The 72,089-nt window shown below is 27.6% G+C and overlaps 1 protein-coding gene and 1 long non-coding RNA gene across 2 annotated transcripts; one reads left to right on the top strand and one right to left on the bottom strand.

The window, feature by feature from the left end:
* Positions 1-20,915: 20,915 nt before the first annotated feature.
* LOC135928101 (uncharacterized) lies at positions 20,916-28,739 on the top strand. The gene is made up of 3 exons (XR_010572241.1): positions 20,916-21,008; positions 24,453-24,554; positions 28,459-28,739. It is a non-coding gene; the product is annotated as an uncharacterized LOC135928101 (long non-coding RNA).
* On the bottom strand, positions 28,336-70,232 carry LOC135927910 (collagen alpha chain-like). Its single transcript, XM_065464211.1, has 13 exons — positions 70,123-70,232; positions 68,732-68,779; positions 63,418-63,532; positions 57,299-57,432; positions 55,590-55,734; positions 54,455-54,642; positions 53,723-53,966; positions 52,947-52,994; positions 41,494-41,673; positions 38,974-39,120; positions 38,571-38,633; positions 37,887-38,079; positions 28,336-28,743 (listed from the first exon to the last, which is right to left on the bottom strand). Exons 1-13 carry the CDS (start codon positions 70,132-70,134, stop codon positions 28,449-28,451), a joined length of 1,812 nt encoding a protein of 603 aa, XP_065320283.1. The 5' UTR covers positions 70,135-70,232; the 3' UTR covers positions 28,336-28,448.
* Between the last annotated feature and the right edge of the window lie 1,857 nt (positions 70,233-72,089).

Raw genomic sequence — 72,089 nt, 5'->3', positions numbered from 1 at the left:
GTGGTCAGGTGTAAAAGTATATATTTGTTGGAAAGAAGACAGTATCAATGTGGTGAATGATTTTTTTTATCATGGTGCTTCATAAAATCTATAAAAAGGATAATATTTTTTGATCCAGATAATATATGAAAAAAGAGGGGAGTTACTAGTCGATAACATTTGGTAAAAAAAAATTTTTCCTTAAGTATTTTTTTTCGCCAGCCCTTCTATTGTTTTGTTTTTCTCCTACTTATGTTCATATATATGAATGTGATTTGTGCGCCAGAAGAAAAAGAAAAAATAGAAGTTGCCTTTCATTTGTAATTAATTTTATGGAAAGAATAATAATGTAGCCTGGTGATTCGCATGATTGGGGTAGTTATTTTTATGGATATTTTTTTCCTTTAATTGGCATATAATTTGTTTATTATATCTTTTTTTAATTCCCCAAAATTGTAATTTAAGAATTTGTTTATAAAAAAAGAAAACATAAAATAAATTTTATTTTCTTTTTGCACCAAATTTACCATTTCTTCTTAATAACATGTTATCAATTATAATTCCAAAAATTTCAACATGTTATTTTCTTTTTGTACCAAATTTACCATTTCTTCATAATCACATGTGATCAATTATAATTCCAAAATTTCAACATGATATTGCGATAAAGAAAAAGATTACTTGATGTTGGTAAGTTTTCTTCGTATTTTTGGAAGTAAGTTTGTACGATTATATTTTTGAAAGTATTTTTTTTTTTGAAAATAAGTTTATACATATTTTTGTTAGTATTATCTGTGGATGTCAAAATAATTGTAATAAAATGTTTTAAGGAATTTAGTTCATCAATTAAAAGAGTTAATTGATTAAAAGAATTGGTCTTGGTGAAGTGGTCTGACTTGGAATGACGTGAGTTGTTGCGACATGCCCCTATCAGGTGGTTATATCATTAATACTTGCCATCGATAAAATTTTAAAATTTTACGAACCTTCAAAAAATATTTTCTTAAATAAAAATTATAAAAGCTGTCCTAATATTTTGAAAAATCTTTTCGAGAATGAAATGGCAGAGGCATATTTAGGGATGATCGCATGTAGGAAATCTACTACATGTTGTTAATATGCAGTTGCAATAAGAAGAATTTAATAAAAATTCACAAAATTATGCTGCAGCTGTGTTCATCTTTACACTTAATAATTAATTGACAATAATTGGGGCTATTGCTGAAAATATCATATTAAAATGTCAAATATTAATCTAATTAATGTATTTTTAAAGGAAGCAAATATTTTTATTAAGACAATTTTAGAAAATTTGCAATCAAAATTTGATTTCAATAACTCGATTTACAATTGTATAGATATTATTACCTTGGAACAGAAACCATCAATTGATGTTTTTTGTAATAATATATATATATATTAAATATACCGATAGACATTGATGTCTTGTTTGATGAGATTCAAATGATTTTCTTTGTATATAATACAAATAAAGTAACTCCACTACAAAGAATTTAATTTGAAAAATATTACCTATTCTGAAATTATAAAACGTTACCGACTTTGTTAATATTTATATAAAGAAATTATAAGAAATAATAGGGGGTTAACTAAACTAATTCACAATCCAGGCTGAAAGCCAGCACTATTAGCCATTTTTATATTTCTACCGCAATTTTCATATTTATCCAGGAAAATACCAAATTTCTCCCGCAATTTGAAAAGACCTGGCAAGTGGCAACCCTCGTGAATACTCAAAATGATATATTCAATTTTGCTTGTTATCTTAGGCTAAATAATTAGTGTTGTTAAATGACTCTAATTTAGCCTATTTAAATTAACATTTTAGCCAAAATTATCTTATTCCGCATTTTATTTTATCAAATAAATTCTTATTTACATTTTTTGATTGAATACTGTATTCAAATAATAAAATATTTAGCAGGCAACTGAATAATTTGAAATTATATCTTAACCATTATTTCAATTTTATATAGGGAAGACAGGCGTGTGATACTATGAGAGGGCGAGTGATTTCCTTTAGCACTCCTTTTCATCTGCATTTAATATATATTTAGTATTTTTATAGTCCCTTTTTTAGTCATTCTTTTAGATAATTATATATTAAATTATTTTTTTTATTCATTAATTAAAGTCTTTCGCGGCAAAAAATTTATTTTGTGAACCGGAAATCAAAAAAATACATCTAGCGGTTTTGCATAGAGAATTAAATTCTGAGTTCAATGATGTAAATATATTCAAAATACGTTTAAGATGTTAGCCTTTCCCCCATAAAAGTCTTTCGCGACAAAAAATTTAATTTGTGAACCGGAAACGTAAATAAACACATCTAAACGGTTTTGGATAGAGAATTAAATTAATGATATAATTATATTCAAAATTACGTTTAAGATGTTAGGCTTTCCCCTATAAAAGTCTTTCGCGACAAAATATTTATTTTGTGAACCGGAAACGTAAAAAAATATATCAAAGCGGTTTTGGATAGAGAATTAAATTCTGAGTTCAATGATATAAATAATTTCAAAATTACGTTTAAGATGTTAGCCTTTCCCCTATAAAATTCTTTCGCGACGAAAAATATATTTTGTGAACCGAAAACGTAAAAAAATACATCTAAGCGGTTTTTGATAGAGAATTAAATTATGAGTTCAATGATATAATTATATTATAAATTACGTTATAGATGTTAGCCTTTTCCCTATATAAGTCTTTCGCCCCAAAAAATTTATTTTGTGAACCGGAAATTAAAAAAATACATCTAAGCGGTTTTGGATAGAGTATTAAATTCTGAGTTCAATGATGTAAATATATTCAAAATTACGTTTAAGATGTTAGCCTTTCCCCTATAAAAGTCTTTCGCGACAAAAAATTTATTTTGTGAACCAGAAATTAAAAAAATATATCTAAGCGGTTTTGGATAGAGTATTAAATTCTGAGTTCAATGATATAAATATATTCAAAATTACGTTTAAGATGTTAGCCTTTCCCCTATAAAAGTCTTTCGCGACAAATTATTTATTCTGTGAACCTGAAATAAAAATACATCTAAGCGGTTTTGGATAGAGAATTAAATTCTGAGTTCAATGATGTAAATACATTCAAAATTACGTTTAGGATGTTAGCCTTTCCCCTATAAAAGTCTTTCGCGACAAAAAATTTAATTTGTGAACCGGATACGTAAAAAAATATATCTTAAGGGTTTTGGATAGAGAATTAAATTAATGATATATTTATATTCAAAATTACGTTTAAGATGTTAGCCTTTCCCCTATAAATGTCTTTCGCGCCAAAAAATTTATTTTGTGAACCGGATAAAAAAAATACATCTAAGCGGTTTTGGATAGAGAATTAAATTAATGATAAAATTATATTCAAAATTACGTTTAAGATGTTAGCTTTTCCCCTATAAATGTCTTTCGCGACAAAAAATTTATTTTATGAACCGGAAACGTAACGTAAAAAATACTTCTAAGCAGTTTTGGATAGAGAATTAAATTCTGAGTTCAATGATATAATTATATTCAATATTGCGTTTAAGATGTTAGCCTTTCCCCTATAAAAGTCTTTCGCGACAAAAAAATTTTGTGAACCGGATAAAAAAAATACAACTAAGCGGTTTTGGATCGAGAATTACATTCTGAGTTCAATGATATAATTATATTCAAAATTACGTTTAAGATGTTAGCCTTTCCCCTCTTAAATACTTTCTCAAATTAAAAATACCTTAAAAAATTTATGTTTCTCATTTACTTCTTTATCAAGTAATTACAATATATTTATACTTACTTAATATATAAAATCATAACCAAATATTAATTTAATTAAAATAATTAATATAAAATTAATATAATAAAATTAATTTTTAAAAGCCGCAAATTATTTCAAAGATTTAATAAAAAAATTGAAAAGATCTTAAAATTTCCATATTTTTAATATATTATAATGTAATGATATTATAATATTTTTTCTCTAAAAAAAGCAATAAATCAATCAAATATCTCATTAATCATTTTCTTTGTTATTTTTATTTTCAATATTATTTTTTAGCCTTTCGTATTACCAAGCCTTTCGACTTTTAGACCTTGCGCACATTTGCAATTTATACAAAAATAATAAATAATCTTCCGTTTATTTATAAAATTAATTTTTATCTTTTTGAATGAGTTAGAAAATACACAATTTCTTTTTGGGTAAAACTTAAGTTCAAATTATGATATTTTATAACTAATTTTTTCTTTGTTTATTATATTTTCTATTAAATTTACCTTTCTTATATTATAGTTTCGAAAATGACTTGTGAAATCTTTATTTTATGTATATTTATTTTATAAATGATCTAAATATACATTTATTCTTCTATTTGTATTGCACATAATATAAAATATATATCCCTTTTTTTTCGTTTTAAAATAAAATAATTTTCGGTATTAAAAAAAAGAAACAACAGACCGATCAACGGGCCATGAAAACTTTCTTAAAATGTGTTTCAGTATGCCCATGTTTAGGAAATTAGTGTCGCTATGCTGCATCCTAGTTCAGAATTAGGTACGAGATTTCTGGCATTTCATCTCTATTTTTTAAGCACATATTTTTTAATTTTAGAAATGAATCCTGGACTAATACATTTGATAACATTAGTTCCTAAATTCGGCAAGATTGAGCTTAAATAAGATATTACTTGGATAATTGTTTGAGGGTGGTTATACACAAGCGTCTATTTGTCCTGCCTATTCTGAAGTCAAAATATATAAAATCTTCAATTTACACTTTATATAGTTAGTGTCTCGGCTCAATCTTCAGGCGCTTGCCGAAGTAAATCCATTAACACTAAGGTCTTTTAATTTATATTAATTCATTATCTATATAATCGCTTTAACCCTCATTATTTGGATTGAAGAGGGGCATATGACTATAAAAAAAATATATTTAATTAATTATATCTAATTTGAAATATTCATCCTCTAGCGACTCAAATTCATTGAACTATCGTCCTCTAGTCGATTCAAGTATATAATTCATATTCACGACTCAAGTTGGAAGTCTAAAGTAAAAAAAACTAATTTGAAATATTCGTCCTCTAACGACTCAAATTCGTAGAACTATTCGTCCTCTAGTCGACTCAGGTATATAATTCGTATTCACGACTCAAGCTGGAAGTCTAAAATGAAAAAATGTAAAACACAGAATAAATATGTTAATTAATGATAACTAATCTGAAATATTCATACTCTAGTCGACTCAAATTCATAGAACTATTCCTCCTCTAGTCGATTCAAGTATATAATTCGTATTCATGACTCAAGTTGGAAGTAAAGTAAAAAATTATAAAAAAACAAAACTAATATCTTAATTAATAATAAGAAATATTCGTCCTCTAGTCGACTCAAGTGTATAGACATGAGTTCATAACTCTAGTCGACTTGAGTGTGCGATCAAAGTTCACAACTTGAGTTAGTTGACTAATTCTACAACTCGACTTTTTAACAATACCACACTTTATTTTACTAAATTAAAATTTTATTCATTAATAGTCATATTTAAAGAAAACTAAGCTACCGAATTGGATGATTATGACATAATAAACAGAGTAACATTAAATGTTAGGTAAACTGATACTTCGGGTCTTAAACCTGCGTTATATAGAGTATAAACAACAATTTATTGTGAATTTCATTTACAAATTTTTAAAACACGATTTTCAACCCCACCCACTCAGATTATCGGCTGAGATATAAGCCTCTAAATGTCGAAAAATGGGGCATTTTGGCAAAATTCATTCCGTATAATTTTTATATATAGTAGACCTTTAAAGTTATATCATGTTAAATATTGTTTAAAAAATTTAAATGTCAAAAATTGGAAATCATCATAAATCAAATTAGCATTTATTTTTCCTCTTAATATTTTTTAATAGCTATACAGTATAGGTATAGGATTAGTTAATAAATTTGCAAAATTTCAAGTTGGACCAAGCACATTTAGTATTGTATTTTAATCATTAGTTGATTGTAAATTATTTAAATCATTAATTTTATCAAAAGCTATCAAGTATTTTATTTTTAATATTTAAAAGAAGTTATCTTAGATCCGGAAAAGTATTGGGGGGGGGGAAGAGGGGTTTTGGTTAATTTACATGATGAATTTCTCTCCACATAAAAATAATTAAAATATAAATCAATTTTTTATTATAATAAAATTTAATTTTTATATAATGTAAATTGAATAATTTTATCATATGAATATAATTTAACTTCAAATTAATTTTTCCTAAGAGGCATAAAAGCTTAAAACTTTTGTATTCCAGGAATGGGTCTGGTCCTTTGAATAAGAATTTTTTTGATATTTATCACCTTTTATATATGTGCAATTAATTCCAGTGAAAATTTGCTTTATAAAAATTTAATAAATTAAGGTCTTTTATGATCCTCATATGGATGTGCGGAAGGTAGCTGTGCCTGCTAGACTTTTGGTAATGTACAAAGAAATGTCATTTCGCTTTGATTTCAAAATATGGCTTAGCTTATGAACATTATTCTTATATTTAGTTACTGCACCATCAGGAAAAAAAACATTTTATTAAAAAATTGAATAACTGCAAATTTACTAAGCTCTTTAAATAAATATGAGTATCTTTAAAATTTGAATATAATTTTTTTGCATAAAATAAGTTTTTTCTTCAATTGGTTCTCTCCTTTATCTATATTGATAACTATTTTTACAAGGCATACAACTGTTTCAATCGGAATTATGAAATTTTCCAATTATATTTATTATATTCTCGAAAAACTCCCAGTCTTTGTAATATTTGGATTGATTAAACACCCTTTTCCTTTACCAAGCTATCCTTGCCATGAATTCAGTGGTAAAAAATTCTTCATGCTTTTAGGGTCCCAGAATTTAGTAAAACCATCTATTTCTGAATTTTTTTCTTTCTGAGAATGTATTGTTTCAATTTATTTTTCGATTGCTCATTAATAATTTAACATTCATCGTTATCAAATTCTTGATAATTTTTTTGATCTTAAATATTTTTAAAAAGAATATCTTCACTTCTTAATTATGTCTCACCCATTAATGGTAAAAATTAATGGCCAAGGCAACATTAATAAATTCCTTGTGAAATATAGATGTTGAAGGTGATTTTAATTGTTTATGATTTATTTTGATATATCATCCAAGGAATTACATTTCTTAGGCCTTCATAATCATAACCTGTATGTTTATCAAAATTAAATAGATTGTAATAAACTATTTAAAAAAAGAATAAATATAAATTTTAGGAATGAAGTAAATATATTACACAAATTAACAGTGCCCCCCCCCCTTACATCTTTTTCAAACTTTTATTTATATACATAAAATTATGGATGCGAACCCGGCAAATATTTTGTCCGGGTTCGTTTTGGGTTCGGTTTAAGGTTAAAAAATAGGTGGGTTCGGTTCGGGTTGGGTTCGGTTTAAGGTTAAAAAATAGGTGGGCTCGGTTCAGGTTCGGTTCAGGTTCGGTTCAGGGAACATTTTTGAACCCGGGTTTGTTTCCGGGTTTAGCTCGAGTTTAAAAATTTTTGAATTGGTAAAAAAAATATTCTATATTTAAATCATAATTAAAAAACTTGACATAAATTTGGAATAAAAAATAAATTTTTTATTTTATTTACAGGCAAAATATAGTTAAAAATACATAGCATAGTCATGTATAGATTTAAAAAATTTTATATGTATTTCTTTAAATTAACAATATGCAATAAAATAATTTTTACTTTGACTTGTTCACTTTCATTTTCCTCTAATTAATAATCTATGAGAATAAGTTAAAAATTAAAAATAAATGGCATGGCTTAAATGAATTTAATTAGTTAAAATTTATTAACAATCCAATCAATAGGAATATTTGAGAATAAATTTTAAAAAAATTTAAAAATGGAGTAAATGAATTAAGTTGTTTAAAATTTATTAACACTTCACTTAAATGGAAATTTGAAAATATTATAAAATGTCAAGTAAATTATTAATATTTAACAATATACAATAATTTTATATTAATTTAAACAATATACTGAACCCGGGTTCAAATAAAATTCCCGGGTTCGAGGGTTTTGAAAATTTTATACACGGGGTTCAGGTTCGGTTCGGTTCGGTTCAAATTTTTTCCCCAAAAACTAGGGTTTCCTCTTCCGGGTTCGGATTAGGTTCGAACTCCTGCATAAAATATTTAAAAGCTTGGCAATTAATAATATATCAAATATTTATAAATAATTTTTACACAAATGATCAAAATACCATATCACCTAAATCTGTGCTCTGTCCAACTTGAAATTTTGTATTATTAACTAATACAGTAAAAATATTTTTGGAAAAAAAGGAGCTCTCGATTTTAGATTACGAAAGTAGATTGTAGAAATAGTTTACCGGATTAAATAGCGGCGATAATTTTCGTTAATAATTTTTCTCAAAGAAAATTTGAGAGAAAATAAAAATGCCGATTTAATTTTATAATCATTTATTGATATTTTATATTACTTTAAAAACCAACAATTAAGCTATGTGAAGCAATTTAAATGAAGCTTTTAGTTAAATTGTATCTAAAGATACCTAAAATTAAAGGGCATACCTTTTGCCAAAAATGGCTCTTTTTTCGATATTTAAAGGGCTTATCTCAGCCGTTTGAAGTTGGAAGCTAAAATTTTATTTTTTTCTTAGACTATATGCAAACACTAGAAAAAAAAATAGAAAAATCTGAGGGGCTCAGGTTGAAACTCATGTTGAATAGGTATAATTAGATGTCGGCCTGGCCCGAAGTGTGGAAATTCTTTATCAGGATTTTCGGCCTGGTACGAAATTATTTTGAATAAATTGTCCGACCCGCGTAAATTTTATTTTCCCGGCCCGAGAGCTGGGCTTCTGGCTTCACCGTCCTCTATATTTAATATTATCAAAATAGTTTTTTTTACCCAACATCCAATAGGTGACTAAAGAGACTATAAAAACTAAAATAACTTTCATAATTAACAAATCTCCTAAAACTTTGGAGAGGAAATTCATGGAGACCATGTAAATGCCATTACTAACTTCGTAATTAATTAATTAATTTTTAAATCATATTTATAATGTAATAAAGGACTTACAAGAATGTAGATCTTTCCAAAATAGATATGTCTATAACTGAGAAAGATATGAAGACTTCATCATCAATATAAAATACAAGGCAACAATCCTGCAAAAGTTTTTTAAAATCAATTTGTAAATAAATGATATCCTTAAATTTAATTTTAGAACGAAAAGAATAATATTGTAAGATGAGTCTAAACCTGCCTGAGATAAAGATTTTCCGTGGGGTTGGTGATGTCAATGGTAAAATAATTATGATGGATTAAATAATGGGGCTCGATCTAGAGAGCGGACTTTAGACCCCAATTTCAGAAAATATCTAAATAATAGTAACAGAAATAATTAGGGATGTTTCGTAGGTAATCATAGCATTTAGTATCCAAAAAACAGTATTTCTAAATAACTAAAGATTAAAGGCGATAAAATTTAAACAGAATTTTATTGCTGTAACGTGTTTTATATTACCAAACACGTCTAAGCACATAAAATATATCTAAGAAAATTAAATATTGGTTGTTGAATTCCAAATTTGACAGATTTATCCATTCGAAAATATATCCATCCTAAAATTAATGAATATAGAAGCATAGTTATTGCCTAATAAACTTTAGTTTTAAAAACATTTAAATAACATGCCACATTATGATTTGATGGTTTCTAGCGTAATTGATTATTGTCCTCTTCATCAATACTTTAAACTAAATCGGTTTTGTTTAGAATATCAATTAGAAGATAAAATTTAATTTAAATATAAAAAAAAATTTGTACAGAATATTTAAATTTTGGAAACCGTGTAGTAGAATCGTATCATTAAAAAGTGTGCGAAAAAAACTCAATGTCTTTTATCGAACCTGCACGTTCTTTAAATTTTTTGTGGATCTCACTCGGATCTTATTTTAAATCTAACTACTATCAAGGCTGTCCTATTTGGTCACTTTCGAGAAAGATCAGATAGGCCTGATATCATTTAAAAACTGATTCGATCTTTTAAAATAATTGTGTAATAAATCAAATTTTATCACTGACATACCAATTTTTATAACAAAATGTTTGTTTAATTTTTATTATATTTTATAAAAAAATGAGATTAAAATAAAGATATTTTGAATTTAATTTTATATGATTTATATAAAATTTTCATAAATCATACAAAGTTTGCCGTTGTTTTCGAACTGAATCAAATAAGTAAACAATATTTTTATATTTTTTGTCCAATTTAAGTCGAACATCATACATCTGGTATTCTTATTTCTTCATATGCCTATTTTGATCATTATGTGAATCCTAACCATCCATGGTCAGATATGATAATGGTGGTCATTTTTTTACGTCATAGAAAAAACCGTGAATCTTAGGGAGGATCTTCTACCACTAAGGCTAAAATTATTATAAAGAATATTGAGAACGGATAGATGTAACGAAATTGATATGAGAACGATTAGGTTTCACGAAGCATACAAGAAATAAAAAATGTTTTTTAAGCCTGTTACAATTGCACCATACGATATTTCGAAGAACAAATGAAACTATGGTTGGATTATTACATGACAATTTTTGATTCAAAATCTCAGTTACCTATTTTGGCCAGTGAACAAACCTTAACTTGGACTTTACCATGTTTATGATCATGAGAACGATAGTCAAACTTAGGTACAATAAAGCGGCGGGCCTGGACAAAATTGAAGTAAAAGACTTACAAACTTCTCCCGATTACATCTCCGTGTTCTTACTAACCATATTAAACAAAATTTGGATATCGGGTCTTACTACGAAGAATAGAATCTCTCATTCATTTGTAACTTTCCCGAGATCTCCAATGCCTCTTCTTCAAACGATTATAGAGTTATCGCACTCACGTCCATAGCTTCGAAAGTGTTTATGGTCATAATAAGAAATCGCATATTAGACTCAACAAAGCACTTACTTTCAAATAAATGGCATTGTAAATTACCAAAAAATGCTTCAGATACCTTTATTTCACGTTTGTCGATTTAAAACATTGCATCAAACATGATATCTTATGGAAAATCTTAGCAGACAGTGGTGTAGTTAAAAACAGCAATTTTAAGTAACCATTATGGTAATTTACCATCCAAAGGCGGGTTCATTCATTCTCCTTTTTTTTATATATATACAATGGGATGGAACAGAATAGCTTTCTATCACCTATTTTATTCAATATTGTCACCAACAAAATCATTTCCAATACCAGCGCCTTCACGTTACCTATACTCCTACGATAAACTAAACCTGACACACCGTATAATTTCTTATGGAGATGATATAGTCATGATTACACAATAAGTAGAGGAAACGTCTAACATACTAGCTATACTAAAATAGTATAGCGGCGAGATCGGACTAACCATTATCTTTAATAAAACAGTTATTATGCCAGTTCCATGGGCTGAGTAGATTCAAACCAATCCCATATCTATGTCGGGAATTAAATCAGTAGAGGAATTTAGATATATTGGTGTCACTATAAACAATAAAGGCCAAATAATAAAAGTGAATTAAGACTGAAACATGCTAAATCTGCTCAAATATTTTAAATTTTGGGCGCACGAAGAAAATTTCTATAAAAACCACAAATTTTCCTTTCAACGATTATCCCAATTTTTCTATATGAAAGTGATATGTGGGATATAAACAAATGTCGGATAATCTTCATGGATAGCTGCATATGATAGATAAGTGGCTAGATATATCCTAAAATAATATCAAATATAAGGTTAGGGAAAATATGAAAACACACTGTAGATATCTCTCTTAAGAAAAGAAGAATTAACTCTTTGGCCATATTATGAGGCATTTTAAAGGTAATTTGGCGTAGCTCTAATTTCCTTCTAATATAAAAGATACAAAACATACTGGTTACATAAAAATATAAAGAAATTCTGAGTTTAAATATAAGGATAGCTCAATTCACCTGCCTGAAAAAAATAAAAATTCAATAAATAAACTGTTTAAAATAAAAAAATTATATAATAAATCATGAATTCCCATTTCCTGAATTCCAAATTTTACAATACATTTATTTTCTAATTGAATTACCAAAGTGCATTCATCATCCACTCCCTTATAAATTTCATATCCACTCGATCTTCCTATATTACTCTGGATTAGTAATTACCACCATTATTGCTTATATTATAATTTAACAAATTTATGGTTAGGCTGCGTCCAAAATCATAAAAATATAAATAAATAAAAAAATGAATTCTGAAAAAAAAATTAACATAAGCTATTTTTAATCTAAAAATAAAATGGTGTCCATTTTCATTTTTCGAGGTCCGTGAAGTTGGCCGAACAATTGGAAGCACTAACGATGAATTATATATCATTTTTTAGTGCTTCGTTAGTGCTTGTTAGTGCTTCAATCCGTTTAGTAGCCGAATTTAAGGAAAAAAATTTATAAGCAAAAATAAAAATTTGTGCCAACTTCACGCTTAAAAGTCGATTGGAAGCACTGACGATGAAATATATATCATTCTTTAGTGCTTCGTAAGTAGAGGTTAGTGCTTCAATCCGGATAGTAGCCGAATTTAAGGGAAAAAAGTTATTCGCGAAAAAAATAAAAATATACAAATATTGGCGACTTGCCAAAACAAAAACTATAATAGTACAAAACATCCGGTTTTCGCCATTATTTAGTGCTTAATTAGTAAATTTTAATTCCGTAATTTTTATGGTTAACCGCCTTATAAAAAAAAAGATATTAGGTATATAAAAATTATGACGTCACGATTTAAGCGTGAAGTTGGCCGAACTTTTGGAAGCACTAACGATGAAATGTATATCATTCTTTAGAGCTTCGTTTGTAGAGGTTAGTGCTTTAATCCGGATAGTAGCCGAATTTAAGGAAAAAAAGTTATTCGCGAAAAAAACAAAAATAAACAAATATTGGCGAATTGCCAAAACAAAAACTATAATAGTACAAAACATCCGGTTTTCGCCATTATTTAGTGCTTAATTAGTGTATTTAAATTCCGTAATTTATTTTTTTAACCGTCATATGAAAAAATTGTAACACACTAAAGAAATTTTTAGAGGTCAAATTTCGGCTGGAAAATTATGAAAGCACTAACGATGAAACTTATATCATTCTTTAGTGCTTCGTTAGTAGAGGTTAGTGCTTCAATCAGTTTTGTAGCCGAATTTAAGAATAAAAAGTTATTTGCGAAAAAAAGAAATAATGGCGACGTGCCAAGACAAAAACTATAATAGTACTAAGCATCCGGTTTTCGCCATTATTTAGTGCTTAATTAGTATTTTTAAATTCTGTAATTTATTTTGTTAACCGTCATATGAAAATATTGTAACACGCAAAAGAAATTTTTAGAGGTCAAATTTCGGCTAGAAAATTATGAAAGCACTAACGATGAAACATATGTCATTTTTTAGTGCTTCGTTAGTGCTTGTTAGTGCTTCAATCCGTATAGTAGCCGAATTTAAGGAAAAAAAGTTATAGGCAAAAATAAAAATTTGTGCTAACTTTACGCTTAAAAGTCGATTGGAAGCACTAAAGATGAAACTTATATCATTCTTTAGTGCTTCGTTAGTAGAGGTTAGTGCTTCAATCCATTTTGTAGCCGAATTTATGAATAAAAAGTTATTCACGAAAAAAATAAAAATAAACAAATATTGGCGACGTGCCAAAACAAAAACTAGAGTAGTACTTAACATCCGGTTTTCGCCATTATTTAGTGCTTAATTAATGTATTTAAATTCCATTATTAATTTACTTAACCGCCTTATAAAAAAAAGTTATAAGGTAAATAAAAATTATGACGTCACGATTTAAGCGTGAAGTTGGCCGAACTTTTGGAAGCACTAACGATGAAACTTATATCATTCTTTAGTGCTTCGTTAGTAGAGGTTAGTGCTTTAATCAGTTCCGTAGCCGAATTTAAGAATAAAAAGTTATTCACGAAAAAAACAAAAATAAACAAATAATGGCGACCTGCCAAAACAAAAACTATAGGAGTACTAAACATCCTGTTTTCGCCATTATTTAGTGCTTAATTAGTGTATTTAAATTCCGTAATTTATTTTGTTAACCATCATATGAAAAAATTGTAACACGCTAAAGAAATTTTTAGAGGTCAAATTTCGGCTGGAAAATTATGAAAGCACTAACGATGAAACCTATATCATTCTTTAGTGCTTCGTTAGTAGAGGTTAGTGCTTCAATCAGTTCCGTAGCCGAATTTAAGAATAAAAAGTTATTAGCAAAATAAAAACTATGACGTCACGATTTAGGCGTGAAGTTGGCCGAACTTTTGGAAGCACTAACGATGAAACTTATATCATTCTTTAGTGCTTCGTTAGTAGAGGTTAGTGCTTCTATCAGTTCCGTAGCCGAATTTAAGAATAAAAAGTTATTCACGAAAAAAACAATAATAAACAAATAATGGCGACGTGCCAAAACAAAAACTATAGGAGTACTAAACATCCGGTTTTCGCCATTATTTAGTGCTTAATTAGTATATTTAAATTCCGTAATTTATTTTGTTAACCGTCATATGAAAAAATTGTAACACGCTAAACAAATTTTTAGAGGTCAAATTTCGGCTGGAAAATTATTAAAGCACTAACGATGAAACTTATATCATTCTTTAGTGCTTCGTTAGTAGAGGTTAGTGCTTCAATCAGTTTTGTAGCCGAATTTAAAAATCAAAAGTTATTTGCGAAAAAAAGAAATAATGGCGACGTGCCAAAACAAAAACTATAGGAGTACTAAACATCCGGTTTACGCCATTATTTAGTGCTTAATTAGTTTATTTAAATTCCGCAATTTATTTTGTTAACCGTCATATGAAAAAATTGTAACACGCTAAACAAATTTTTAGAGGTCAAATTTCGGTTGGAAAATTATGAAAGCACTAACGATGAAACTTATACATTTAGATCTCATTATTATCAATATAATTATGCAGAAATTCTGATAGTTACCCTGATTCATTATAGCATATCAATAATTCAAATTTTCTGACCTTTAGAATCTTAAGAAATCAAATTGATTATGTTTCTATAGATAGATATGAATAATTGTATTCAAACTCTTCTCTATAAATTATCAAAACAACTAAAGAAGTTATTAATAAAAATGCAAGTCCAACTCCACTTAGTGGTCGAAAATATAATCCTCAAGCGTTATATCTTTTTATTGGAAAACTGTTACTCGATAATATAAATAGATTGTAGGATAAGAGAGTTTTATTTTTATTCGAATATTATAACTAAAATATTGATGGAAGAATAAAGAAGGAAAAAATTATAAAAAATGTATGATATAATTTTCAACGAATAAAGCAGCAATTAGCGAAAATAAGCTTATAATCAATAAAACATTCTATATAACAAATATAAACAAATACGAATATAATAGGAATATAGTTTAAAAAATCTTTATGGCATAGCTATAAATAATATTTAATTTTTTAATACATATAATGCAATATAATTTTATTTGAATTGTATAGGATAATTTTCAATTCACAATTTCTGTTGTCACAAATGCCATAATTTATTTAGGGGTCGTGTAAAATCGTTTGATATGATAAGCTCCTCCCAAGATAAAAACATTCTTCAATCCTAAAAACATATATATTATTTATTTGATATTTTAAGTGAATTGAAAATTATCATATACAATTCAAATAAAATTATATTGCATTATATGTATTAAAAAATTAAATATTATTTATAACTATGCCATAAAGGTTTTTTCTTTAGTGTTTTACAATTTTTTCATATAACGGTTAACAAAATAAATTACAGAATTTAAAAATACTAATTAAGCACTAAATAATGGCGAAAACCGGATGTTTAGTACTATTATAGTTTTTGTTTTGGCACGTCGCCATTATTTCTTTTTTTCGCAAATAACTTTTGATTTTTAAATTCGGCTACAAAACTGATTAAAGCACTAACCTCTACTAACTAAGCACTAAAGAATGATATAAGTTTTATCGTTAGTGCTTTCATAATTTTCCAGCTGAAATTTGACCTCTAAAAATTTCTTTAGCATTTTACAATTTTTCCATATGACAGTTAAGTAAATTAATAACGGAATTTAAATACACTAATTAAGCACTAAATAATGGCGAAAACCGGATGTTTAGTACTCCTATAGTTTTTGTTTTGGCACGTCGCCATATTTTTGTTTTTTCATGAATAACTTTTTATTCTTAAATTCGGCTACAAAACTGATTAAAGCACTAACCTCTACTAACGAAGCACTAAAGAATGATATAAGTTTCATCGTTAGTGCTTTCATAATTTTCCAGCCGAAATTTGACCTCTAAAAATTTCTTTAGTGTGTTACAATTTTTTCATATGACGGTTAAAAAAATAAATTACGGAATTTAAATACACTAATTAAGCACTAAATAATGGCGAAAACCGGATGTTTTGTACTATTATAGTTTTTGTTTTGGCAATTCGCCAATATTTGTTTATTTTTGTTTTTTTCGCGCATAACTTTTTTTCCTTAAATTCGGCTACTATCCGGATTAAAGCACTAACCTCTACAAACGAAGCACTAAAGAATGATATACATTTCATCGTTAGTGCTTCCAAAAGTTCGGCCAACTTCACGCTTAAATCGTGACGTCATAATTTTTATATACCTAATATCTTTTTTTTTATAAGGCGGTTAACCATAAAAATTACGGAATTAAAATTTACTAATTAAGCACTAAATAATGGCGAAAACCGGATGTTTTGTACTATTATAGTTTTTGTTTTGGCAAGTCGCCAATATTTGTTTATTTTTATTTTTTTCGCGAATAACTTTTTTCCCTTATATTCGGCTACTATCCAGATTGAAGCACTAACCTCTACTTACGAAGCACTAAAGAATGATATATATTTCATCGTTAGTGCTTCCAATCGACTTTTAAGCTTGAAGTTGGCACAAATTTTTATTTTTGCTTATAACTTTTTTTCCTTAAATTAGGCTATTAAACGGATTGAAGCACTAACAAGCACTAACGAAGCACTAAAAAATGATATATAATTCATCGTTAGTGCTTCCAATTGTTCGGCCAACTTCACGGACCTCATTTTTCGGTATTTATAAAAATTTATTTTTTTAAAATAATAAAAAAAATTTTTTTAATGTTGTTAATTTTTATAAATTTACTAACCCAAACGATTATAGCCTTTTATATTAATATATTTTTTAGTGTCAGAATATAATTTTATGGAAAGCATAAGAGTGCACAGGAACCTCTGGTGCAAAAATGACTTAAAATTCAGAGATTCTGTAGAAAATAAGAAAATTTGTGAGGAAACTGGAAAAACATATAATCTGAATTATGATCAAGTGGAGAATAAATTTTTAGCTGTAAAGGCTAAATTTAATAAATTATATTCTCTCACCCAACAAAAATCTGGTAAAAATTTTTTATATTATATTATAATTAAATGGTGCATGGGCAAACAACTAATATTCTGAGTCAAGTTTTAAATTGACACAAACAAATGTAAAATAATAACAAATATATAAAAAAGTTTTTTATTTATAAAATTATATAAGCCTACACAATACCTTAATGAAATTGAAAACCCACTTGCTGATCAAAATATTGAAATTGCTTCATTTGAGGATACTATAATTTTTGTATTTTATATTCTATTATTTGATAATTATTATTGAATAATAGCTAGATCAAGATATTGCTGAAGAAAATGAAAACCCAATAAATATTAATAAAAATATTCCTATTCCATCTATTAAAAGAAAAAAATTAAAAATTATTGAATCTGAAAGAACAGAAATATTAAAAGGTAAAACAATTTATATATTTTAAATTCGAACAAACTGGAGAAGATCTGTTAAATAATAGTGATTATACCTTTCGGTCAAAATTTTATATTAATATATTTTTATATATCGTTTTAATATGACATTTTTTTTATTCACTTTGTATTTAAATTTAATCGGTGAAAATTTTATATTAACATTTTTTTATATATCATTTTAACGTTACATTTTTTTAAATATCAATTTGAATTTGACACAATTAGTTATTTTTTTTATTGTTGAAAAAAAGATATATAAAGAAAAATTGTTTTAAGATCTATTCAACCCCATAATGGGCGGTCTGGAGGCATAGGGGGGGGGGGGGGGGGGGGGGGTGTAAAAAATAATTTTTTTGATATGGGTATCAATCGATAGCTAATCAAAAGATCTATTCAACTGGAGGTGAATCTCTGCCCCATAATGGGCGGTCTAGAAGGGTAGGGGTGGGGGGGGGTGTAAAAAATAATTATTTTTGATATGGGTATCAATCGATAGCTAATCAAAAGATCTATTCAACTGAAGGTCAATTTCTACCCCATAATAGGTGGTCTGGGGGGGGGGTGTAAAAAATAATTTTTTTTGATATGGGTATCAATCGATAGCCAATATAAAGATCTATTCAACTAGAGGTCAATCTCTGCCCCATAATGGGTTGTCTGGGGGGGGGGGGGGGGTGTAAAATTTTTTTTTTGATATGGTTATCAATCGATAGCTAATCAAAAGATCTAATCAACTGGAAGTCAATCTCTGCCCCATAATAAGCGGTCTAGAAGGGTAGGGGTGGGGGGGGGGGGTAGGGGGGTGTAAATAATAATTTTTTTGATATAGGTATCAATCGATAGTTAATCAAAAGATTTATTCAACTGGAGGTCAATCTCTGCCCCATAATGGGCGGTCTGGAAAAGGGTGGGAGTGGGAGGGGGGGGGGGTAAAAAATATTTTTTTTTGATATGGGTATCAATCGATAGCTAATCAAAAGATCTACAACTGGAGGTGAATCTCTGCCCCATAATGGGCGGTCTAGAAGGGTAGGGGGGGGGTGTAAAAAATAATTATTTTGATATGGGTATCAATCGATAGCTAATCAAAAGATCTATTCAACTGGAGGTCAATTTCTGTTCCATAATGGGCGATCTAGGGGTGTGGGAGTGGGGGGAGGGTGTAAAAAATAAATTTTTTGATATGGGTATCAATCGATAGCTAATCAAAAAATCTATTCAACTGGAGGTCAATGTTTGCCCCATAATAGGCGGTCTAGGAAGTGGGGGTGGGGGGGGTGTAAAATTTTTTTTTTGATATGGGTATCAAATAAAAGCTAATTTATTATGGTTTGACTGAAAGTCTTCATTCTTGGTCTTGATAGGTATGACTTGTTGTGGGGTGTTGGGGTAAGGGTGGGGTGTGCGGGTAGGAGTGGGGTGTAAAAAAAATATTTTTTTGATATGGGTATTAAATAAAAGCTAATTTTAATATGGTTTGACTGAAATTCTTTATTCTTGGTCTTGATGGGTATGACTTGGTCTGGAGTGTAGTGGGGGAGGGGTGTAAAAAATAATTTTTTTGATATGGGTATTAAATAAAAGGTAACTTAAATGTTTTTTTTATTGTAATAATAATATTCACTATAAAGGGCGGGTCTAGGTCTTGGAGGGTGACGAATATTTTTATCAACATAAAATATAGATGTGGGTATCAAATAAAAGCTCATTTAAATATCTTTAGATAGAAATATTTATTTTTTGTACTGATGGGTATGACTGCCAGCTCTCAACATATTAACAAAATGTCTAGTTGGATAGAATTTACAGAAATAAATGAGAATGAAGATAAAACAATTTTTAAAATCTCTTTTCGGTTCCAATCCTGAACTTGAAATATATAATTTGCAGTGTTATATTCACGATATTCCATAGCTATTTATTTAGTATCGATATTAGTATGCAACATTTTTTTTTAAAAGAGAGATTACTGTAGCTCGTTACTAAATAAATAGCAAAAATTATTATAATTTTTTAATTAATTCTAAAATCATTATCTTTTAATTTAATTTTATTTTAAAATTTACATTTATAAATATGCATTGTAAATATATTTTTCAAAAAAATAAAATTTTTTAAATGTCGACAGTATAGAATGATAATGAAAATAATTTTGGTACAGATCATATCTACAAAGGAATATCCCTTGAAAATGATGATGATATAAGATTTCCTTTTCCTTAATTCACAAATTATTTTAATCTCGATAAAAAAAATTAACACAGGATAAATTTTGCTGTAATATGTGGCCGAGGTTTTATCATCAAAAGTTGTTTCAACTTGAGAAAACATTTAAAGGTAATATATCAAACAAAAATATATCTTTAATGTTTTTGAGTTAGATGAGTTTATGTGATTTTATGGCCTAGTCTAAACAAGCTATATTTCAACTGGTCATAAGATAGTGCGCTACATTTATGAAAATATAGCGATAACGCGCCTTTTTATTTTTATAAAATAGCGGTAAAGCACGTTATTTTTAAAAGTAGCTTTTAACAACATTATAAAATGCTTCCTTTCTTCTTAATCTCCCTCTTTCTCCTTCTCAATTTTAAAATATTTAATTTTCAATAATGTTAATGTCATAATTTATTTCCATTTTATTTCATTTAATATAATGTTCATTATATAGTAAGATTTATTTTTTAGGAAATGATTAATGATAAAAATACTACAAACAAAAATTTCTTTCAATTTAAAAAAATTTTTATAAAAGGAAATAAAAAAGTTAAGATTTAGAATTTTTTTTCTAGTTAATACTTAATTTCAAATTTCTTTTTTATATATTTATAATTCAAAATATTAATATTTTTAATAATGCCCCAATTAGTTACCTAAAAATCTTACTGAATATAATATTTTTAAACAAATTCTCATGACGAAAAATTATACAAATATTGATGGAATAGATGCCAAACTAAAATCTAAAATTAAAGAACTTTTAAAAAATAATACTATAATGTGTTCGAAGAAAAACAAGCCAATTATTATATTGTCCGAATTGGGTGAAATATTTAAGACACATCACAATGATAAGAATCATACAGGTAAATGTTTATTGAATTACTTTTTATTTGTATTCGAATAATTTGATTGATTAAATAAATATTCACTAGTATATTATTAGCATAGTTGAAAAATATTAGAATATTATTTTATTTTCATATTGTAGTTTATTTGATGTTAGTTAAACCCGACCCAACCCATCAAATTGTGATTATTTTATTTCGGTTTGTCTGAAATTTATTTTTCCATATGGGTTTTTCATCGAATTTAAATTTAATAAATGATATCAATTAGTGATCTGCTTCGGGATTAATATTTTAAGCATGATTCACTTTTTTTAAAATTTGTTAGGCTCTGCCCTATCCCCAATTTTTTCATATATTTGTCTAGAAACGCAACCCCATATAAAAATTATTAGCCCGCCCGGCTTGGTCCGAATTTATTTAAATATAGAAAAAATTAATAATTTTTTAATTGTAAAAAATAAATTTACAAATATAAATATTACGTCCTATTTCTTGCAAGTTTTAAAATATATTAATTTATTTAATAAAATTGAATAATAATAGCCCGACCCAGGCAGAATTATTTTTAAAAATATTAGGCCCTACCCAGCCAGAAAGTGCAAGAGGACCATAAATCATGGATATTATTTTAATGTTAGATAATTTTGCAATTTTCATTTTTGATTATTTTACAATATTTTTTTTAAGATTATTATAAAATAATTTATCATTTTCTAATAATATACAAAAAAATAAATAAATTTTAAGTAAATCTATTTTATATTTCTAATTTGATTTGGATTTTGTCAATTATGTTGTGGTTAGGAATTTAAGGGAAAAAATTGGTTGCGTCGTATTGGACACCTAAAGTGTATCCTGGTTCGATTTATTGGTAAACAGCAGGCTTTTTGGACTGCTATAATAGCTTCGTTTAAACAGTTTAGTAAGATTTATACAAAAAAACTAAAGAAACAAATCGAAAAACACAAGAAAAATAAGAAAAATTACAATGCCATCAAACACTATGTGTTCTTATTGGCATGTAAAATATAAAATATTAGTTTATGCTTTAATATAAAAAAAATATTTATATTATGTGTTCGGTCCGAACGGGCTTCAGGCCGGGCCTATTATTTTTTAAGAAAAACTAGTAATCTTTTTTCCTAAATATTTAGGAGTGAACACAACTATCAAATCGATTGAAACAATATATGCAACTGTCCCAGTGAATAAGCTCAAAGATTATATAAAAAATTGCTAGGTATTTGGAAATATAATATTATGGAAAGATAATTATACTATAAACTCGATTGGCAACAGCATCGAAAATATTTTAACCAGACTACCTTCGTTCATTTCATATTTAATAGATAAGAAGAAGCAAGAGAATGCTTATAAGAATATAATTAAAAAGATAAAATTTTGCATTGGGGATCACGTACTGATCCCAATAAATAAAAATGATAGATCTAATCTATGCCCCAAAAATATTGAGACCGAAATTATACAAATGGAGGGCGAGAAATTATGGGTTGGAACTAATTTGGGAAAAATTGATTCCCCATTTTTAAAAACGAACATTCATAAATCAATAAAATTTACCAATTTTACCATTCCTAATAGAAGATCTCCATAATAACAGCATCAAGAATAACATCTTCTTATGGTAGTTTAAATCAATTTGCAATTGCCAAAAAAGTTGCAACAATAAGGTCAATGTTTTAAAAATGACATTAATTGTTCCACAAAATGTCACTTAAATATTATTTGTGTAAATAATAAATAATTTCATATATTTTAAATTAATTATCGAAATCAATAAAATATGTTGTTGATTATATGGCTTGAAAAAAAATATTATAATATAGATGATTTGCTTATAAAGAAGTGCAATAATTTATAACTGCAATAAGAAAAATTTATAATGTCATTTTAAAATTTGTGAATCGATGGTCTCAAATATAGCCGTTGAGATTTAAAAATATTACAAATTAGTAAGTTGCTAGCCAATAATTTTATCACTAGGCTACAATGCGTTTATAAATAGCAGTGACTATATTTAAACCTCTGCTTATAATTGTATTTAATAATGAAGTCTACCCATAAAAATTCACTATCTTATGGCCGGTTGAAATATAGTATGTTTAGACTAAGCCAGAAAATCAACTTTCACTTAAACTCATCTAACTCAAAAACTATTATAGATGCTCTAATTTTTTTTAAAGATTAAGAATTGAGCTATACATTGATATTAATTTTTGGTTGATATATTACCATGTTTTCTCAAGTTGAAGCAACTAGTTTAGTTTGATGATAAAACCATGGCCACATCTTACAGCAAAATTTATATAATGTGTTAATTTTTTTTATCGAGATTAAAATAATTTGTGAATTAAGGAAAAGGAAATTTAATATCATCATCATTTTCAAGGGATATTCCTTTGTCGATATGATCTGTACCAAAATTATTTTCATTATCATTCTATACTGTAGACATTTAAAAAATTTAATTTATTGAAAAATATATTTTGCATATTTTTAAATGTAAATTTAAATTTTAAAATAAAATAAAATTAAAAGATTATGATTTTAGAATTAATTAAAAAATTATTATAATAATTTTTGCTATTTATTTAGTAACGATCTACCGTTATCTCTCTTTTTAAAAAAATGTTGCACGCTAAAGATATCGATACTAAAAAAATAGCTATGGAATATCGTGCTAATATAGAACACTGCATATTATATATTTCAAGTCCGGGATTGGAACTGAAAAAAGATTTAAAAAATTGTTTTATCTTCATTCACTTTTATTTCTATAAATTCTATCCAACTAGACATTTTGTTAATATGTTGACCCCCCCCAGACCAAGTCATACCCATCAAGACCAAGAATGAAGACTTTCAGTCAAACCATATTAAAATTACCTTTTATTTGATACCCATATCCAAAAAATTATTTTTACACCCCCCCCCCCCTACCCTTACCCCCTAGACCACCTATCATGGGGCAGACATTGACTTACAGTAAATCTTTTGATTAGCTATCGATTGATATTTATATCAAAAAAAATTATTTTTTACACCCCCCCCCCCCCCAATAATAATAATAATATTTTAATATAATTAAAGATAAAATTAGATATAGGCATGGAATTTGATGAGAAAGTTATGCCAAGTCTGATCTTGGTAGCAAGATCCATATATAAAGGTATATTGGATAAAGAAAGAGTTGTAGTTCAACAAAATTTATTTAATGAAATACATGTTTAAACTAATTTTATTTATTTTTGGATGATGAAGAAGGAAGATTAATTATGAATGCAAGAGATATAAATAATGTAGACAAAAAAAGGAAATAGAGAAATTAATTTATATACAAGATATTTTATTTAAAAAAAATAGAATCTATAGTAGAATTGATTCTGGAGATAAGATAGTAATAATTAATTTTTTCAATATAATTAAAAATAAAATTAGATATAGGCATAGATTTGATGAGGATGCTATGGCAATTCTGAATGTTGGTGGCAACAATCTATATAAATGTATATTGGATAATGAAAGAGTTGGTTCAACAAAGTACATTTAATAAAATACACTTTTAAACTAATCTTATTTATACTTTTGAATAGAAGAATGTAAATTTTGAATGTTAGAGATATAAAAAATGGTTACAGAGAGTTATAGTTGCTTGATCTTTTGTCAATTTGATTTTGCTAAAATTTATATTGCCTTGTGTGATTTTTTAGTCATTTTTAATTGAGTCAATATAGGAATAAATAAACATATTTTATTTTTGTAATTCTTTAGTTGTAAAATTTTTTTACATCCGCAAATCCCAAATATTTAATACTGTAGTAAGGAATTGTATGAAAAAAATGGATATTTTTTTAACCTTTGCAATTATTTACATGCAAAATTTTTTCATATGCGAAATCACAAATATTTAATGCTCTTTGATATTATAAATTATTATTATATATCTATTCTGAAATCGTGAATATTTATTACTATAAATAGATTATTATTTTGTATTAAAAAGATTATCCTTATCTTACCAAATGTCCTGTGTTTTACTTTAAATATTTATGTGGTAGCATTAGTATGTAGCATAATAAATAACAAAATACGAAATTTTGAATACTAGTTCTTATAAATTTTATCTAAAAAGCAAAATATATTAAAAGAAAACCCGAGCGAAGCCCGGGAAAAATAGGGAGTATGGGGGGGGGGGGGGTGAAGCTCTGTAAATTAGTTGAGCCCCCTGGGATTGTAAAGGCTAGTGACGCCCCTAAATAGGTCCTAAAAACTGCTTCAGCTCCAATTAATTATTCAACATATTCGTATTTATACAACTTTAAAAAATCTTCTTCCATTATTAGTAACACACTTTTTTAAGTAATGTTGGCCTATTTAGTAATAGCTGATTTAGATCAGTTGGTTCTAAAAATTTGAAATAAGAATAACTAAAAGATCTAACCTATTCTTTTTGTTTTGGAAGCTCAGGCTCTTATCCTTATTTTGGATTTTGGCCCCTGATATCATTTTCATCTTCATCCACCAATTAACTACATTTATTCCCCATTACAATATGGGGTACGGTTGGCGCCATTAGGTATTTCAGCTAGTGTTGTTAAAAAGCTCGATTCGGGTCGATTTATAAAAATGGTCCGATTAAAATTTTAGCCAAAATAATATTAAGGAAGTTTAGAGATTTTGCTAATAGGTGGCAGCATGGTTTGGACCTCTATTTGCAAAATCTCGAGGCTTACATATAATTATTTTGGCTAAAATCTTATTCGACTCTTTTAAAAAATCGACTAGCAGACATAAATGAATAATATTTTTTAAATTGATAATGATTTGAACAGTTATTTCTCTCCTATTACATTCCTATTTTTAACGATAAATTAAAATTTCCTTATCTCTGTGAATACTTGTTCCTGCAGTACTGTCTAGTGTGAAAGGGGCTTTAATGTATGATTTTGATCATGGTAGATAATTGAGCGAGTTTAAAGAGTAAATAATTTGTCAAATATAGTGTCATAAATATTAATGCGAATAAAAAAGTTCAGCTAGCATCAAATCATTTTCTAGGATTAAATCATATTTTAAAGATTTTGCATGAAATTAAAAATATTAAATCCTTTTTATTTCATGCCTACCCAGAATATATTCAATTACGATTATAATTTAGGATTTCAACCTAAAAATATCTTCAAAGGAACAGCGGAATATCGATTGAATGAATAGACAAATATATCGCTATAATATGTTTCGACCTGATGTTTTGGCGTTCCCAAATTTAAATATCTCATCTCTTTTATGAACGAAAATTAAATTTTTATCATCTAACCGCTCACGCTCACTATAATATAGCAAGAGGTTTGTGCGTATAGTCTGAAGAGATATCAGGATGAAGCGGATACGATATCACTTTTACTTTAAAGATTTTAAATTCAATTTTTAAGATTTTCCTTATATTTAAGGAATATTTTGTGGTTATATTTCTGCGTTCCACAAAATTAACTCTATAACGTCCTTTGCTTTTTTTATAAATTATACTTTAATTAGAAGTATTAAGCAAATATTTACTGAAAACTGGACATTTTATGAGAAATCAATAACATATATAATTAGATCCAAAACATTATTTTTTAAGGTATCAATAAATTATTTATTTATTATACAGATCCATTCTAAAAAAAATTTACCCATCCTTATAGGCTTATCGTGCGATCATTATCAATAGTTTACTCTACAGATCTAATCTCTTTAGGGTTGATCATCTAAAAATGATGAAAATTTCCCATTTATTTAACTTAAAGAGCCGACTTGTATTAATCAAACAGATATGATATAAACAATAAAATTCAAAGACTATTTCATAAACTGATCATCAAGATTAGATGATCTTAAACTGCTCTATAAATAAGTCCAAGGCTCTAGAAAGAAAAAGGGTAAAATAACGATGTACCCGATTTTATTTTTTTTATAAAATAATTTCAAAAACATAATTTTTAAAAGAGGAGATTCTGTGGTAGATTTTTGGGATTTGGAAATACTAATAATATGTTAGCTTACTTGAATGCGATAGGAGAAACCCTGTTCATACATTATTTCTTATATTAGATAGTGTTATTTTAAATGTATTTTTATACATACTTATATATTTTTAATATTGATGTAAATTGATTGGGGGAAGGATCATTTTGCTTCAAATTTCTTGAAGGGGAATCTAAGGGGGGTAGGTCAGGGGGTAGGCCATGCTCTTGGGGTGTTAATTATATTCTAGATGAATTAGGGCAAAATAGATGCAATAAAAATTTATTTAATTTTTATTATAATCTTATAATATACACATATCACTAAACATCGAGGAAATCTATATATTCCATATAATCATAGCATTATTTTCTATAAAAATTATTTCTAATTTTCTGCCATATTTATAAATATCATTTAGAAAGGTTCCAAATTTCTATCAGTAAACTCATTTTATTCCAAACCATGTACTATAATAGGATTCATCATAAATGAGGAGAATGTTTTTATTTTAATTCAATTAAAAAATAACTGTAGTAGAGTATATTGATAATTTAAGTTATTCTTTTTAAAATATATGAAGGGATTGCCATAATAATTAAAAACTTGTAAATAATAACGTTGGAGTATCAGGACCGAATGCAGCGCTAATTTTATTTTGGGGAGAGAGGGGGTATAGGATTTTGAGCAGAGTTTGCCTTCAGTAAATAATCTGTCATCTAAACGCTGGTAAAAAATTATAAAATAATAAAATTCTTAAAAAGAAAAGAAATTTTTTCTAAATTTACATCCAATCCCATTTGATTTAAGTTAAATTTATTAAACGTTGTCGTCTGGTACTCTTTATCCACTTATTAATTTTAATATTAAAATCATGTTGACTTTATTTAAATGTAACATAATATATATTATAACAATGCTATGAATAAATGTTTAAAACAAAGAGGGCATTATCTAAAATGAGCGAATAATAATTTACACTATAAAGGAATGTGCTTATCATTTTTGCAATCACAATTAAATATAGATATAAAAGGCAGTGCTAAAATATGAGGTTGACCTAAACGCCATTTTTCTAACATAATTATTATTTTTTTTATAAGATAATAAACTAACAATATCATTTCTAATTAGAGCATAGATGGAATTTTGAAAATCTGCGCTAAAATTAGACATAAAAATGAATTAAGGCTAGATCAACCAATAATAAAAAAAGACAACGACGTTATTATAAGTTTAATATTGGCATAATATGTTTAAAAAAATAAAATGCTTGACCAAAAATTTGATTAACTATAATATCGTTATAAAAAAAAGTTTTAAAATGGCTTGGAAAGATATCGATATTTATCATTTAGGATTTTCTAATTCTTTTGGTATTTTTTTTTCAATTTTCATGTTCCTTTTGGACCTAATTTCTTCTTATTTTTATCTCAAGCACACCACGCAAGGAATCTCTCTTCCGGTAGGATACTTCTGGCAATTAAGGTTTCCGCAATGCGCCTCGGTAAGCTCTAATATGGCACCTTGAGCTAAAATATTTCCGCCATTAGGATAGATATCGAGACCTTGGTCAACGCAAACGTACTCATTTCGGGAATATTTTTCGTCTGCCGCCATTAGGAAACCTTTATAAGCAATTTGAAAGTCAGATGGGCACGCAATCATTCCCGGAAACATCATATTGATGGAAAAATTTTCCGCCAAGCATACGCTGCAAGCTCTAATGTAAATTATATATATAAAAAAATTCGAAATGCCCAAATTTAATAAGTTCAAAGAAAATGATTGCAAAGATAATATGCTTAAATACGAATAGCTTATAATAGTTGGAAAATTTATTTGGTCATTTCGTAGCCAAAATTTTAAGTGTAATATCTAGGGAGATAAAAAAAAATAATTGTTTCTTCTAAATAAATTACACAAAAAAAGAAAATAATGAAGAAATTCGAATACTTTAAATCCTCAGTTAGTAATGCTCATCTATCAGGAAAAATTTTCACATTCGTCGAAAATTAGTCTAAATACATATAATTAGTGTTGCTAAACGGCTATTTTTGAGAAGATTTTTAAAAACGGCTAACTCAATGCTTCATCCAGAAAAATATTATGCAAGCCTGAAAATTTTTTTCATAAAAGGAACAAAGATCTATACATATATTGTCGAAATCTCGAGGCTTAGGCAATATTTTTCTGTCCAAAATATTGAGTTATCCGTTTTTAAAAATCGGCTCAAAACGAGCCGTTTATACATATAATTAATGAAAGAAAAGAATATTCAAAAAGATAGTTGATTTTCTTTTATTAAATTTTTAATTTATTGTATGTTTCAAAATTTTATGATTGTAAAAAATGAAAATTTTGTAATAAATTGGAATTGTATTTTATATATTTAGCGTAAATGTGTTTTTCCGACAATGTGGTATTTTTCAACTTTAAATAATTTTTTGAGCGCGTTTTTAAATTTAAAAATCTGATTTTACCTGAAATGTATTCCATCATATTTGGAATGTCTACCCTATGAATTTCAGACAATTTTGAATGAACTTTTCAACTTAATATAATTTATAATATTTACTCTATATATAAATTATAAATGACTCAAAGGCTAACGACAAAATTGTCTACAATTCATAAGATAAGTATTCTAAACATGTTGGAATACATCTCCTGTAAAATTAGATTTTTTAATTTAAAAAAAAACATGCAAAAAATTATTTAAAATTGAAAAAATACCACATTGCCGCGAACATCATGTAGATAATGTTGTTAAAGTAACTAGTTACAAGTAAATTTTTGCTAAAAAATAACTGTAACTAGTTATATTTTAAAAATTGTAACTAGTAAATGTAACTAGTTATATTTTTGAAATGTAACTGCCAAAAGTAACTAGTTACTTTAAAAAATATATTTGTATAAATTTACATAATATATTTCAGTAATTAATTTATTTTTAATATGTTTTTTTTTAAATAATAACTATTTATTAAAAATACAATATCTATATTCTATGTAAAAATATATAATTAAAAGAAGAGAAATAAAATAAAATAATGTATTTAGGTTTGGTCGGAAGGGCTTAATGACCCATGTACAGATATATATTTGGATCGACAAATTTTGACTGTATTCTTTGTCGTAGATAGAAGCCTTTTTTGGATCACCTGTGATTAAACGTAACCTTTGCCCTTTGTTTTGAATAATTTCAGGGCTTGGGTTCCAAATGATACACAGGTGTCTGAGATTACCGGAACAAACAAAAGATTATTAAGGTGGCTATATTTATTTGTTTTTGTATTTTCAGCTTTCGTGATAGAGTTGAAATAAAAAGATCTAGCAAAACGATCTACACATGTATAATTTCAAGCGAGGGGTATACCTTGGTTCCAAGGGACTAGTGTCATTCTATCTGTGCTGAAGCCAGTTCCAGTGTAGAAGGAATATTTGCGGATTTCAAGATTCTATTGATGATCGAATTGATGGCATAGTGCCTGGATAATTTGCCTTTTGAAAAACGACAGTATGGAGGGGGTGGGGTGTCTAAGTCTATCGATATGAGTTTCACAAGGGACACATAATGTCAGCGCAAAACGAAGACCTATAGCTATTCTAAGTTCTTCGTTGGTTAATAAACAAGCCCTAAATTAGAACTAGGTATAGTTTCTAACCCTTCGTAGCCAAGGTGACATATGACTGAGGCTGGAATTATTTGATCCAGCAAAAGAGTCGTATGTTGTCATTCTGTATATTCGGGATTGGCCTTAAGGTGAGAAAGAGCATGGAGATTTTTTTTGAACAGCTTTGAAGTTAAGTATTCAACTCAATGCTGTACCAAAAGTAAATTCCAGATTCCAGGCTCTTTGTCTTAAATTTGAATATGAGCGGTTTGAAGAATCTTTGCTCCAGTGGTTTAATGCTGCCATATTATGTGGATTCGCTCCTATCCAAGTATCCAAGTCTGTATGGAAATTTAGCAACTGAGGATAAAAAGGCTGAAATGCTTAAGGATTTGGGGGAATGGATACCTATAAGACCTGGTGGAAAGGCAGCTTGTATACTGAAGAGTAAAGAGAATTTAATATCTAAAATAGATTCGAGAGTATTTTTATTAAGAACCTCAAGGTCTAATAATATTTCAAGGGACATGAAATTTGTAATGGATAAAAAATATTTATATAAATAAAAAGCCTGAGCAGGTAAATGTTTTAAAATATTTTTCATTCTATTGAATTTGACAAGAAATTCATCTCTGAAATGAAATATAGCACTTTCATCTCCAATGAGTGAACCTAGGTGGATAAAGCTAGTTTTGTTCACTACAATAAAAATAAATTTAAAATTTTGTTTAAATGTCTGATTGTGTTCATAAAGGATATGCAACAATAATATAATTTCCCGTCAAAATAGATTTTCTTTTCTTAAATTTTTACATTGCTGGGTTTCATAATTTTGTAACCAAATTCAATTAATACACCTATTTTTTAATATTATATTTCTTTACCTATTTATTTGGCACAATATATTCCATATTTTTATGGAACTTCATATAAATGTCTTTTTTAAAAATTTAACTAAATTAAATCATAAAACTTAGTATAAGGAAAGACAAAGACTTAGATTATTTTAGAATTAAATAATTTTTGAATAAACTACTAAATTAGTAATCATTACTTATAAATAAGAAAATTTTTTAGGCCCGCCCCGGATTTTTAAAAAATATATTATATTTATTTTGAATTTTATAGCTAATAATGGCGATTTCAAATATTTGGTTTTAAAATATACGACCTGGCCCGGATATTTTTTTTTAAAAAAATTTCTGTCCCTGCCTGAGTACATTAAAAAAAAATTAAAATACGTCCCAATCTATGTACCCGGGCCGGGCTTAGGGCCGGGCCTGCATATTATATAATATAATATAATATATGATGTGTATTGGACATTTTTTGGTAAAGATTATATTCTTCTTCTCCGTTTTATGGCTATTTCCAGGTTTACCCGTGTAGGCCAGTTTCCCTCTGATTTTTCTTTTCCATTTTTGACGGTCCTGAGCATCAATATTTGTAAGATTCATGCTTCTCATATGCGCCGCTATCACATTTGTCCACGTCATCTTGGGTCTTCCTCTAGGTCTTGATCCTCCTACTTCCATCAAGGTGCATCTCTTTACCCAGTCATCTTTTGTCATACGTTCCACATGCCCAAACCATCTTAGTCTAATACATCGCATTAACTCTAATCATTTCTATACCTAATCTTTCTCGCAATTCCTTGCTAGTTTTTCTCTCTCTCAGAGATACCCCACACATCCATCTAATCATCGTCATCTCTGTTCTTTCTAATTTGGCTTCGTGAGTCGCTTTAATTGCCCATATTTCGCCATAAACTAAACAACTCCTCACACAGCTAACGTAAACTTTCCCCTTTAACTTCAGAGAGACTTTTTTATTTGTAAAAATAGACGACATTTCTCTGAACTTCTTCCAAGCTTGTCTGACCCTTGCAACAACGGCAGAATCCACACAACCATCTGCGTTTAGCATATCACCCAAATAACAAAACTTATCCACTTTTTCTAGGGTTAACCTATTATCAATATCCAGATCACCTTCTACGTTATCATTATTATGTATCCCTTTCATGCATGTTCTACACTACAAATAAAGGTCATTCTTGCTAACATCAAACTTCCTTTTTTCCCGCTACATCTATTATATACCCATTTCTGGCATCTGGTGCATTGGATTGAATTTCTAGAAACTCCTTTCCCACATACACCACAAGGCCACTTGCCGGATTCCTCCATCTTTATATATTCCCCACCAATTATCTCCTTTGTCTTTGATGCATTCATTTTCAGGCCTTTTGTTTCCATAGTCATCTTCCATTTATTAATTTTATCCTTCAATGCCTCCTCACTGTTTGCCATTAATACAAGGTCATCTGCATATAATAGCTCCCAGGGAAGTCCTTCACGCATTTCTCTAGCCACCACATCCATTACTAAGATAAATAATCGGCTCAGCACGGATCCTTGATGAAGTCCTATCTTCACCTCAAAGCTTTCACTATCACCATTATCCATCGGTCCTGCTGTTTGTACTCCCACATACATTGCCATCAGTCCCATAACCAACCATTCTTCCACAATAGATTTTCTCAAGGCCCATCTAGTAACCTCGCGGCACCATGTAAAATGCCTTCTCCAAATCAACAAACGCATAATACAGTTTCTTTTCCTTCGGAAGTTACTTTTCCTGTATTTGTCTCACCACAAAAATATCTGTCGTGCTTTTTCCCGATGTAAAACCAAACTGCATTTTATCAATTTTAGTTTGTTCCCGTATCCGCTTCACTAACACCCTCTCAAATACCTTCTTTGCATTTCCCAAGAGTTTAATAGCTCTGTAAAACCCGCAATCTAAAGGATCACCTTTCCCCTTGTATATTGGGATAATTAAACTTCTGCTAGTCCTTGAGAATAGCTTCTTCTGCGACAATTTGATTGGCTAAATTCATTAACCATTCAATCCCCAAGTCATCAAAACCTTTAAACATCTCTGATACCACCCTTGTTAAACCCGATGCCTTCTCCTTTTTCATCTTTTTCACTGCTCTCCTTATTTCGTCTTTGCCAAATTTACACTCTGGATCTTCAACCTTTGCACAACTAACATTATTATCCCATTCATTTTCTTCGTTTAAAAATCATTCCATGTAGATCTTCCAAGTATTCCTAATACCACTACTATCAATCACCATTTTCCTTACATATTTTTCAAATATTTAACACCTACCATATTCTGCCTCTTTTTTGCCAACTGCTTTGCCATTCTAACCCCATTTCTCATTCTTTCAGAGCATTTCATTTCTTTAGCAAACTCCTGCCTTTTTTCTTCTAGCGCCTTTGCTATTAATTTCTTAGCATTTCTTTTCGCCATCTTGTAGATATCGTTATCACTATTTTCTTTACTATTATACCATTCTTTGAAGCACCTCCGTTTCTTATCCACAGCTTTTTCTACCTCCGAGTTCTCCCACCAACTCTCCTTATGTTTAGGCGGCCCTTTTGTCCATCTGCAAACCTCCTCAGTTGTCATTACCGAAGCTTTCTTCATGGCTTCCCACTTGTCATTTACCCCAGATATTTGTGCCACCTCGGCCTCCCTTATTGCCAATGTCATATTGAATTGACGTCTAGCACTCTCCTCCTTCAATTTCCAAACCTTCAGCCTTGGCACAAACTTTCTTTTAGATTTCACATTTTTTACTATACATCTATCACATCTCCTTAAAACAAATAATCCACTGCACTTTTGGTACTACCCGACTTATAAGTCACCAGCTTCTCTGATTCTTTCTTAAACATTGTATTACAGACAATCATATCCATAGCATCACTAAAATCTAAAATTCTCTCCCCTTCCAGATTTCTCATGCCGTAACGGAACCCTCCAAGTACTCATTCATAACCCTCACTACTCGCTCCAACATGTCCATTAAGATCACCATCTAGGATAATCCCCTCTTTGCCTGTCTCGATGTCACCCCCAATAGACTGTCCCAAAATATATTTTCTCTTCTTCACTTCTTCCAACCTGAGGAACATATGCCGAGATAATATTATATAGCTTTCTACCAAAAATCATCTTGATAACCATTATCTGGTTATCTAGCCTTCTCATTTCGACTACTTTGTCTACCAATTACTCCGCAATTAATACCCCAACTACCATCATTACTTCCTTGCCAAAAGAATTTATACTTTTCACTAGTTTTGCCAATTATTCTTGTGCCATTTTCTTCCATCTGGTCTCCTGTATGCAGCACATATCTATATGCCTTCATGCAATACATCGACTTCTCCCGCTCTTTCCGTCATACTCCCAACATTCCTTGTCGCGACCCTTACTCGATCCCCGTAAACTGGTTATATTTTTTATCTGTTTGGCAGGTGTATCAAAATATTGAAATAAAAAGTTTTGAAGAATAAATTATATTTTCATCTGCAGCAATAGTTAGTAAAGACACACAAGAAAGGAACTTTTGCATGCTGAGAAATTGTATTAAATCAAATATCGATTTAAATAATATCGATTACGTTCAACATTCACCAAAATTGTCGATATTTCTGTAATCTCGATTTTTATTATGCCATATTGTATTTAAATGACTTATAAGGGTTATATCTTTTAACAGATATACCATATTTTTCTAGGAATTTTGTTGTTTTTTCATTTAAATTTATGGTGAATGAATTTTTTTTTAAAGATTTGGGGGGTCAGAAATATTTTTGGAAGTCAAAAAAATTTAGAGGGGTCTAAATCTTCCCCCCCTTTGGTCATGGCTTTGGCTCTTTTAAAAGGATTTAAGCCAAAAATTTCATATAGATTTTTAATAATGAAAGCATAAGCCCCTGTATATTTGATATAGTATTAACTAATACTATTTTTGCTATAATTTTTTTTTGATATAGTATTAACTAATACTATTTTTGCTATAATTTTTTTTATTAAATTAAAAAACAAGAGGATGATAATTTCTATTTTCCACGAAAACTAGAGCTGTCCGATATATAGGAAGCCGATCGGCACCGATATTGATCATTTTCGAGAAAAATCTTATGTTTATTCGGAATCCAATTGAATTATTATTCATCGACGTTTTAATTATTTTTGTTATATAAAGGATGATTTTTTTGTTTGATGTTTGAAAGATTTTTTTAATAATTTTTCTTTATGAGGGTAATGTAGACTACTACATACAATATTGGAATTATTGCCTCTGTAGGCCAAATTGCATATCTATTCATTCGGTTCCTTGTATATCGCGAAACTAATACTGTGAATTTTTTTATAGCGAAACCATTAAAACAAATATATTATAGCGAAACTTTTATGGCGAATCAATAATCGCGAAAATTTTATAACGAAGTCATTATAGTAAAACCAAAATCGCGAAGACAATATAGCGAAAATTACGCGAAACATGAATCGCGAAAATATTATAGCGAATTTAATATCTCAAGGTTAATATTGCTATAATTACCAATAGTGACTATTTTATTTTGAAATATTTATTTTTATGATCTTATTAATTGAATAATATTTTAGAAAAAATATGTACAAGATTGTTTCAATGATAGAGTTTTTAATTTTATTTTAGCCTGGTTTATAAAATTTATCATTGGAATAAAAAAAATTTAAAGACATATTTTATAAAATTCGTGCACAAGGAACCTAGGCTTTATTAATATATTAATAATTGAGAGCATTAGTTAAATCCTTATTGGAGAAATTGATATCTGGGTTGCGCCAATATATATAGTCTTAGGTACTTAATATTTATGAAATTCATCAATCAGTTTTGCCAGCCAATAACCAAAAACAGAGTTATAGGCTATTGGATTGTCTTTATCGAATTTTGAATGGCGATTTAAAAATAAATTATATCCAAGTATAAGGGATTTCAATATTTTCAATCTTATGATTTCAGATCTTTATAGATATTTTTTATCTCTTCTGTTTACTTAGATATAAAATATTAGTTCAAAAAATTTGATAGGAACTTGAATTTAATATTAAGATATAGCCTTAAACATGAAGTTTGCCAAACTTTAGCGAGCACTGATTCTGAAGCTTAAGCCAATAGATAAATTACGATACATATAAATTAGTGTTACTATATATATTATTTTTTTCCCTTAATTACTAAGAATCAAAACTACTATAATTAATTTACACTGAATTCCCTAAGGATGATTTTGCTAATTAAAAATTCTCAGAATTTAATTTCTTAGAAAATATAATATATCACTCATAAATTTTTATAATTTCTTTTATTTTTAAAGTGCATAGGCATATTTTTTGAGTTTTAAAATTAATCATTATTCTATGTAAATTTAAAAAATAACTTAAAATCTTATATGATTTTTAAAAATAATCTGAGATCAGCAAAAAATCTTAGTTTTCAGTATTATTTAATCATGATTGAAATATTTTTTAAGCATTTTAGAATATTTGCTAAAAATGGCATAAAGCACATTTTTAAAATTTATGTGGGGAAGGGGGGGGGGTCAATTTATTGAGGTATTTGAATCAAAATGTCACCTCCGTAATTACCACCATGGGTGAGAGAGACCAGAAATAAATTGGCTAATTTATAGTAACAAAATATCCTTAAAACATTTCGCGTTTATGATATAAGGAACTTTGGTGGGTAAATTGATGAATATGTTGTTTTCCTTTAAATAAATGACTTCGTAATATATTTACTGTTTCGCAGCAATACGCTCGCGATTATGACTTCGCACCAATACATCGTCATAGAAATATCGCTATAAAGGATTCGCGATTAAATTTCCGCTAATATCTATTCGCGGTTATAGTTTAACAGATTTAGATTCGCGATAATAGGTTCGCGACAAAGTTTCGCGATAAAAGTTTAGTTGAATTGACCCGATACGATTCATTCTGCGTTAAGATAGTTTACTACATTTTAAAAATAAAATTCATAGACTTAAAAGTAAAGTATAAATGTCAACAAGCATTTTTTTAATTAAAGGATCTGATACTGGCATGGGATCCGTTTAAATATTTTTAATCGGATTGAATCGATAAAAAAAATGTGAATTGGACAACCCTAATTTAAACCTACTTATGTCTCTAAAACAATCGCCTCTATAAACAGACATCGAGTGAACTTCCCGATTAGTTCTATTGTGGTTAGAGTAAAAATATCTTCATGATTTAGAAATTTTTCTTTATATAAAGCTAGAAATGAAAAGCAATTTTCCATTTGATCAAAAACCATTAATATTTTTAGCTAAATAAATTAGAAAAATGGAAATATAGGTGAGTATATTACGCGTTTTTATTCATCCTAGAACCTGGTTCGATATTAAATACCGCAACAGAAGTCGAAACTCGGTATTCGACACCAAAAATGGCTGAACTCGTTTCGAAAGAATCCTTATATGTCTCATAAGTGGGCATATCCGGAAGGCACAGATAATTTCCGCCACTGCCAGTATAGTGGTAATGTCCGCTAGCCATTTGACCTATTTTTTGTTTATGTTTTTTTTATTGAAGTCAGATTTTAAAACTTCCTTTCTTTAAAAGAAGCGAAACAAAAGTTTAGCTTTCTTAGTGAAAGTGATTATGCAATTAATATGTATAAAATGGTTCAAACTCCTTCCTCGCACTCTACTTCTATTTTTTGAGGGATTAAAAAATAAAAAATATTTTTAGAGAGGCTAGTCACAATATAACATAGATTACTATTAGAGGTCTTCAATGGATGAGATTTAGCCGGCCAGTCATTGCTATATATTCTAGCCCGTATTTAATATTTACCCCCCCCCCTATCCATTGTTTAAAAAGTGAACGATTGAAAAACCTGCCTATTGCAAATCTCTGGCTCATATCAGTAAACTTAGATTACAAATTAAACTGAATTTCTGCAGTGATCTGACTATTTAGATCTTAATATCGCTTCCGTTTGCTATATATATATTAAGATATAAAATTTTGTTAAAATATATTACTATACCGAAATAAATTTGACGTGAATTTGAAAGACAAGTCAAAGAGCCCCATCTAACATACCCTGTTCCTTTTTTTGTAAGATGTTAAAAAATAAATATTATTTGTTTTATCAATAGGTCTATTTCAATTTGGCAGGTTTGCTGAGATTTATAAAAATAATGGTCAAATTAAAAAGAGATATTTTAAATATTTATAAATAATAATTTAAACTCTATATGTAACATAGATCAAGTCTAAATGAATAAATAAAGTAAGAATTTATTTATATTAGTTTTAACTCCAACTTGATCGAAACCATAAATTTTCCTGCCATAAAGACATGTCTAATTCAAGAGAAATAAGAGATTTTTTTACACAATGTAAGCGTATTATAACTTAAGAACGGATTTTTTATATAAATAATGAACCCGTGGAATGTTGATCACCCCCGTTGCATTGGTCACAAGTTCCAGAATCTCCTTTATCGCCTTTAAATCCAGTAGGCCCAGTCTGCCCTGGCGAGCCAGTTTCTCCAGGTCGACCATTTTGCCCCGGATTCCCATCTTTACCTGAACCTTTATAATTAAATTATTAACTGATCAATATATAAATTAAAATTACTCAAAGATTCATGATAAAGTTGTCTGAAATTTTTAGGATAGGTATTCTACACACAAGGGGAATACGTTTATGGCTAAATCAGAAAAACGTTTTGAACAAATAATTTGAATCTTCCAACTTTATATCATTTCCTTAGCCCCGTTTTTTAAATAATAATATTCTATTCCTGAAATATATATCCGCATGTGTACAGACGAAATATATATTCTTCTTCAATTTTAGACAACTTTATAAGATATTACACATATTGATATTACGTGAATCGATTGTAATATCTATAATATATATATAAGCCGTGTCACAGACACAATGTCACAATTTATAATATATTTTTAAAAAATCGTGAATTTTGAAAAGCGTCTGTGGCCTAATCGGCAAGAGCTTCGCTTACAAATCTGATGGCTTTGGGTTTGAATCCCAGTAAAGATAGATTTTTTTTTTCTTAATCCAACTTGATATTTTTTATTTCTTAATCTAACTTGGTGGTTTCGTCCTTGAGATAATTTTTTGGCCCAACCCGGGTATAATTAAAATATGGCCTAACCACCATTTTCTTATAATTAGGATCATCTTGAAGAATGGATCCATATCATGAGAAGTGCAAACATATTCAAAACTCTGTGGATAACAATTTACCAAGAAGTGCTTTGAGGCTTTCATTGTAAATAAAAAAAAACCTTAAGGAAGGATCCATTCCCACTATTTAATAAATATATGCATTTTATATACTAGCTGATATGCCACAAAAATGACAAAGAATTAGTATTCTCCTTAATTTGATGGTGGATAAATTGAAATAAGCCTATATAATGTAAAAATAAACGAGAATGTGTGCTCCCTGCTGGATCCTTTCGTCAGAATTTATGACATGTGGGCGGAATAAAGAAGTTTTAATCTTACAGTATGTCTCTAGGAATTTTGAATAAACAGAAAATTTGGGATAAAAACAATTTATGAAATGTTCACTAAATTTGTTATTGAAAACATTTTTAAAGTCTACTTTATAATAGCCTTGTCAGGAGGAGGATTTTGGATATGGCATGTGAAGGTATTTTGCCTTATCTCTTGTTGTGATTGCATTATTTTGATTTGAACTTATTTAAAATCTTGTGTATATAAATTTGAATATTTACGGAAAATAGTTTTTTTTTAAATTTGAATATGTAAATTTTAAATTTTTTTTACTTTCACTTAATTTTGCGCATATAATTTTTAGTATTTTAGTATTTTAGTATTTTATACTTTTACTTTTTTATTTTTTATTTTTTTGATTATGTTTTCCCTTTATATTAATTTATAATTATTTTTGGTATTAGTATTTAATAAAGGATTCAAAACTATAATTTTAGTATATATTTTTGTTTTATTTTTTTAGGTTCCAACGTTTCTCAATATGACAAAAGTTCCATATGTAACAATTCCCTTAACACCAAATCCTAATTGATTATACATAATAAGTTAAGACCCGACCAAAATTTTCACCCATGGCAATTATTTTTGTAATAATCTTTTAAATAGCCCATTGCGATAGGGTATATACCACCAGAGTGTTTGTGAGATAATCAGGTTTGCCCCCAAAATTGATTCGAATCTATGATTGCAGGTCTTTTTTAAAAGAGTATTTAAGAAGGTTCTAAAGCATTTAAATGATTCTGGTGAATGTGGATTTTATATGAAGTGGGAGGGCAAAAACAAATGTGTCTGAATGTGGAAATTTGTTAAAAGAATTGATAAATATCATAACTCACAAATCATTTTTTATTTCATATTTTTCATAATATATTTGGACTTTTCTCTAAATATTTATTGTAATCTTGGAAGAATGAATACAGATAATCTATTCCTCTCATTTGACTATTCTGATTCATCCATCGTCAAATGTAAGTAAAATTTATTACTTATCCATAAAGAGAAAATTCTGATTCCATGTCATTCTTGACGGATTATCAAGTAATATTATAATAAGTTCTTATAATGTGGCCATTCCAAACGTAGTTTGATTTATAAATATGATTGCTATATTGATCAATCTCTTATTGAACCAAAAATGAGTAAACGAGAAAAGGAAAGTAAAGCTAAAGATAGAAAGAGAAAATAAAAGAAAGAGAAAAATATAAAAAGGATGAGAAAGAAAACTATAAAAATGCTAATAGTTCTTTTTACTTAAAACTTTTTATTGGAAAACAATTCCTTTCTCTAAATTATAATATTAAAAATCTTATCTGGTAAGGTAAATTTAAAAATTAATAGATTGGTCTCATATTAATAGAGATTTGACTAAGGCATCTAATATAATGTTTTACATTGTTCGTTAAATATTATGAAACCTGGAATGCCAGGTTGGCCTGATTCTCCCTTCAACCCAGGCAGTCCATTTAGCCCCGGTTTTCCATTATACCCATCGGATCCTTTAGGTCCTGCTGGTCCACTTTGTCCGGGTGGGCCTTGAACTCCTGGACTTCCAGCTGGACCGCTCTGTCCAGACGCCCCTCTATCACCTTTGTCTCCTATTTTTTTATTGTTGTAGTAAAAGAAAGATAGTTGCTAGTAAAAGTTTTAAATTGAGTCAAATTTATACGCTTTTTCTTAGCTTGAAAACGACTCAGAATTGTAATAGATGACTTTTACTTAATATTTTAAGGTATTTTTTTAAGGTGACAAAGATAGATATATCTAAAATTATACTTGATATCAAACGAATCTAATAATTTAAACGTAGTTTTAATCTTTACATATATATATATATCTATCTCTACGTTAGAAATTAATATTTAAGAATAAAATCTTACATTATTTAATAAATAATTTTAAAAGACGAAAATAAAATAATTAGGGGGAATACCGGGATGCCCTTTAGCCTTTCGCAGTACATGGTTATGGGGTCTCTTTATTTTCAGATTTTATTTAAAAAAATTATAGAAAAATAATAATCCTATGTAAATAAATAAATTGCATTGTCAGATATGTTAAATCAAATGCACCAGGTTTATTATGTTTTGAATTTATTTTGTTATTTTGTATACTTTGTAAAATGTTTATTTTCATTATTATATGAATTTGAATAGAAAAAGAAAATGCATTTTGATAATATAATTGTAGAGAGATATAATGTTTATCTATATAATCAACAAAATGAGGGAAACTTAATAAATCTTCGAAAATTAGCAACGACTTGTGAATTTGTAGAATATCTAAATAATGCACTAAGAGTTAAATTTATATTCGGAATAAAAAATCCTAAAAATTTGCAAAGATTATTATCTGAGGATTATATAGACATAAATAAGGCTATTCAAATAGCTACTGCAGTAGAAACAGCTATAAAAAATACAAATGATGACATAAAATCGATCAGTTAGAATAGGAACATAATGATGATATATATATATAATTAAAAAGGTTAATAATGATAAACAATAAGAATCATATAATAACTATAATACGAGCTACAAAAAACGAAATCCCTGCCACTCGAAGAAAACCATAGAAGGGAAAATTGTCTTATCAAGAATGTCACTTGTTATAAATGCAATAAAATTCGGCACATTGCTCAAGTCTGTAAAAAAGAAATTGTGAAGTTTATTAATAATACAACAAATGAATATAATCCAAATTTTTGGGTGGATATCAAAACAAACAACAGCGATATCAGAATAGAATTAGATACTGGAGCTGGGATGGTAAGCATAATAAACGAAATAGATTGGAAAATTAAACTTAATCGTCCTAGATTAACAAATTGCATGCTAAAACCTAAAATCTAAACAGGGCCAATATACCACTATTAGGTCAGACTGTAGTAAAAGTACAATATAAAGGAAGAACATTAGAACTACCTCTCATAATTACAAAAGGATATATAAAAAAATCTAATTGGGAGAAAATAACTAAATTTTCAAAAATGACTGAAATACCTGAAAGGGCCATAAAAATATATAACATTAATATACAAAATAAATTTCCTCAATTATTTACCAAAGAATTTGGCTGTTTGAAAGATTTTAGGGCACAAATATATGTATAGAAACCAATTTTCTGTAAATCATATCCCGTATTATACGCATTAAAAGAAAATGTTAGAGAAGATATGGACTAATTGCTAAAAAATAGGAGTAATAGAAAATTAATCATTCACTTTATACATCACCTATAGTAATTGTTCAAACGAAAGATAAAACATTACGAATTTACGGGGATAATATAAATATTGATTCATACCCAAATACCAAGAATCCAAGATTTATTTTCAATATTGGATCTCTCAGATGCCTATTTTGAAATTAAAGTGGGGGGAAAGAGTCTCAAAAATATCTTGTGTTGTGATATTTGAATTAGTTAAGGAAAAATGATAAAAAAAGATTTATTCAGATTAGATAAAGTTCAAGATTATTTAAGTTTGTTGTTTAAACACTATGTAAATGCTTGTTTGTTATGAAAAAAGAAAAGATATTGGGTTTATATAAATTTTTGAATAAGGATTTAAAATTGATTATAATCAGACGGAATTTATTATGTTATAATCGGATGATGTTAATTTTATATAAAAGACACAATTTTTATAATTTAATAGACCTTTAATTTTTTTGACTTTTATTATTTTTGACTTTTATTATTTTTGACTTTTATTATTTTTGACTTTTATTATTTTTGACTTTTATTTTTTTTTTTACTTTCACTTAATTTTTCGCATATAATTTTTAGTATTTTATACTTTTACTTTTTTCTTTTTTTTGGTTATGTTTTCCCTTTATATTGATTTATATAATTTATAATTAATTTTTGGTATTGGTATTTAATAAAGGATTCAAAACTATAATTTTAGTATATATTTTTATTTCTATTTTATATTTAGGTTCTAATCTCCCAATTCAAAAACACCCTGACAGTGATGCTGGAGATAGGATTTGTTAGACAAATAAAACCAGGTTCTCCTATTCAGTTTAATGCAAATAAATATATACAGTGGGACAAGGAGACGTGTATTCTAATACAAAAAAATCCAGAAGAACGTAAGAAAAATATGTAAATAAAAGTAGGAAAAATATTTAGAGAAGTACTCTAAAAAGAAGAAAATTTATCTTTTAAAATAAAAATTGGATAAAAAAGAGATTTAGATTTATTTTTAAAGATGTAGGTTGAAAAAGAAAAATTATTTTACGATAACAATTTTGGTAAATATGGATAAGATTATGTTAAAAAATTATGTAGGAATTTAATATCTAAAATTAAAAACAAAGAATTATAAAGGTAACATTCATAGTAGATAATATATTTGTTTTAGTTATTTAAAGGTGATGATTAGGAATTTTATATTTAGAAGTTAATGGTAAAAACCAATTGAATTTTGAAACTAATTGAGACAGATATTTTATATTTTAGAATTATTATTGTTGCATGTGCGCATGTGCGCGATTGTACGCTATTATTTTATTCTTATATTTAAAATGTTAGTTATATTTAAATAATTATATTTAAATGTTTAGTTATATATCTTAAGGCAACAGAATATATATATAAATATATATATATTTTTATTTTAACGAACTTATATTTTTTTTTGCTTGTATAAAAATAACTAGTAATTCCTTTTTTGTAAATTATATAAATAAAAGATATATTTAATTATTCTAATTTGAACTTTTCCACCATTGCTCAATAATATATTCAAAATTATTCTAAATCAAGATTATTCTAAATTGAACTTTTCTCCCAGTTCAATATGGTGGAGGATAGTAATGATGTAAACATCACGCGTATTTTGGAGTTGTTCAATACAAAACCGGACACACTTGAGTCTTCCAGAGAATATTTCGATAGACTGAAAGGGTGTGGTTCGGGGCTCAATCCAGAATTTTTGTCGGTGCTTTTTATGTTGAATTGTCGTAATGAAAAGCTAAAAACAAGGTTGATTGAAGAAAATACTACAGAGATTAATATTATAGAGGACATTGTGGTCAAATTTCAATCGTTCGAGTTCAATAATAATAAAACATATGTAGAGAAAGATTCTTGAAGAAGAGAGGATAGTACCGATTGGCAAGGCGATTCGTCTTGGAAAGAGAACAAGCAGACTAAGGCCAACACCAACAACAACAATAACAACAACAACAGCAGCAACAACAACAACAACAGCAGCAACAACAACAACAGCAATTACAACAATTTCAAAAAGACGGAGATGATACAAACCCCTTATAATTTAAGGCCAAGAAATAAAATTAATTTTATTAATGATATTATGATTGACCTTCAAGTTAATAATTGTGATTTTTCTTTTATGATAGATACTGGTTCTCCGGTGTCATTCTTGCCCATGAAAGAGTTTGAAAAGCTTACGAAGGATGAAGTTGTGAATACTAAAGAGATAATAGATAGGGTTGATTTTTTAACTTTTTATAATCCGTTATCTTTTCGAATAGGAATCGGTTGATTGTTCAATGACAATGACTTTGATTATAACCTTAAATTTAAAATAATGACAATAATTTTATTTACTACCTTTATTTTAAAAGAATTATTTTGAGAATTAATTTTACGTAACTCCGTTTTTGTCTAAGTGAGCATCAATCAATTATGGCGTGGGGATTTTGTCACTGAGAGGATCAGTAATGTCATTTGAAATTCAAATTTTCTAAGGTCAAAATTATTCATTTAGATTATAATGGTTCTTTAATTATAATTGTTTTCTGATAATGCGCTTTTCTTATATTTTTTTTATCACCATCTCCAAATTTTATCATATATTTTAATGATTGTTTTTTTTTTGAATAAATAATTTTCTTCATTATATTAATTTTATTCCAAATATATTTATTGTTTATCGGCCACCTATAGTGTGAATTGTACCTATCGATAGTGTAATTTATACCTTTTGTAAGGGTAATTACATAAAAAACTATCATGTACAACTATGGTGCCAATTTTAAATAATTTTCTTCATTATATCAATTTTTATTCCAAATATATTTATTGTTTATTGGCCACCTATAGTGTGAAATGTACCTATCGATAGTGTAATTTATACCTTTTTTAAGGGTAATTACATAAAAAACTATAATGTACAACTATGGTGCCAATTCCCCTTTATACATATATTTTCATTCTTAAAAATAAATTACCTCTCGCATGCTAAACGAGTTCTTTCTTTCCCCATTTTTTTGTACCATGTTGTGTTTTCAAAACTTTAATTTTTTTTTGTATATTATTTTTGGAGGGAGTGCATGTTGCATGTGCGCGATTGTATGCTATTATTTTATTACTTATATTTAAAATGTCAGTTATATTTAAATAATTATATTTAAATGTTTAGTTATATATCTTAAGGCAACAGAATATATATATAAATATATATATTTTTATTTTAACGAACTTATATTTTTTTTTGCTTGTATAAAAATAACTAGTAATTCCTTTTTTGTAAATTATATAAATAAAAGATTAATTTGAACTTTTCCACTATTGCTCAATAATACATTCAAAATTATTCTAAATCAAAATTATTCTAAATTGAACTTTTCTCCCAGTTCAATAATTATAAATTGATCAGTAGAAATAATAATGACAATAAAATTAAACTAATAGTTTGCTAAGATATAATAATTAAAATATATGGCGAATAAGATTAGAATATAAATTTATTAATAGAAAATAGTTGATATTGTAAATAATTCTTATTGAAGATTTACGTTTTATTTTAAAGGTAAAACAGCCACAAGGATTTGATATATGAATGTAGTATAATATTAAGTTGTAGATTAACCAAAAATCTTCATAAAGAGAAACGGCTTTCGTCATTAGAAAATTTATGCCGCAATCGAGCTCAATTAGATATAGGATTTTTATTTTTTTTGAATCATTAATAATTTTAAGTCAATTAGGCAACGTTATTCTAATAATAGTAAAAACAAAGACGAGGAGAATAGGGAAATACCAAGAAAAGAAATGATAAGATTTATTTTAAATTGTTTTAATCGGTTTTTAGAGATAAGAAAATATCGAGCAGAATGAAGAAATAATTTTTTTTTAAATAATGATATGGATACGAAATACTTCGGAAGAGAAAAAGATTTTTTTGATTAAAATAAGACTAGTTACAAGAGTGTTAAATGTAATTAAAAAAAGTAGGAGAATTCAAAATGTTTTTAAAAGAAGAATTTTAGTGTAATATAGTGATATATTATGGCGAAATAAAAAGTACTTTTTTTAAAAAACTAGAATTAGAGAATCATATTTTGTGTTTTAAAATTGATGATAGACATAATTATGAGAATCATAATTTCTGATAGAATGAAATTGATGATAGACACAATTATGAGAATCATATTTTCAGATAGAATAAAATTGATGATAGACATAATTGATTTGTTTTTAAACATGTCTGCGAGAATTATGAGAATCATAATTTTGGTGTGTTGAGAAACAACGAGACTTGTGAGAAGAAGTCAGTTGGTGAAAAAGAATAAAAAAGATATGTATTCCAGTTGTTTTTGAACAATGGGCGTGAACCACATAAAGAAGAAAAGAAATAGATATTTTATTTTTCTTTAAAGAACAGGCGTGTACCACAAGAAGACAAGATTTTTTTTTGAATAAAAATTTAGAACTAATTTTTTTAGATTTAAGAGAATTTTAGATATAGATCTAACGGTAGATAGACATGTTTGACAAAGGATGTGGACTGATAGCTAAAGGACATTACCTACAAATGGCTCAAGGAAGATATGAATTTGGGCTTCATTGAGGGTAGAGGGGTGATAGAATTTGACATAATGATATAATTAATTTAGCGTATTTTGACTATGTATTATAATTTTAAGATTTAATTTAGAGAAAAAAAAAGTAGAAAAAAGTATATTGAAGTTAAACTATTTAATAGATTATGTAAAGAAAAATTAGATTAGAGGCGATAACTTTATACATTAAGACAAAGTGGACATATGATATATTTCAATGATATATTGAATTTGAGAATGAGTGTAAGAAAAAGTGAAAAGGAAGTGATAAAATAGTTCAGAAGTTATAAAGGGTTAAATAGATTATTTTAGGTAGATGTATTAGATGCGATTACCCGAAACCTTAGAGACAAAGATCAATGAGAATAAAGATATCTTAAGACAAAGTCGATATCCTGGCAAATGTAAACTGTCATAGAAGACTCGGAAATCTAAAAGATCGATACGTTACAAGAATTAGATGAAAGGAGCTAAACAATTACAAGAGAACGTGAGAAAAAAAGAGACTAGATAGAACAGATGTTCAAGACGTTCACGCTGCAATCGTTAATCGCTGACCAATATAGCCAAGTGTTTACTGAAACTCTAGTCTAAGATACGAAAGTCGATGATCATAGAAACAAGAATTCGTGGAAACAATAGTAATCGCAGACAAATTATTGCCAATCATTTACCGAGAAAAAGCGTTAATCGATTGCAAGAGAACATTTTAAACAAGAAACTAGATAGAGCAGATGTTCGAGACATTCATGCTGCAATCGTTAATAGCTTACTAATATCGCCAATTGTTGATGGAAACTTTAGTCTAAGATACGAAAGTTGATGATCATAGAGACCAGAATTCTTGGAAACAATAGTTAATAGCAGACAAATTATCGGCAAACATTTACAGAGTTAAAGAGCCAATCGGTTAATACAAAAGAACGTTAGAAATAGGCGACTAGCAAGAACAACTGGTCAATGCTGTCAAGCTACATTCGTTAAAAAGAGTCGTCATCGTTTACCAGATAATATGCTAATCATTAATTACCAGAAACCGTTAGAAACAAGCAAAGACTAGGATAATTTTACCAAAGGAATTAAAACGAAATATAATTAAAAAGAGACTAAAAGAATTCATCGTGAATCGTGATAACAGGCGTGAATCGAGTTCGTCAATTGCCTATAGAGATCAAGAGATAATAGTTTACCAGGGGTTGACAAGAAACAAAAGGGTTCAAGAATTTCAGATTGTAATCGGATACAAACAGTCATTAGTAGTGAAGAATATTAGACAATAGACAACCATCGTTAAAACTTAGAAGACATTAAAGACTAAGCAAAATAGAGTAATGGAGATATACGATCAGTAAAGTCGAAATTGAAAGAAAGTAGGTCATTCGCTGAATGGTGGGTCTGATTTAAGTGGAAGGGTGTTGTGATATTTAAATGAGTTAAGGAAAAATGAATAAAAAAAGATTTATTCATATTAGATAAAGTTCAAGATTATTTAAGTTTGTTGTTTAAACACTATGTAAATGCTTGTTTGTTATGAAAAAAGAAAAGATATTGGGTTTATATAAATTTTTGAATAAAGATTTAAAGTTGATTATAATCAGACGGAATTTATTATGTTATAATGATGATGTTAATTTTATATAAAAGACACAATTTTTATAATTTAATAGACTTTTAATTTTTTTTACTTTTTTTTTAACTTTCACTTAATTTTCCGCATATTTTTAGTATTTTATACTTTTACTTTTTTCTTTTTTTTTGGTTATGTTTTCCCTTTATATTGATTTATATAATTTATAATTAATTTTTGGTATTAGTATTTAATAAAGGATTCAAAACTATAATTTTAGTATATATTTTTATTTCTATTTTATATTTAGGTTCTAATCTCCCAATTCAAAAACATCCAACTGTGACATCTTGTACGCATGAAGGATTATTTAAATATACAAATTTACCTTTTGATATATCGTCTTCACAATATTTCAACGGGCAATCGATAATTTGTTGAAAGGTTTTGAAGGAGTAGCTTGTTATTTAGATGATATTATAACAATCGGGAAGAATAGAGAGGAACACGAAACAAATTTAAAAAAGGAAGTAAAATGCTAAGACAAATATGGAATCAAGCGAAATAGAAAATTGTAAATTTTCAAACAAAATATCTAGTACTTAGGACTAGTGTTGTTAAACGGCTCGTTTTGAGCCGATTTTTAAAAACGGCTAACTCAATATTTCATCTAGAATAATATTACACAAGCCTGAAGATTTTGAGAAGGAACAAAGGTTTGGACATCTATTAGCGAAATCTCGAGGCTTAGGCAATATTTGTCTGGCTAAAATATTGAGTTAGCCGTTTTTAAAAATCGGCTCAAAATGAGCCGAACACTACTAGGACACAATATTTCAAAAAACGGGATTACAACTACCAAAAAAAATATTGAGGCAGTAAAAAACATCAAAACCAACAAACTTGATACAATTACAGTCATTTCTAGGGTCATCAACTTACTATTTAAAAATTTTTTCAAATTGCAGACAAAACCAAACCAGTATATAAATTATTAGAAAAAGCAGTATTTTGGAGATGGACAAATGAATGAAAAGAGGCGTATAAAAAACTAAAGCAAGAAATGAGTAGTACTCCAATATTACAACATTATGATCCAAAATTACCGTATTAGCGACAGATGCGTCAGCCATAGGATTGGGGGCAGTAATATCACATATAGAGGTGGGTAAGGAGAGACCAATTGCATTCGCCTCAAGAACGCTAAATGCAGTCGAGAAAAAGTATAGCCAAATGGAAAGAGAAGGTCTTGCCATCACATTTGGGGTTGCAAAATTCAGAGAATTTATATATGGAAATAAGTTCACATTACAAATAGATCACAAGCCATTAATGAGTTTATTTCATTCAAGAAAAGATATACCAACAACATAGACTGCCAGAATACGATGATGGGCTATATTATTAGCAGGTTACCAATATGAAATAGAATTCAAAAGTAGTCGACAACTAGCCAATGCTGACATGCTATCTCGATTACCTATACAGGGAACCACAATATCAAAAGAAGAAACACTAGATCAAATACAGTTGGGAGATCAAGCGTAAATGCTAGCGAAATTGAAAGAAAAACAATGCAAGATGATGTACTCTTTAAAGTATACAGGTATACATACAATAGATACATGTTTAAATGGAATAAAATCACAACAGAGAGAGGTTGTTTATTCTGGAGAATTCAAATAATAATGCTAAGACAATACCGAAACAACGTGTTAGACATGATACATCAAGGACATATTGGAATGGTAAAAATGAAGATGAGAGCAAGACAATACGTGTGGTGGCCTTATATAAACAAAGATATACAAACATGGGTCGAAAAATGTAGAGAATGCCAGGAACAACACGATATGCCTCAAAAGACATCAATTCAAAACTGGCCAAAACAACCAAAAGCATGGCACCGAGTACATATTGATTATGCTGGAACATTTAAAAATCATTATTGGTTGGTAGTGATAGATGCTAGCAGTCGCTGGCAAGAAATATTCCCCATAACTAGTACCACCTTCGAAAGCAAGATAAAAATATTAAGAAATATCTTTGCCAAATAGGATTTCCTAAGATAATCGTTTTTGATAATAGGCCACAATTCAGCAGTAAAGAATTCAAACGGAACACAATTAGTGAACGGAAGTTCATACCATTCTCGGACTAATGCAATGGCCGAACGTTTAGTTCGAACCTTTAAACAGAGAATGAATTAAAAAAACGAGGGGGATTTAGAAAACAGTTTAGCTATTTTTCCCTATAATTACCGAAATACACCAGGGGCAAAAAATGAACAAAGTCCCGCCGAAATACTACTAAAAATTAAACCTAGAGGATTGCTATACCAAATATTCCAACGGAGAAACAAAAAGAAAAAGTTAAAATACTACACTCAAAAATTCGAGATGAATGAGAAAGTGTGGTCACGCATTTACATGCGCGACGAAAAAAATGGGGAAAAAGGCCATTATTAAAAACATACTCGGATCACTATGATATGAAGTAAATATAGAGAATAAAACGATTATACGTCATACTAATCAATTAATGAAAAAAACGAAAATATATTAACTGAAGAGTACGAAGTAGAAGAGAGAACCGAAGAGATAGTAAACAAAGAGGACGTAGTAAACAATAACGATAAAATGAACCTAAGGGAGATGGAGAAAAATGTTACAAGTCAAGAAGCTGAAGGAAATATTATACAAAAGTTAGAAATTACAAGCTAAGCTTGATATACAAAAATAATACGAACGTAACCAATTAGATTGGGAATAAATGTTATGTATTGAATTGTTTATTTTGTTATTTTTGTATTTTTTGTAAAATGTTTATTTTCATTATTATATTATTATATGAATTAGAATAGAAAAAGAAAATGCATTTTGACAAGGAATAAAATAAAATTATATAATTACTTTTAACATTATATTTCGAGAATTACTCCTAACATTACATTTCATAATATATGCCCATTTGGTAGAACTTATAACTTGGAAATGTCAAATAATATAATTTACAAAAAAAAACAAGTCAACCATTTTTATATTCTCATTCGTGGTTTTTGGCGTATAGTTGGCTACTTTTATTAATGATAAATGCCTGCAAAAAAGGCTAATATGCATCCTACAAAAATCCTGCCCAGATCTTCACATTTAATTGAAAGTTAATTACAGGATATTAAATTAGCATAAATATTGTATATTATATATGATTTAATTGAAATTATATTATCATTTGCAATTGATATCTAGTCTGAGTAACCTTTATGAAAAATTTTATTTGTTAAGTAAAAAATTTAATCTACCTTTGAGGCGTCAAAATTTTAACGATTATAAATCATGTAAATACATTTTTGGCTTAAGTATCAAACCTCAAGGTATATTAGTTTTAAATTTATTTGATAAGAAAATAATTGTACCGAGATAAAACTATCCCCCGTCTCCCCTACTTATCAAGTAAGAATATTTAATAATTTAAAGTTTACCTCTTTGACCCGGTATATTTTGCCCCGTTCCTGGAATTCCCTGAAGACCTATTAATAATAAATCGTATGTTAACTAAATAGTAAATATTTTATAGTAATAATAAAAAATAAAATATTATTAATTGGATAGTTAATAATAGGGAAATATCGCATTTTTACTATATAAAGTCTCCTAATCAATTTGAAAAATTTGCTTGCTGAAATTTGGATAGTATCTCATGTGAATTTTTGCAAAATATAAACTATTCAAGTTTTCTTAAGAGATTCATGATCTCTGCAATGAGCAGGTTTTTAGCAAGCCCCCCCCCTCATACTTTAGGTGTGAGCAAGTGGTTCTAAAAATTTCAAACATAGGGTGGGCGGGTTAAAATTATTTTTAAAACAATGAGATTAGATAGTGGATCGGTATATTTAAATATTTTCGGGCGAAAAGAACAGAAGAGCTTATATTTATTAAAAACCAATTTTTTATTTGCATATTTTATAAATTTAAATAACAATGTATTGAAATTAAATAAATAAAGAGCCAAACCAACCAAACAAATAATTTTGAAAAATTGGGCCGGCTGGCGAATTATACAAATTTTATAGATGAATGAGCGGGCGAGTAAATTTTTATAAACCATAGGCGGGTAGGCAATGGTCTAAATTATCTTAAACATTTGGCGGGTGAGATTTTGAAAACCCGCCCTTTGCATTATTCATATATTTAAGTTATCAACAAGGATTATATATTCTTACTCGGGTTAAAAAAAGTTACATTTATATGACATAACCTGCATCTCCTTTATCCCCTTTAGGACCGGTCCATCCATTTTGTCCCGGTTGTCCGTTAGACCCGGTTCTCCCAGGTAGGCCTGCTTCTCCTTTGGGACCTGGCGAACCAGGAGTTCCATCCAACCCATCTAAGCCTGGTCTACCAGCGGATCCAGTCATTCCCTTCGGTCCGGGTGGCCCATTTTGGCCGGGAAGGCCTCTATTTCCTGGTGGACCCTGACTCCCTGGAGTCCCTGCTGATCCCTTTTAAAAAATTTGTGTTTTGTTTTAATTTTTTTATTTGTTTATTAGATTAAGTTTAATAAAACAACACTATAATCAAAATACTACAGTATTAATATACATGAACCGGGGAGATTTTTTAAATAGATTAGAACGGATGTGGGTATTTCTTAAATATTTTTGTCGGGCAATTTGGAAGGTTTTAAATGGTAGATTTATGTACTAATTGAAATGAAATTTAAATTGTAAAATCTTTCTTAATTTTCTTAAATTAGAAATAGATAGCTAAACCAGCTAAGCTTCTATTTTGTTCGAATACTAGCTAGTTAGTTCTAACTAAACCTCTAGCTAGTTTGTATAATATAATGATTAAATAGGAACTATTAAAAATTACTTTTAAATTTTATCCCTTTTCCCCTTTATTTTATATTTAAACGAAATAAATAGTTTTCATTTAAAAAAATATATAATAATATAGCAATTAAATATAAAATTTGAAAACATCTTACCTGACTCCCAGGAGATCCAGAGGGCCCGGTTGGACCGTTATCACCTGGCAAACCAATCGAGCCCCTGTCACCTTTAATACCGGGTGGACCGTTCAATCCATCAAAACCCCTATCTCCCTTTTCACCTTTTAGACCTGGCAGCCCATCAAAACCATCTGTCCCTGGGGCTCCTGGGGTTCCGTCTCTCCCTGAGAAAATATATAAATAATATGAAAAATTACTTTATTGAAGAGAGATATTTTAAAAAATTCAACTTTGTAACATTGTATTATTTGGAGTATACATTATTTTTTTTATATAACTGCCTACTCGGAATTTAGACAAAAAATTAGCTGCTTGTGGCACCTTACTCCATCCTAGTTATAATAAAGATTAAATATATTAAATATTTATTTATTGATAAATTGGTAAATGATAAATTGGTAAATGATAAATTGGTAAATGATAAATTGGTAAATGATATTTCTTTCTTAAAGCGTGGAGACAGAACTACCTAAATGCTAATACCCATCACACTACTCCTCCTTTATTGAATTGAATTCAATTTTTCGCCTAAAAATTTGCTAATAAATACTAAGACTAATTTAATAACTCATCAAAGTCTAGAATGGGCCAAATGGAAAGAAAAAATAACAGTTCTCTTGCATGATTTTTATAAGCGAAAATAAAAAAAAACTTCTTTATGTCTATTGTCAAAGTCAAGATTTTTTAAAGGTTATTAATATTAATGAAATAAATAATTTTAGAAATCTAAACATTGACCCCCGCTAATAAAGAAAGTGTTATACCTTGTACCAAATAAAAAAGAAGCGGTTCAAATCCAATTAAAGAAATCATATTCCTCTTCTCTTTTTCATAATTTCTTTAAGATAAATGATACTGATTCTCTTTAAAAATTTCACTAGGAATCACAGTCCAATTTAATTTCTGCTGTTATCAAACCTGGCCTGATATTTTTAGGCCAAGCTCAGACTTTAGGTAACAGAGCTATAAGCAATATGACAAAGTGGCATGGGAAAATTAAATAATTAAATTTATACCAAATATAAGTGCCTACTAAAAAATAACTCGAGTTCAAAATTAGAAAAAAAGAATTGATTTGGAATAAATTTATAAAAAATAATTTAAAAAATACCGGGTAATCCAGGGTTCCCATTTTTCCCACTATCGCTAGGAGAGCCTGGCAAACCCATACTTCCTTTAGGTCCAATTTCGCCATTCAATCCTTTTGGGCCGGGTGCACCGGGTAAGCCAGGCCAGCCGTCTAGACCTTTAGAACCCTTTAAGAGTATATTATATATTATATTATTTATATTTTAAGGTATAGACTTTTTATCAACATTATTTGTCTAAATTTAGTATATGTAATATATTCTCTTATATAATATCATATTACAATTAGTGTATATATACAATATGATTGAAAAAAAATTAAATACAAACCCGAGCCAGGCGGGTTTAAAGAAAATTAATTTAGAATATATCCATTAACAGTTAAAAATTCATACAATATAATGAAGTGTTTAATATTTATATACGCTCATATTTTCAATTCTCCTATAAAACAATGTATAAAAAAGCCAAAGTCATTTAAAATAATGAAATTTTAAAAATCCAATTGACCCGCATTATGCAAAATTATAAAAATTGACAGGTCTTGAAAAATATGAAATTAATGTTTGCCGGCTTTAAAATTTGACTTCTACAGGTCTCTGCAATTATACAATAATATATATTTAAAAACACTATACTAAAAGAATGTCATTCGCAGATAAATCGAATCGATATACATTGTAACCTGCAGATCTCGATTAATATCCTATGTGGTAAAATAATTATATTCTTGCGGGTCCTCTGATATTGCACTCAATTAAATGGTTTTGAAAATCACGGGATTTTTAACCACTAAAATATCAGCTATGTACATTAATGTGATGTTGGCTACTTTCTGTATTTTATTTTGATATAAACATTAAATTGCATCTAAAAAAAGGTGAGAGCTTAAGGTTTTTTTCTAGGCTAGTGGGATTTACTCTACTACATGTGTCGGACCATAGGAGCTGACTTTTTTGTGGTGACCAGGCCAACAGATTCTGAAATTAATGAGATTTTAGCTCTGAGAAGATGACTAGTAATAAAGCTGGAGAGGATGTCAACTTTTAGAGAAGTGACAAAAGAGGAGAAGGTGAAGGCCGAGACTATTGTTATAGTCCATATATTACATATTATAGTATATTGATGCAAGAATCTAATCGAAGGCATAGTAAGATTCGAAGTTATTTATTAGATAATAGTAAAAGGTAGCTTCAAACCATTCATATCTAAGTTAAATTACTGGGGTCTAAGGGAGAAAATCGCTTGGGTAATTGGTATCTGCCATCCATCTTTGTAAAATAAATTGCATAACTGAGGTTCTTTAGTTAAAAAATAATAAGATATTACTTTATTCTTAACAGCATCCGAATAATTAAAAGTAAGTTTCAGTCTTGTCTCTTTAATGAAATAGGACAAGATGCATTAAGCATTCTATTTTTAATGGTCTCATGATCATTTAAAATATCTAAGGTGTAAACCTATTTATGATAATATGACTTCGTGGAGAGATAAGAAGCGGGAACTCAAACAGAGGAGATAAAAATCGAAATCAGATTGGTTAAAAGAGCTATCAACGAGATGGATGAGAATTTAAGGTTAAGAACTCTTAGTTAATTTTTAAATAAAGCATATACTAGTTTTTAACTGAACTGAATTAGTATAATTAATTTTTTTAAAGTGACCATTATCAATTTAGAATTATGAGGTTAATCCTTTTGTGAATCATATTTAAATTCTATAAATTGTTACAGGGGTCCCTGGACTGCCATCTTTTCCGTTCCTTCCTGGATTTCCGCCTAAACCGGATTCACCTTTCTCTCCATTCGGACCTTGATTTCCATCATTACCTGGGGGTCCTTGAGGTCCAGGAGGGCAATCACATTCTTAGAATTTTTAGTTTTATTTGATAAATTTTATAAATTGAAAAATATATTTATGTATTTGATCAACTTGACGAATAGTGGTGGAAATTATTTGGAAGTAAAATTAGGATTTTAAACCGCTGGTCTTAAAAGGTATAGAAAATTTGCAAACCCGGATCGGGCCTATAAATAAAAGAAAACTGGGCCCAGTCTATATATTAAAAAGAAAACAATTCGCTCGATTTTTGAATATATATTAAAATTATACCAGTCCTACTTAGGAAATATATAATGTATCCTTTATTTTATTTTTCCTAAGAAACAATTTACTATATACAGTCAAACACAAAATTATTACCAATAGCGTAATTTTAAAAATCTGGGAAAGATCAGTTTTAAAATAATTAAATTTTAGAAATTTAGGCAGGTCTTAAATATATAAAATCGGGCTGGCGTATAAGATGGATTATTATTATTATTTATATTTGCGGAATAAGGTTATTTTCATTTATTTTATAATATTCGATGCGGAGATATTATATCCGTTTTATTTCTTCCAAAAAAATACAGGGTTTCCCAAAAGAAGGAAACGGCTCGATAAATAAAGTATACTGTCATCAAAAAAAATAAATCTGATCAAGGATATAAAATTTTATAAAAAAGGAACAAAGGCTTAAGAAAAGGTCTTATCGAAGTAAGATCAACAATGAATAAAAGCGTCAAAAAAGGAAAATATCAAAAAGAATAATTCAGATTAGCCCCTCATTCACAGTTAAAAAATTCGCGGCAAATAGAAAAATTCCACACTAAAAATTTTAATAAAAAGAAAAGTCCCGATTCAAAAAAAAAAAATAAAAATGTGCAAAGTATGAAAATGTATTGGTATATTTCAGCTGAAATATGACCTAGATAACTGACGATTCTATTTTTCAATCTGCAAAATTATATCAAAACTATTGTTAAAAATATCGATTTCTAAATATTCATAAAAAATTGAAAAAGTTTATAAATGACAATTAAGACAATTTTAATATTTCCACTTATATATCTATTAGATTGTTTAAAATATCCATTTTTTTTAAACTTTTTTTCGCAAAAATATATTGAAAACGTAGAAAAATAAAGAATAATATTTTATCAAAAATCTTTTAATGTTAATAACATTGGAACTCGAACTAGAACCCAATTTAAAATTTCAAGGAACCAGTTTTAACAAAAATGCAACTAATTTATATAAATATACCGGGTGGCTCTAAAACGCATCACTTGGTTTTTCTTTATGAAGTTTCGTACTTTATTAAAGAATATATTAAACCTAATATCCTTAAAAAAATATTTGTTTTTTAACTATTCGTATTTTTTATTTAAAATTTGCTCGAGTCGTTCTCAATCCTTTAAAGTCCTGCTAGCTAATTTGGCATCATTAACTTGCATGTTATTTTATACCCACTAAAAACGTTTAATGATTTAATTTGACATTACAACATAATTATATTATAATTTCAATCATATTTTATTAATTCTCAAGCTAATATAGGCTTTTGCTTGTATTTTATTACTTTTTAACTTTTCCTCTCTTTTATTTTCCGATTTTGACAAAATTATAAACATTCTATTTATTTTTTATTTTTTATGATATACTCAATTATTAGTGGATTTCAGAATCTCACAATATATATTATATTGCTAGCATTTTTATTTTTAAGAACATAATTTTTGTAGGGGAGACCGGGGTAAAACGATAGGCATTTTGCATATTTACCATAAAAATTTTAAACAAGAGTCAAACACAACAAATTATAGATCAATGTGTAGCCCCATCCCTCTTCTACAAGATAAAAAAAAGTGTAGCCCTCTATCTATAATATTTTAAGAGCTATGATTTGTTATGTAAAACTACTCATTTTCGCCATTTTACCCTGGGTACAGGGTAAAATGGATAAGCACTAGGGTAAAGTGGTTAAAATAATATTTGACACATATTTATTGTTTTATTTAACAAATATTACAAATTTAAGATTTATTTATGATTTTTATTTAAAAACTAATCGATACAATAAGGACATGTAAAATAATTATCATAATTAGCACATTTAGAATGTGCACATTCAAGGCACATTGTACATTTTAGCCATTCATCGCCCTCGCGACTATTTTTATAGTTTTTATTACAAATAACACATAAACAATTATTTTTTGATATCTTTTTTTTTCTCTGAATTAATAATTTTTTTTTATAAGGTGTAGATGTTAATATTTCTGAATTCTTTTTTTTAGATATTTTATCCGATGAAATATTGAATAATTTTGGAATAGGTATTATAGATGAAGGATTGAATACTTTATTATAATTTTTTGAGCATGATGGTAACATATCATGATAGGGTTCATCAATATCATCTGGAACATTTTCGTTCAATAATATAGATAAATCACTATCATTATTTTGAGTCACTGTAAGATTTTGAGTCACTGTAATATTTTTATCATTATTTTCAAATTCAATATTTGAGCTAGCATTTGAATTATTACAGCAGATATAATCTTGTTCTGTAAATATATTTGGGTTTAAAGGAAATATGCCACATGCTAAGAACCCATTTAATATATTATTTGGTGTCACTGCCCTTGGTATTTCATTTTTTAACACTCCTGGAATATCATAAATCTGAAATTGTTGCCCCACATGATTTCTCATCCATGTGTCAATAGCTCCATTATAAAACTTTTTCAATGGCCCATAAACTGCTTTGTCTAATGGTTGGAGTTTATGCGAGCAATGTGGTGGAAGTGTTAGAATAACAATCCCATTGGAGCGACAATAGTTTATAACGGAAATTGAACAATGAGAGCTATGGTTATCTAAGATTAATAAGACATTTTTCTCATTGGATGCACTAGAATATTTTTTAATGTGTTCCAAAAAAGATAAAAATTCCTCCTCTTACATTCAACCCGATGTGTTTCCCACACCCTTAGATCCAATAGGCCCATCACGAATAAAGTGATCTTTGTATCGTTTTCTTGGAAAAATAAAAAATGGTGGAATGCTATGGCCTATAGCATTGATGGCTAAACATATGACGTTATAGAGCCGACTTGTTTGGCACCCTTCTGTGCTATAATTTTTGCAGGAGTTTGAACGGTGGTGAAACCACTTTCATCTTCATTCCATATATTATGTGGTTCAAAGTTATAAGAATTATATAGCTTAATTAAATTTTCAAAAAATTTATTGACATTTGTGGATTGAAGCCATATGCTCTTGCTAGACTAGTAGCTTCAGGGGTACGAATCGAAAGTTGGGAATGTCGTTTTCTAAACCCCATAAACCAGTTCTCTCCAGCCATACCATTAGTTGTCCAGCTTTCTGGGAAAGATTTGCCATATTCTTTAGCAAGCTGATATGCAAATCCTCTTATCTTGTTTATTTATAAAATAAAACTATTTCATTTTAATAATTAACAATACCAGTTCCATAGAGTTAAAATGATATATAATTAATTAAATAAATTGAATTAATTTCATAATTTTAATAATGCTCAATTGGTAACTTTAATATTAAATATCAATATTTATTTGATTATAATAAATGAATGAATGAAAAATTTAATGTGAATAATATTTTAACCGTTTTACCCATAACAGCTTTACCCCTAGGTGACATATATTATATATATCGTTATTGCGTGACTTCTAATATAGCTAAAGATGTCAGATAAATTTTATTTTATAGTTAATACATTAAGGAACATGTGTGCCAAATTTCGAATCCTGAGGATATGTAAATTTTACTAAAAGCAAAATATACTAGAGATTGATTTTTATATTTTTTGGGTAAAAAACAGTTTTTTGACAAAATATATAAAACCAGGTAAGTTTTTTAAAAGATGAACATAGGTAAGAAATTAGATATAAAAATACATCTTCACACCAAATTTAAGGTCTTTATACTCAATGGTTAAAAAGTTATTCGCATTAACATTGTTACCCCGTCAATCGCTTTACCCCGGTCTCCCCTATTTAGGCTCCATAGATGCCATATAAAATCATTATTTTTTTAATAAATATAAAATTTAAACTGGAAAATTTCCATCTAAGGAGTATACTTATTAAAAAAAAGTAGGACTTTAAAGGGGAATAAATTGAGAATTTATTTTTAAAAATTTTTTTTACTCATTAAAATAAAGTCGGATAAAGGGGAATAAATTGAGATCAAAAATTTAAAAATTTGACAAAAAACTCAAGAACCTCAAAATATTTTTCTTCAAAAACGGGCTAAATTGGTGCCCGTAGCTGGACTCTATTTTCTAAATTTCTTTCCTAATTATCAAATTATCATAAAGTATTTAGGTTAACAAACAAATATGAGTATATAAAATATTAACATCTCAAAAAATTAAATTATAATTTTGTATAAAATCTTATACTGGATAAAATTATGTTTTTATATTCTCCGAAACAACTTTTACCACTGTGATAAAAAATGAACTTTATGCTAAACACCTCTCCCTTTCATATCGCTTTATCCATGCAGGAAAAAATTCAACTGAATTATCATGTTTGGATTGGAATGAATTAAAAATTTTACTTTGCAAAAATAGAATATGACCTTTTAAATCTTGAGACAAACTTGTAAAAAAATTTCGTAAAATACCCTAAATTTTGCAAGAAAAAATTATTTGGTCTTTGACAGTAAAACAAGAGATTGATATGTGTTATATATAAAAATGTATTTTTGTGTTTTACATTATAATTTATGATTAGGGCAATGACATATATAATACCTAGACTGACGATTCATTCATTAAAATGCATGTTTAAGCGTCGTTAAGCAAATCGGCTGGACCCGCCATTTTGGTAACACATGTAATTATTCTCATGTTAAAAACTACTATTAAATTGATAACTTGCTTCCTTATTATCTCGATGATCCGGTAATTCTTTAATAAAGTTTGCATGAGATATAGGAATAAATTAGGCTCTCGTTTAAAATTTTAATAATGATTAGTGTAACCAAGATGGCGTCTCCAGCTGATTTGCATTGATTTACATTTTTAATGAATGAATCGTCAGTCTAGGTATTATATATGTCATTGGATTAGGGATAAATTTTGAGGGGTGAGCGTCAAGTTATAATCCAACACAATGGAAAACCTTCTAACCCTTTTAAAGAAACTGGAGTTATTTTTTCTTCAAATTTTAACATCAATGTTTCAAAAATTATACAAACTATTGTGTATTATTAATTTTAAAGGGTTTATTTATTGTTGAAATATTTTTGCATTACTTGATAACAATTTTGTGTTGGAATCAGACTCCTTCTTTTAAAAAATATTTAAAGATCCGAATTGATATTACTAAAAGGACATTAAATGAAATAAAAGGATAAAAAAAATCTAAAGGGAATAATGATCAAAAATGAAGAAATATAATGCAAAATAAAAAAATAATCAAAATTTTTTTAAATTTAAAAATATACAGAGTAAATAAAGATTTTCTTTATTTTTTGGATTTTTCCTTCTTGATTGTATCTTGCACTTTTCTTTCTTTGATTGGCCCTTTTCTTAAGTCGTTTGAACTTTTTCCTTTTCGATTGTATTTTTTCTCAATTCTTTTCTCTTCTTAAATGAGAAATCCTGTTATTTTTTATCGTCATTTTGAAGAATATATATTTTTATTGCAAGGTTAATTATAACATTTAGGATCAATTGATTCAGAGAATTTCTTATTTCAATCAAACCCTAAGCTCTGGTAGGGGTTAGAGTTAGCTTAAATGAGACCTGGTAAATCAGGTGAAGGTACAAGTTATACATGTATAAATATTTTGGAAATTTATTTTTTTTGAAAAAATACATTCGGAATATCAAATAATTTTAACCATCATTTCTCTAAAATTATTATTTAAAAATCATAGAACAAACAATATAGTAATGGATGTTCGATATGTTCTGAATTGCGAAACAAAATGTTTTCTATTCATTATATATTATTCAAATAAATAACTTTTGTCATGATTTTTGCCGTTTTTGCCTGGATGAGTATATCCGCGCCATGGGCGAGGTGTGGTTTGATAATTGTAATAACCAGTAAATGGCTGCGGGTCTTCAATGTTATCGATCTTTGTGCATTTTTAAATAGGTGATGTATAAATAAAATATATGATATAATTTAAAGAAAAATGACCCTGCCCTATATATTTTTCCATTTTAAAAGAGGATGTTTTTTTTCTTTTTATTTATTTTTCCTTCTTTTTTAAAAAATTTTCATTTGTTTATAGTAAAGTTTTTTTTCTTTTCTGTATAGAGTTGATTAACTTAAGAATTAGTTCCGGCTTTTAAAAAATTCCTTTTTTATTAAAAAAAATAATCTTTACTATCACGTGATTGAAGGATGAAAAATAAATAAATGTCATCGTTGGACCACATATAACATTTAGAATTATTTATTTTTCAAATTTTTTGACCTACAACAAGACAAATTTCAAAATTTGTCCTATTTCCATAAAAATAGTAGTAAGAGAAAGTATATTCTAAAAAATATATAATGTCAAAGGTTAGTTATTAATAACTTATTATGATACGTTTGACCATGTTAAAAATGTAAATTTATTATTATTTGATATTTTTTTAAAATGACCCTGTCCCATATTCAACTGGTATTTTTTAAAAAATCATTCCTTTTTATTTGGTAATTTCCTATTAATTCTGTTCTAATTTATAATATATTTTCAGAAAAAGTTAAATTTGTTGATAAAATTTATTTCAGAATATTTATATTTAAATTATTACTTAGGATAGTGCTTTAAACGCTACTTCAAAAGAGAAACTCATTACTAGCTACTAGTTACGTTTGAAAAAAGGAACGCGTTACCGACTCGTTACCTAGTAAAAAAAGGAACCGCTACTCGTTATTTAAAAAAAGTTATGCGTTACTCATTACTTAAAAAAACTAAATATAATAAATTTTCTTTATATTTATTTTTAATTATATAAAAAAATTATATTATAAGATAAGTTCTTTTTGTAATCGTTTTTTATTTATATTTAACAACTTTGTTACGTTTTTCTGGCTAAAATAATGGCCGTTTTTAAAAATTGGCTCAAATTGAAGTTAACAATAATTGATTTTCAAATTTTTGATCAGAAAAGGGTTTAAGCTTAACATAGCTTTCACTGTGCTAAACAAACGTTCAACTGGTGTAGAGGATGGGAGGATTGCATTATATTTAATAAATATAAATTTTAATTTAGATTATTTATTAAAAATATTTAAAGAATGTTTTTATTTTCAAGAAAACATTAGATTATCTTCATAAAAACTTTATTTCAAATCATTATCTAATTTTTTTTATCTTGGTCAGAATTTAATCTGAATTCATATTTTTATTTTCATATCAAGGTTGAAATATTTGAAATACGACACTATCTGCACTTACAGAATGAAGACTACCCTCAACTTTATTTGTGTAAAAATTGGTTTATACTAAGGCCAGGGAAGAGTTAAATCATCTTCATCTAAAGAAATAATTATATTGCCATACATTTTTTATAAAGTAAATTATAATATTTGAGAAAATAAATTAACGTTGGTCTAGAATCGGATGCTCCACTTACAAAATTGTTAAACTGAGGAAAACAATTTTAAAGTTTAGATTCAAACCATGGCTGCTCAAACCCTATCTCTTCATTCGTTCATTCCAGAACCTGCAAATTGTAAGGATTATAAGTAAAAAATTGAGAGGTAATTTATTATATTATTTCCAAATGAGCCTTAAAATATTTTACGCAAAAAATTTTTGTGATAATTTTATTTGATAAAATCAATATGCAAGTGGATATTATGAATATTTTTTGAAAATGTTCCATTTCGATTTCAAAAATTAATATTTCTAAATTTTTATTTATATCATAATGAAAATTAATCAATACACTCCAAACTCAAAAATCTTGAGAGACAAGTTGAACATTCCAATTCGAAATGCAATTATATATTTAAAAAAATCCCAATAATGCAACCTAGGAAATAGATATTTTTTTTGTTCTTCATTTTATGAAAGATTTTTAATCAAATCTTGTTTTTTTTGTTAAGTATTTTTAAAAAAGTTTTTCAAAGTCTTTTTAACTATCCTGATCTTTTCAATAAACATTAAAAACCGGGACTCGGAACAAAGAAATTTTTCTTTCCAGCCATAAAAAAATGGAGTTTTATTCATTTGTAAGGTGGTGATACTATAATTTTAAAATTATATCTGGCAAAAGAGTTAATATAGTTTGATTAGAAAAATTTTTATGTGGAGACCCCCTTCCTCCCTCGTCCTAAAACAGTACATGTTTAGCCTTAGAGAGCCTGATCATATTTTACCTTTATAATTTATTTTATTTTATCATTAAAAAGAATATAAAATGAAAAGTGTCTAATTTGTTTATTGTAAAATGAAAAATGAAAAAAAATGCTAATTCAAAATCTATAAAACAAGTTTTAATCTTAGGGTTTACAAAAATAAATAATAGAGGTGTGTTATATTATTTATCTCCATATATCTTAAAACGTTTAATTATGCATTAAATTTTTATATACTTAGCTGAAATACTGCATATATAGTGGCGAACCAAGAGGCACAGTTCATTTCAATTTATTTTAAAACATCTGAGGTTTATTTAACTTGTAATAGATATACACTTTTCGACAAAAAAATATTTGCCTTTGGCCACTTCTAGGCAAGTCGGTTTTCAAAGCTGTTTCCTAGGCATATTTCCAGCAATTTTTTTTATTTCCCAAACAAAGAATAATAATATGTCGAATCAATTTTTTTGCAAAATATAAATTTGCCACTATTTGATCGTTAATAAAAATTAATGAATAAATAGTGGCTAATTTATGTAGATACAATTTTTTTGGTTTTATTATGAAAAAAAATAAATTCTACAATAACAACCCTACTTCGTTTGGGGAATTATAAAAAACGCTTAAAACGTGTCCAGAAACCCATTTTGAACGATATGTCTGGAAGTGACCTTATTTCAATTCATTTGAGTTCTATTCAAAAATATGTTTTTTATTGTGAAAAAATACAGAAATTATGTTCTATTAATTTCGTCTGGAGTATGAACAATATGTAAACCTTATATAAATATATCATTTGAGAGCTTAAACTCGCTTCTATCATCTGTGTGAGTTCCATATCATCTATTAGCATTTTTGTATAATATTTATTACCACTGAGGAAGGGGACACGTCGGATAGGGTACTTAGGAGCATTTTACCCTATTTAACTTTTTTATATAATATTCTTTGGTAAAATTTTATTTATATGAAAAAATTATAAATTAGTGTTTCCTGTGCAATCTTAATTAATATAAGGATAAAATATTGTCAAAATATTTTATTTTTATATTATCTTATATATTATTCTATATGTCTCGTTACTTGGTTCAATGTGCCCTAGTATTTTTGACTTGAAAAATCAAAATAAGTCAAAAAATTCAATTCACTTAAAAAAAATTAATTGTATACAATAGATAGATGCATCATTTAATCAGCTACCGTTTAAGCTGGTATAAAAATTTTTAATAATATTTACAAATTTTATAAATTTTTTACGAAATCCGGTCATCGATGCCTGGGTCTCCCTTATATCTATGAAATAATATGGATATGAAATTGCAACAGGTATATAACCATTAAATCATTAGTACTAAACCCAGGCAACCCCTACCCTTTAAATTGATTTTTAAATCAAAATTTTTTTGATAATAAATATTAATGCTCGGAGATACAATAGACAAAATTATATTTGAGCCACTAAATGCATTTTAAATCTGATACAAAATCACTTATATTAATAAAAAAAATTCTTAAAAGATTTCCCAATATTTTCATTATGAAATATTCCAAGAGACGATCATTTTCTAGCCAGGTGGCAAAATCTTTTAAAACCTAAGAAGATCCTACTTTTTATAAATAATCAGGAAATATATGTAATATTAATTATATTCATTTTAATATTATGAATTAAATTTAAATGACTCTGCAGGACTCTAATTCTTACATGGCTTATAATTACACATATAAATGAGCGTACTTTTTTCAACTTAAGATGATTGAAAATTTCCCTAGAGAATATATTTTAATAAATAGATTTAAATTTTGATTTTATTAAAATATTCGCGAAACTTATTTAACTTAAGAAATATTTTAAGAGATCTGATATCAGATTCCCTCTTACCCATCACCACTTGAATCTTAAAGTTTTGACCAAATTTACTTCTTGATTTACAATTCTAAACATATTAATTTTATCATATAGTATTTTATGACATTATTATAGAATTATGAAGGTTTTTGGATCCAGAATGCATCAATCGTAAAATAGTGGTAAAAAAAACATTTTGAAAGATACCAATTATATTACGGAAGGGGGATGGGATTTTCCTAGAATTTAACAAGGTTGTCGTAAGGGGATCTGTCTACAATAAAATCAATACTTGATAAACTTTGGAAATGGAATAGTGTAATGATAATATATAGCAATTTAGTTTGAACTAAGTGGAAGTTAAAACTACATTTTTTTTTCCTATTAACATAAAATCATTATAAAGGCAATGTAGTATTTTAAAACGCTTTCCTTTAAAATTGATTTGAAAGGAGTTCCATATAAAATTTACGCGAAATATAATTTACCTTTTGGGGAAAAAACCTAGCACATTTTATTTTATAAACTTAGCAATATTTATATAAAACTAAGAAATTTTATTTAAAAATTAGGAAAATATTAATATTTATTAAAAACTTAGCATTTAATTTATATTATGAATATTAAGGATGGGTCCAAAGTCAAAATTATTTCAAAAAAATAATGATTCTCGCATTTGTACATTATGTGTCCAAACTCGATTTCTTTCAACAATAAATTAATTTTTTTTAAAATAAAATCCTAATTATTTGATTACTTTCATCTCATTAAAGTTTATTTATTTCTTTTTTTATCTTTCTTTTTGTTCCTTTTCTTATTTTTTGCTCATGTTTTTTGCTTTTCTTTCTATTTTATTTTTTCCACTTATTTTTTATTTCTCTTTATTTCCTTTCCTTTCCCTTTTCTCATTTATATTATGGTATTTTGTTTTCCTGGTTTCCTTATTATAAATAGAATACAAACAAAATTAAAAGGCCCAACTTTAACTAAGCAAATCAAATTTAATCAAGATATTTTATTTAATTTTTTGTAAAAAATAGATTTCAAACAAATTAAAAAATTTGTCCATTTTAACAAATAGGAAAAAAGAAATGTAGAAAAAGAAAAAAGTGCGTTTTTTCTTACTTCATCTCCATTTTCATGAATTGATCGGGTTGCCTTGCCCCACATGACCTTTGTAAATTGAACATGTAAAATTAAGAAAATTGATAAAAATTTTAAAATCGAAGATGACATTTTATTAAATTTATTTTCTTAAAAAAATTCTTTAAAGGAAAATATTTTAAAAAATTTAATTTTTTTTAAAAGAATTAAAAAATAAATAAATAAAATTGGGAAAATTTTTTTTAAAAATAATCAGAAATAAAATATAATTTTTGAATTAAACAAATAAAATGTTAAAAAGAAATTAAAAAAAATGAATCAAAAAGAGAAAAGAATCGAATACGAGAGAATTGAAAAATAAAGCAAAAAAAGAAAGATTTTTCTTTCTCTACCACATTAAATTAATAAAAATTGGGAGATAGAATTTTATAATTATCAAACCATGCAAAAAGAAAAAGCATGAAATATATTTTCCCTAACATAAATTAAATTAAATAATTTTTTTTAAACTATAATATATTATTCTTTAAATGTCGAAATATTAAAATTGCTTTTTGTAGTTTTGTTTTGTTTTTTGTGTGGGAAAAGACATATTATGAACTTTTTTGGTTGACAATTTTTATTTTCATGTATTTAAAAAAAATTGAGGTAGATGAGAGGGGTTAGAGATTTCTCTGTCAGTATTCAATAAATCGTGCCCTCTTATGATATATCGCAAATTTTAGGTTTAAAAAAGTTTTAAATATAATATATATATTACATTACAAATGAATTTATTATCTCAATCCGAAAGCAGAGCAATTACCTCCCAATAATTTTGTCTCGCTTTTTTATATCGAAATTTAATAATTATACACCCTCCTCTTTTTCTTTTTATTTATATATTTTTTAGAGAATTTAATTTATACTATGTATAAATGAAGATGAAGCACTTCATATAATAAATAGGTAGCCCTTCCTAAAGGGCTAGTAAATTTGATTTAAAATAAAATATTAAATACTCATTTTATAAAAGAATCTTAAGCCATATTTTGTAAGGTAAGATCTACTTATCCAAAGGGTATATGCGTGTATGTTATAATTTCAAAAAATTAATTATTTAATAAAAAATATATTATAATAATAATGAAAGGTTTTGAACTTTCTAATAATTTTTAAAATGATAATTAATTTATGTGAAATACTTTCAAATTTAATTTTTTTTTATTAATTACATAATTTTACAAAAAAATATATAAAATATATTATATGAAATCATTTTTTAGGTGAAAAATTTAGCGGATTTCTCGTAAAAAATTTTGGCGTTCATTATCTTTTTTCCCCTATAAATAAACATTTCTTCGTTTACTTCTCTCCTATGTCGAAAATTGTATTATTTATTACTCAATTATATATATGAATACATTTTAAACCTGCACGACCATTATATTAGTATTGTATTCTCATATTTAGAAATAAATCATCGAGGAAGTTGACAGTTTAGTCTTCTGGATGAGTTTCATGGTTCGATCTTTGCATTCGGTTTTGGTTTAAAGAGCAAAATCTTTATTTTATTTTTTGATTATATAATTTTTAATTTTTAATTAACAAATTAAATATAGGCAATTGAATCAACTTCATTCCCTGTAAACAATTTTTGCCCAAGCAGATAACTTGTAAAAAAAAGATGAGTGATAGATCATCAAGCAAGTTAATACAATTATTCACGTGTATTATTGGGTCAGGTAATGTCTTAAAATTTGAATATAAAATGAAATGATTAAAATTTTATGCTTATCTTATTATTATAATATGAATATGTTTATTGCACCCAGTGGTGTTTTTATTTGAGGGGTTTAAAAGCATATTTTCTTTATTAATGGATGCCACAAAAATGGTCTTAAAAAAGAATTATCGTTTTTTTTGTTATAGTGTTAATAAATGTTTTGAAGCCTCAATTTTACATTTTTTGATGGTGCTCAAAGATTTTTTTAAAAAGAAGAGGCTATTTTTTATTTTGAGGAGGCGAAACAACTCCTTTGCCCCTCCCTTTTAATGCTAATGATTATTACTGCTTTATTAGTTCTCATTTTCTATTATTTAGGCTTTGCAAATCAATTAAATTTTTCAATTTAATATTTTATTCGACACATAGGTTTCCAAAACCAAAATCGACATCATTCAAACTCAGCAAATCCTCTTTTAGAACCCGTTTAATTGCTTTAACTATTCATGGTGGTATCCTTTACATTGCTGTAGGATCATTTATCCAGGGATTAATCTGTTATAATAATTAGAATATTATTATTTGTATTGATATTAAATAGTGGTTTATATAAATTTGAATAGTTACGGAAAATAGTTTTTTTATATATAAAGTTAAATATTAAAATTTTAATAAATGTTAGTAGTATAAATATAGCGATAAAAAGATGTAATATCAAGAAGAAAGAAATTGTTGTAAATTTTAATTTTTATTATGCTTTTTTATTTTTGTTATGATTTATTTAATTACAATTTATATTATCTAATAAGTAATTAGTAGTTCATTTTATTTATTCTATTTTATTTGTATTCCCTAAATTCTCAACTACAACATTTGTTGCCGAAACCCGTATGTACTATGATGCGCCTATACCTTCAGTCTATAACTCTGAAATTCTAAATAAAGGGGGGAAGGGGATGTATTAAATGACCATCGACAATATAAAGAATGAGAGCAAATAAACAATGGTATCAATAACCAGACAAATGGTCGTAGTTCGAAAAAGCATAGAATTAGTCGTTTTAGTCTCAAGAGATCGTGATAATTAAAAGGAATTCGTCAAGAGATCGTTATACGTACAGGTACAAGTGATCGTTTTAGCTAAAATAAATTCGTTATTTTTATTAAAGATATACGTTTAACGGTGAATTAAGTTGATAATATTTAGCAAAATATTAGGTTGTTGATTGACCAAAATCTTCATAAAGAGAAACGGCTTTCATCATTAGAAAATTCATGCCGCAATCTAGCTCGTTTAGAGATCGGATTTTTTTATTTGAGATCATTTAAGATACAAGAAATCGTTATCGTTGACATGATGAGACAAAAGAGATGCTTTCGCGAAATATGGGGATAACTCAAAGTTCAAGCTGTAATCGGACACGAACAGTTTTTAGAAATAAGAATGCAAGCAAAAGACAGCTGTAGTTATAAATTAGAATACATTCAAGATTAAGAAGAATATATTTGGTGGAGATACAAGACTAAGTCGAAAGATAGTTGTTCATTCGCAGAATGGTGGATCCAAAGTAAGTGGAAGGGTGTTATAATAATTAGAATATTATTATTTGTATTGGTATTATAAATAGAGATTTATCTAAATTTGAATAGTTACGGAAAATATTTTTCATATAT

The sequence above is a fragment of the Gordionus sp. m RMFG-2023 genome, chromosome 1 (genome assembly GCF_954871325.1).
Source record: "Gordionus sp. m RMFG-2023 chromosome 1, tfGorSpeb1-WG-v2, whole genome shotgun sequence".
In the NCBI taxonomy this organism is placed as follows: Eukaryota; Metazoa; Nematomorpha; class Gordioida; order Chordodea; family Parachordodidae; genus Gordionus; species Gordionus sp. m RMFG-2023.
Note: the sequence above shows the minus strand (reverse complement) of the source record. Positions and strands in the feature narration are given on the sequence as shown.

Bases quoted from the DNA above. Each gene is read 5' to 3' on its own strand.
- LOC135927910 (XM_065464211.1), bottom strand. The intron at 54,643-55,589 runs GTATTTTTTAAA...ATATTTTCTCAG, and splicing joins TGGGAACCCTGGATTACCCG to GGAGAGACGGAACCCCAGGA. The intron at 28,744-37,886 runs GTAATATACTCA...AATTTACATTAG, and splicing joins TCTAGGATGAATAAAAACGC to AGCTTGCAGCGTATGCTTGG.